At 37.7% G+C, this 60,030-nt stretch overlaps 1 protein-coding gene across 1 annotated transcript; it reads right to left on the bottom strand.

The window, feature by feature from the left end:
- Positions 1 to 328: 328 nt before the first annotated feature.
- On the bottom strand, positions 329 to 22,135 carry LOC140164872 (protein Njmu-R1-like). The gene is given in 10 exon segments (XM_072188250.1): positions 329 to 1,847; positions 2,546 to 2,717; positions 3,275 to 3,331; positions 3,334 to 3,485; positions 4,456 to 4,520; positions 4,765 to 4,881; positions 5,883 to 6,093; positions 7,257 to 7,382; positions 10,394 to 10,486; positions 21,996 to 22,135. Coding segments are annotated over 10 exon segments (1,293 nt in total). The 3' UTR covers positions 329 to 1,687.
- Between the last annotated feature and the right edge of the window lie 37,895 nt (positions 22,136 to 60,030).

Genomic DNA, 60,030 nt, shown 5'->3' on the forward strand with positions numbered 1-60,030 from the left:
TATTTGGGGCATGGTTAAAATTATAGGCCCTTGGTGATCTCAAAACCATGACTATGCCCGAGGCGTGGCCGAGGGCATAGTCATGGTTTTGAGATCACCTGGGCCTATAATTTTAACCATGCCCTAATAAAAAAGCAGTCAATATTTGTTTTATATACCAAATCTTAAGATTCTTGTCATCTGTTTGGTTAAAAGCATCGATTTTGGGAAGAGAAATTAATAGTTTCAATGCGAGCGGCACACAGATTACAATCTCTGCGATTTCTGCGTGATTATAACATGTGAAAACATCAACGCGTGCGTAATATCATTTTAGGCTGGGAAAAACGCGCAGTTTGATCGTCCATAGTTCATTTTGCGGGCATGAGTTAATTCAATGACTGCACTTTCAACCAATCAGATGACAGGAATCTATATATGAGGTATATAAAAGTAAATAGATTGTCAAGTATTCGATGTGTGAAATACTCTTTTTAGGGGACTATTGCATCACACAAAATACATAAATATATTTGGTCACATGCGTACACTATCATACTTGATCCCAATAGATGCTTGTGATTCAAGGTATATTTTACTTACATTGCAAAAAATAATTATTGAAAAAAAACTAAATCAACAATTAAAAGCGCATCAGCTTCTTGGTCTGTCTATGGGAAACAAACATATCAACTGCTCAGTGCCATAAGTGGGTAAGTGCAATTATAGCTGTCACGTGTAGCTGCCATACAAACCTAGACAGGTAGCTAGATTTTCTTGGCTTCATGGGGGGGGGGGGGCAGAGGAGCGAATTGAATCTCACAACAGAATCACATGATTCTTATACGAGTATTTTACGCATTTGAATATGCCCAAGCGGGTGGCGCAACATTGAAACATTATTTATGACGTCATTCAAGAGTAACTATGACATCATAATTAATGTACTATCCCATATGTAGACAGAAAATTATCACAGCACCCTCATTTGCTGAAGATACAGGGTGTGCCTGAAATAACTGTATCGTTGGAAACTTAAATTGTTTGGGTATTTTAACGCATAAACCAAATATAACTAAATAACTGATGTGGTTGAAGAATATATCAGCTATCACATACTTTTTGAATTTTGACAATTGACCGCTCCATTTTTGAAATAACAGAATTTTACAAAACTACCTCATTTTCAGCCCCTTCTACAGAGTCAAATAGCTGTCAATGACAATAGTTGCCTCTTGCGCTGGTGATGCGAAGTGATCACTCCGAATACAGATCATCGATTGATATTTGAATCCGTGGAAAGGTTTGAAAATGAGGGAGTTTCGTACAATTCTTATATTTCACGAACGATGTGGTCAATTGTGAAAATTCAAAAAGTATGTAATAGCTGATTCATTTCTCAACCACACCAGTTATTTAGTTATATTTAGTTGTGGCGTTAAAATACCCAAACAATTAAGTTTTCAATGATACAGTTCTTTCAGGGATACCCTGTACTAGTCAATTTGGCAAAAACGTTCCAGTGAGCTAAAAATAGTTGTAATGTTGAAGTTAAAACTTTTACCACAATTCTTGCAATTAATCTGCTGTGCAGAGTTCACAAGCATATGCTTATATTGGCAAGAATCTTTGTAATGGACAATTTGAAATCCATGTTTCTGAAAGAATAGCCGATTTACATCACCAAACTCTGGTAGTGTTGACGACATCACACCTGTGCTTGTGTAAATCCATTTGTTTCTGATATAAACTCTTCTAGCACATGAAGAACACTCTGTGTATCCAAAGATGAGACGGTGTTCTCATCCTTCCAGATATGTCGTAACAATACTGCCCCATTGCCACAATCTCTAAGGAATGTATATGCTCTGTCAAAGAAAAAAAAGAATAAAATACTGAAAGTTGAAATAATGTATGGACTGTGACAGTTCATTTTACTTTCCACTGAAAACAATAATTATAAATACACATATGACAAAACTCATACAAACTAGCCCATCATTTTCATGTTTCAAGTTGGAACTATAACATGCTCATTAAAACTATTCATATAGAATTTTATACATGTAAGTCAATGCCCTTCTCGTTTTGCACATTACTATTGTGCAGACATTTCTAAGGAGGTTTATTTATTATTTATGAATTTATTATTTGAATATGCAGTGATCCAATACAGCCAGTTTATGAACATTGGATTAGCATGACTCTACCCAGGGTCTTAGATAGGATTTGACAAGTTTCATCATTTTTACCAAAACTGCATGTTCAAATTTTGAACCAGAAAACATAAACCAGACCTCTGCACCTTCTGGGGGGATCGGTCAGTTCAAATAGTTATTATGATAGCCTTGATTTCATCTTGTTTCGAGTTTACAGAACTTATTCAAGCAGTACTTTTAGAATTTAGCATAAATGTCACAGAAGCACACTGCCCATCGTAAATGGCAGGTGGACGGGTGGCTAGCTAACACCCTGACTCTATCTTTTCTTGCACAAAGCAGGTTTATGCACCAAATACTCAAAGTTTACTTGTCCATTCTATATTTGTTTACTAAGCACAACCAACCTGTATAACGCATAGTGGTCTGATTCAGCCTGCCTAACTAATCTTTTTAGGTTGTTAAGATCTTGTATAGTCCTCAGTTTACAGTCTTCTATAACTTGTCGTAAGAATTCCGGACTCTTCTGGTCTCCTGTTAACATCAGGTTACTCCACTCATCACAAAAAGAACTTTTATCTGACAAAGAAAATCAGCCATCAAATTATCTCAATATTTAATAGCTATGCAATAATTTTGAGCCCTGGCGGATGGTGAAACTGGTGGGGAGTAAGAATTTCTTAGTAAGCCAAAGGGGGGGGGGGGAACTATTTTTGGCAAGTTGAAAGGAGAGGCCAATTGTTTGCACACATTTTGAGGCACCTTTTAAATAAAATGCCCTAAAAAGGGTTGAGGTACCTTAGAAATAAAATGCTCTAAAAAGGCTATGCTAAAAAATATGCAAAATTTCCTGCTCACTATGTTCGTGTTAGACCATTAAGGTTTGCAAATGGGGTCCCACAAAATGTGGCACGTGCAAAGTGGGTGAGGGGTTTTTGCAGGCCGAGAGGGGTCAAACAAGTTTTGGCATGCCGAGAGGGCAGGCCACTTTAGGTTATAGAGGGCACACTATTTGAAAACAATTATGAGCCCCAGGAAGGCTCATAATTATTGCCAAGCCCCTTAAAGGGGCCTAATTGACAACATGATTTTTATCACCCACTATTTTTCACCCTTAGTGCCCACTATCTACTTACAAGCATTCTCAAATCTATGTACATTGCCCTCGATAACAAGCTTAACAAAGTCTGGTTGCTTGAAGTGGTTTTATCTCCTGCCTGAAGACACGAGTCTGAACTACTATCCAGATCAATTAAGGTTGGTTCTGATGAACCAGATGTACCATGAGATGAGTCTGTGTCACTCAGGTGTTGTAATAAGTCAGATAAACTACAAACTTGTAAGAACCTGAAACAGAAACAAAAGCACAAAGTAATTGATTGGTGATATCCAGGAAAAAGGTCTACAGAGGCATATGTGAAGTGAGATTTATTTGTGACACACAGTATATCCCATTTGTAGTGGCGGCACCAAGAAATTTTTTTCAAGGGGGCAAAGTGAATTTCAGGGGCCAAAATCAAACAACTTTATGCAAGATTGCAGCAGAAAGTGGAGAATTTCCTAATTTTGGGTTTTTACTGGGGGGGGCAGGGGGTAGGAGTTCTGATGGGGGATTTATCCCCATGCCCCTGCCACTGCCCATTTGCAGTTATCAAGGTATATACAGATTAACATTACATGAAAATAACCACCATGAAATTTCCAAAATAAATATGAAGTATCGTAATCAATCTATTTACCATGTTACCAACCCAGGAGACCAACCCAGTAATTTCCCTATTTTGAAACCCAAATTACACATATCTGATGCAAATCAATGTTGTTGTTCAAGATAATAGAAATAATACCCATTGGAAAAAAACTCCATGTGAAAATTATTTTGCTGTGATTCAAGTAAATATTTGACCATTTTTCATGCAAAAGGTGCATAATTTGCATGGGGGCACTTAAAAGATGCAAGTAAGAAAAGTTCACAGGTGTGCTAATTAGGGGGGCAATTTGGTAGTAACTTAGTTCCATAATATTGGGCAATTGACAATTAATTGGTAAGTTCCAATCAATTAAAAAGAATATTTTGAGAATTCTAATATCCGCTCTTAATGGTATGTTTGTGTAGATATCCACAAATAAAATGTATTCCCAAACTTAAAATGGATTCCAATTTTACATTTGAGAGTTTTACATGATTATGTACATTGCAATGCTCCATTGGCCAGTGTACTGTAATGTTGTTCTGTTAACAGAACTTAAATACAAATCTGATGATATTTCTGCCAAGTGAATGAATCAGCAATCACAAAATGCCCCTTTAACTTACTTGGTCAGATCAGATTTCAGTGCTTGGTCAGTTGTGACTACTTCTAGTTTTGCATCAAGTAATGCCTGCAATATGAAAAGTAAATATCCTTCAGAATATATCAATAGCCCTGTGATTAATGCTATTATAAACTCATCAGAATATATCAATAGCCCTGTGATTAATGCTATTATAAACTCATCAGAGATGGACTTCACGAGTTATAAAGGGCTATTCAATTTGAAATCCACATTCCCCCTGTGGAAGATTTAGAATAAAGTCTTCCACAGAGGAAGTATGGGTTTCAAGGAGAATAAACAGACAACTCACCGTATGAATAATAAAAGCTGTGTCTTCTTTGAATCGCTTTGTACATCTACATACATACTCTGCTGCATCTTTGTACCAGTTCTCCAAATAATGCCTGATTTTATCAGCTTGTGATGCCTACAAAATACAACAGGAAATTCATTGTGTAATTAACAAGCTACTTGACCAGCCCAGCAGGCCAAATGCCAGATGTAAAGCCCTGCAGGAAAAGACTTTGTCAACCTTAATTCTAGTGTAGTGTTCCAAATAATGTATTCTACCTCACACTGAGAACATCACCAAAACATACTTCAGACCTAAAATTTCACAGGGTAATGAAAACAATATTATGTAGTATGTACATGATACCAAGATCCAAAATATTGATGGGGTAAAATAAGGAATGAGGCTGTCAATTAGGTCACATACGAGGGGGTATCCAAAAGTTTTTGACATCACCCAGAAGTGAAAGAGCTATATCGATGAAATTTTGTCAGTGTAATCACTGGTCCTTATGTACATTATGGTCCAAAAATGGTCTCATAAGTATGTTTACTTTCTTTACAGGTGGCACTAGATGGGCAGTAGGCGCATAACCTTTTCATGATAAGATCCTCCACTTTCTTTGAGTTTCTTCGCTGTGGCCGCATCATCCGTAAGTGATGGACGTCCACTTCTTGGCTCATCTGTGAGGGACATGTGGCCAGTTTGGAAATTCCTTTTTCAAAAAGCAACAGTGCCATATGATGGGCAATCATCACCGAGGATAGCTTTCATTTCATCGTAGATTTTCTGAGCATTGTAGGCCTAACCCTTCAAATGCAGGAACTGAATCATGCTGCGTGCCTCAATTTTTATCATCATGCAGGTTATGCGCCTACTGCCCATCTAGCGCCACCTGTAAAGGAAGTAAACATACTTATGAGACAATTTTTGGACCAAAACTTTTGGATACCCCCTCGTACCTTTAATATCACTCTGGCCCAACCCATAATTTAACAAGATCCCACCCAACCTGGACCTACTGCTTGATTTGCTTGTACTAGCTTTATGCTTTATAACCTTTTCCTCCTGTATTGAAGGCAGAAATACAAACAAAGTTGTGCTGATAGTGCCAAAATGACCATCCCTGTTATTACCTCATTATCAAGTACAGCTAGTAAGCCCTCGCTATATGCATCCAGCTCTGGTCTAAACAACTCCACTGTGTTCATATCATCTGTGAGCAGACACACTACATACTCATTATTGGATGTATAGAAGTATGTGGGATGTCCTTCTTGGTCTATGTCTGCTTCTTGTCGAGATGCCTGACGCAGCAGGTAGAAGTAGCAGCTAAGTGTCTCCTCGCTGTGAGAATGGTACACAGATATAAGCTACATTTCAGAATCAATAGCAAAACATTAAGTGATCGAGGTCTGTGGAAGAGATTGTCAAACATACCATAAAACAAGAAATACTCTTGTGCCTTCAATCTGTCATCAGTGACAAGGGTTTGGACGAAGTGTTATGGTTCCACACGATCGGAAAGATATGTTGGTGCAGAATTGTTAAGACTTTGTATAAACAAAGTGGACAATTTTGTAAACAATCCTCTGCTCAACAGATCACCAATTATGTAAACTTTCAAAACAGGTGTGACATGAGCAATGGCTTTAGTAAAAGTGACTGATGAAGTTTATTTAGGGTGCAATGTTCTGTATACACTGTAAGGACTTTGCTTGGGATTTGATGATGTCGTGGAGAAAGAAAGTTTCCAATGTCAATCTTGAAGACAATTTTTTATTACTTCCATAGTCTGTACTGTGCATCAACGGTCATAACAACAAGACGGCTGATTGTTGCATAGAAGTAGTGCCTCTTCTATGCGATAAATCATCAAGATCGTGCCCCCGGACCATGGAAGTAATAAAAAAATTACTTGAGATGTAAGAAAAGCATGCACCATCATTTTAGCAGTTACATTTAAGATGGCTTCAGGCAAGTGGTACCTATAATTGAAGACCGAATTAAAAAGACTAGCTTGCGTATGACGTCCTGTCAACCAGACCAAAATTGCCGTACTGCGCAGGTCAGCAACCAATCACGCCGTGGCTTTTCCCTGACGTCAGACGTAAACTAGTCTTTTTTAATTCTACCTTCAATTATACCTATATCTGAAATATCCCAATTTTAAAACCCTACCCCTAAATCAAAACCCCTGATAAAATGTTTTGTAATATTGATCATGTAGATGTCACCAGCTCTCTTTAGTTAGTTTAACATGCACCAAGATGCACGTGACGGGCAATTAACCTCATTTTTGCAGCATGAAATTTATAGGTGAAAATGGAATTAGGTAAAAATGTCAGTAGTGCCCTTTTGTCAGGGTAGAGCAGTATTGTAGTCAGGTTAGCTCAATCAGTAAGGCACTGGCACATTGGTGTGTGGTGACGAAAGTTGCGAGTCCCGATGCAGTTTGTTCATTCTTGGGGCATAATTGAGCTAAGTTATTTTGAGTGATTTGTCCTTACCCTACATCTACACGGCTCACATTTCCACTTCCACCATACACAGTACCCCTGGAAAGTTTCTTGAAGATAAAATCACGAACTTCTGTCTCTTGCTCTGCTACGAGATCTGTTGCTATCACTGAAAGACTGTATTCATTATCAAAACAACAAGACTGCATTCATTATCAAAACAACAAGACTGCATTCATTATCAAAACAATAAGACTGCATTCATTATCAAAACAACAAGACTGCATTCATTATCAAAACAACAAATGCATATCAATTGGTAAGTAGCAATAAGTTTCCTGGGCCCACCCTTTTTCTTTAAATTTATTTGTCAACATTGAATAAATGCATGAGAACAGGATTAATAGGTTCACATAACACTGCAGAGTTGATCAAAAGTAAATAATAAATACTTACATACTGTATGTATTTACTCTATTATTAAGGGATGGGGTATGGACGTTTGGACAGTATTTTTTGTGGGACATGAGAGCACATCAGGCATATCGAATTGCATTCTGAATAGGAAGAATGTCCTTCTGATATCAAATAATTTTGATTTTTTGAAATTCGCGATATAATACGCATTTTATGGGAAATGATTAAAATTTTGAAATTTGCGATATAATACAAATTTTATGACAAATTATTAAAATTTTATATTTTTTATATTTAACAGTCCTCGAAGTAAACTTTATAAATCTAATGATATGTACTTAAAGCGTATGTAGCTGGGAAGAAAAGCAGACAATCAATTAAAAATTTTGACCTCTCGTATTGAAGATATGGATTTTTTTTAAAAAAAAAAAAAAAAAAAATTAGGTCTTTTGGGGAAAAAATGTATATCAATAATATGAAAGGTCAAAATTTTCAATTGATCGTCGGCTTTTCATCCCAGCTACATATACTCTCAGTACATATTATTAGATTTATAAAGTTTACTTCGAGGACTGTTAAATATTAAAAAATTAAAAAATATAAAATTTTAATAATTTGTCATAAAATTTGTATTATATCACAAATTTCAAAAAAATCCAAATTATTTGATATCAGAAGGACATTCCTCGTATTCAGAATGCTATTCGATAGGTCTGGTGTACTCTCAGCTCCCACAAAAAATATGTGAAAACGCCCCTAAACGTTAAAGGTGAACCTCATTGAAAATAAAGTTATATATCAATGGAAAGCTTATGATGCCAGGAAGCAGAAAAGAATATTTTTTATTTGCCTAAAGTACCAGGATAGACGTAATCTCCCTGCAAAGATTGGATATTGGCACCCCCCCCCTAAATTACAAAACGAAATCGTTCAAATTGGGCGCTTTCGTTGATGACGTCAGCACGGGGACACACAATGTCCATGCATTACTATAGTGTGGCATGCATCGGGCCAATGCACAAACTCATGTCATTGTCAACTTACTTTACATGAAAAATATCTTCAATAAAAAAGAATAACACGAAGGAAACATCATGATCAAATCAAGAATGAAGTTCCTGAATAAAGTGTGTGGATTAAAAAATGGGAAAAGTGCTGGCCGGGGTGATTTGGGATAGGCCAAGCCATCCACGATATGCAGGGAATATTACAGTAAAGCACGAAGAGCGAAGATTCGCCAAAGAACCGGAATGAAAACAGATTGCAAAAAATAACTGCTAGTGCTACCAGTTCAGATTGTCACACCAAGTTGAGATGAACTTATCACAATGAGAAAATGAAGGAATAGAATAAGGTACATGTACAGGATTTTTGTAATTATTTCTTAACTTTACAACCGGTCAATGCGGTCATGTATGATAGGCGAACTCGTAGATACATACGGGATGAACTCAGTGACTGACTATGACTGAGTCTCAGTCGCCGAGTGTTCCGTATCCGCGACTGTACGTACTGTACTTGCAGACAAAATGACCGATTTGATATTCACATTCTGATATTTCCAACTTATTGCTACTTCATCAGCAAAATTTATTCCTGTAAATGTTCCAAATATTTATAAGGGAACGATTGATCAAATCTGCTGAAACATGCTTGTTAAAACACGACGCAAGGACGAAGCGAGTCGCTGTGTTTGTGCATACCCACCTTGATTGGCGCGGCTCCCTGTAATTTCTTCCCCGGGAATTTCTTCAGCAGCAATTTACGCATCGTGTTCGGTAATCCATAAAACATGAATGTTTCACTTTTTCAGTACACTGATTGTACTATCATTAAAAGAATCGTGACACAAGTGACAATATTTTAATTTTATTCAGATTTCAGAATTCCATGAAAATAACGGTCTACTAAGCCTAAATTGTATTTATTTTATAATAAAGTATCTGTTTCTTTCAATCGTGATTGTGTGGAAAGAATGTACCTGGAGAATGTATTACCGCAATGCGCTAAATATGAAAACCTTTATATGGGCTGGATTTGATGAAATCGACGATATTTTTAAAAATCAGATATTTTAAAATGAATCAAGAATAGGGAATGTCACAAACAAGTTATTTAATTTGTTATTCGATCATGTTTATTCAGTCCATGACATGGACGGTAGCAGCAAGCATGTGCGCATGGGATTGAGCCCGGCGCGAAATTCAAGCTCAATTACCCAGTTATACCCAGCCAGTTATGACTGATTTTGTCAAAAATTTACGGAAAATTTTCGTGTTGACAATAATTCTATTATTTCTAATATATATAAGGAATCAGCAACTTGAAGATTCTTCTCATTTCAAGCTTTATTGTGAAAATCAGACTTGCCGGGCAGCTTGCAAAGTACAGGAAGCAAGTCTTGTTTACATGTTTCGAGTAGGATCACGTGACTCGAACCCTGAGCTTACGTCACGAGCATTCCCAAGGTCATAGACGATTAATTTGGGTGCTTTTTTGGCGTAGCCTTAAAAAAAAAAAAAAATTCATTCATTTTTTTAATTTTTCAGCTTTATTGGCCATCAAAAAAATCGGAAAAATATTTTTTAGTATCCTGATGTCATAAGCTTTCCATTGATATATAACTTTATTTTCAATGAGGTTCACCTTCAATATCCCATTCCTTAAATGCCCCCATCTTTTTATGTAAATGCTGGTAGCAGTAAACTTGGAATCCCATTCAAAATTTGACTTGTGATAACTGACATCTGACTCGTTTTAATGTAGCATACCTGAAATCTTGATTGGATGTTGCTTCCCTCTGTAAGAAATCTTTTACTGATGGTTTTTTATCGCCCATTGGTCCAGCATCTTCAGGATTTGGTCTATTGAAACAACAAGATAATGATGTTAGTGGTAGTAGTTTGTACTTTACTGACATTTTGAGTTGGCAACTACATGTAGGCCTAGTTTTTGGCCAAAAACAGCAGACCATACTTATATACATGTAGTGCTTTACACTGAAATCTCTATGTGTTTCTACAAAGAACATAAATTTAGACAAAAGCAATAGATTTTAAGCAGTACAAAAAAATAAAATAAAATTAGATAAGTTTTTGCCATATTATTATATCAAATTTTGCATAGAAATGATCATCGGAAAAATTAAAGATATAGTGCATCTGTTTACATATTGTATTTTCACATTACTATTTTTATAACCTTAAAGCACACAGGGTCACTAAGTGACATCTTTAAAAGTAATGATGATAAGTATATTTAATAATACGGTAGTATACACATTTTCAGAAAGGAAATGGTGCAAGGAATCCAACTAGCATTGCAAATTTCTGATAAAATGAGCAGTTTTTGATTTTCCATGCCATTACAACTTGCCTGAAATTTTGAAATCCATGAAAACTGCATACCGTAAAGATTGCCTAATGGCGCATAGGGTCCCTTGATGTAACTGGAATTTCATGCACAAACTAACAGTGACCTCCCATAAAAATTGCACTCTATAATAATTCTTGTTGGCATTTTCAGAGGGAGCTTCCCATTTGCAAGTGAAATTCATCCCCGTTGATTTGATACCCTCTGTCGGTCAACATTCACTTAAAGTACACACTTAAGGGAGTATTTTGTGATCCTAGCATCCTCTTTTTATGAAATTTTTCAGTAGATATCCACGAAAAAAGCTTATTCCGAAAATTTCAGTTGATTCCGATTTTGCGTTTGCGAGTTGTGCATGATTATTACTCCATAGACAAGGTGTTGTAATTTTCGTTCTGGTATACCAGAACGAAATTCAAATTTCACGATATCTTTGCTATTAAAACGAACTAATATGTCCTATCTTCACAACGTTAATTTTCTCAACAAGCATGACAGCAAGGAAAGAGATAGATACAAAAGCGCCAAGGATTTATCATTTAAATATTGGTCCAATGCACTTAAAATCCACCCATACATGTATACCAAAATCGCTGAAAAGGTACCCTAAAACTGTGGCACATCCCGTTTACCTCCAACCAGGGAGACCCCCCCCCCCCCCGTATATTTTGTATCGTGTATGATCATGAGAATAATTGAATATTTCCGAAATCCTTGCTTTTCCTTGTGTTTATAACACTTTTTAATCAAAGTTTTTTACTCCCGTCCTCTATCAAAGTACAATCATGACATGACATGAACTGGCGGCACGATAAAAATAACATTTTCAACCTAGTTTTTGACTCCATCGTCTCCATCAAACTACAATCATGAGCACCCCTATACATCAATCATCCGAAGATTGAAGAATGCTTTGCCAACCGATAACCAAGGCATTTGTTTCCTATAGGCCTACTTGACAACATTTTATGCAGAACAAGTATATTTGGCGCTAGATCGCTAACATTACTTAGAACTAAGTCTGCATGCATGACCACATTATTGTCGACTCCAATTCGTTTATTCCACTGAATACTGTGAACTACATCTAGGCCTATATATGGACACACAAAATACGGGAGATGTGAGAGCAGGGATGCCAATGGGTGTTGAAAAAAAAATCTGAAAGTTGCGAACGTAGGGAGCGAAGCGACCGGAGTCTCGCCCCCACGGCCGGGGTCCAGGGGCAAAGCCCCGGTGTACACATTTTACACTGCAGGAGACACCATTTCTGAGGGTAAAATTACATTCAAATGGATTAAAAAGTAAGGTTATTTTGAGAAAACAAGCCTAGATAACAGCCTTGAAGACTATCTATTATACATGTAATATTCTTCAAGGCTTGTTTTCTCAAAATTATACCATAAAATATGCAAATTAGGTACCTAAGCCCAGGCAATTTTAGCAGAATTAGCACTCCAAAAGGCCATTTTTAACATAAAAACCTGTTTTAGACTTTTTTGAAAAAATGCTTTCTTTATCCCAAAAAAGTGGTTTTCAGTTTCCTATACTTTTGTACATGAGAGACATTCTCCAAAGTATTTTTATGGCCTACATGGCTGAAATGGATATATATAATGCACAATATAAAAACGATGATTCATCACATTTTTGAACCCCCCCCCCTATTTTTTGGTTAAATTTTCAAAAAATATTTTTGGCCAAAAAAGCAAGTTATATGCCCTAAATTACTTGTTATTTAATGTTGGAAACCATAGAAATACTGCTACTTAAAAAAAAAGCCAATTTATGTTTACAACATTGGATAAAGTTGTACATTTTAATTACTTTTACTTCTACTGAACAGCTAGCAATGCATACTAATTCAATGTGTTCCTGACTGTTCAATAGAAGCAAAAGTAATCAAAATGTACAACTTTATCCAACTTTGTAAAATAAAATTGGCAATTTTTTTTAAGTAGCAGTATTTCTATGGTTTCCTACCTTGAATAACAAGTAATTTAGGGCCTATAACTTCTCTTTTTTTTGGACAAAAATATTTTTGAAAATTTAAAAATTTTTTTTTTTTTTTTTTTTTAGAAAATCAGATTTTTTTTGGAAAAATACAAAAAAATCGGAATTCCGATCGGAAGATTGGCATCTCTGTGAGAGATAAGACTGTTTATATCAACCAACGACCAACATGAAAATGATGACGTAACAGCTGTTGCTCAGTTATGGGGGTTTCACTCTCATGTAATCTCTTTCTCAGTCAGTTACTGACCACAGCAGCTGAAAGGACTATCCCATCATGCATTGCAGTATATCTGCATGCCCCATAGCAAATGTATGCAAAAAATAAACAAGAGCTGCTTAAAAATTGAGAGCTATGGATAGTTTCACAATACATTAGGGGTCATATTTTTGCAAACAAAAGTCTAAGCTTCCCTGATTTAAACGAGTTATTTAAAGTTGAAGTGAGGGATTTTGTGTACATTTTCTATGGCACATTCAGTTCTAAAGCATAATGGGATACTCCCTTCAGCTGCTGTGGTTACTGACATGTAAAACAAACCCATGACAAGTCAAATAGAGAGTGGGCATGCGGCTACACTGCATTTATCTATCTCTATCTATCTATCTCTATGGTTGAGTCGGCAGGGAAATAAAACATCACGCCAACTTGATTGGTGCTCTCGCGTGCATGATGGGATTAATTGCTTGTGTCTTTGATTTGTTTCTTGAAGGCTTCCAGGCTTGGTAATGTTACGGTGGTTTCGGTAAGTCGGTTCCAATCTCGAGTTGTACGAGGAAAGTAGGAGAACTTGTAAATGTTGGTGTTGGCAGATGCCTCTTGGATTTTCTTGTTATGACTACGGTACCTCTGGTCCTACTGTCTACTGCTGGTGTGATGTACGGTACTGGTCTTTGTTGATCCCCACCAGGTTATTGTCAATTTTGAACATCATATGAAGGCGACTTTTTCTTCTTCTTTTCAAATACTGGCCAACATCTCTGGTGGAATCAAGCGGTCAGGGTAGTGCGCATGCAGATGAAATTTAGTTATTCTGGTTGGTTGCTTTGCTTCTTTTGGTAATTCTCTACTGCTTCTTTGAATTGTTTGGGTTCTGTTATATTGTAACCACTGTTTCAGGTAGTGAGTTCCAGTCTTTAACTGTTCGAGGTATGAAAGAATGTTTATAGCAGTCTTTTGATGTAGATAACGGTTTGAAAGCTTTGGAGTTTGAGTGCTGTGAGGATCGTAGAGTGGGCTGAAGGAGGTTTCCAACTGGTAGGGATACATGTAGGTGACCGTGAATTGACTTATGGAGAATAGCGAGACGCCTTGTTCGTCTTCTAGTTGCAAGTGGCTCCCAGCCTAGCTTATCCAGCATTTCTGTAACACAGCCTTTTGACTTGGTCTTATAGTCATTCAGGCAAAACCGAGCTCCTCTCCTTTGGACCCCTTCCAGCTTGTTAATGAGGACTTGTGTGTAGGGATCCCATACACTTGATGAATACTCGGCGAGTGGCCGGACGAGGGTTTTAAATGCAGATTCTTTGATGTGTTGTGGACATTGGTACAAGTTTCTTGAGATGAAGCCAAGGGTCCTATTAGCTGTTGCAGTGATTTTATCAACATGTTTATTCCAAGTAAGGTTGTTTGTTATTAATACTCCAAGGTATGGGTGACTGTCAGTCTGCTCCAAGATTGATTCCCCAAGTTTATATTGAAAATGCTTTACTGTTCTTGCATGTGTGAGTCTCATCACAAAGCATTTTGGGGGATTGAAGTGCATTTGCCAGTCTTTTTCCCAGGCGACAAGTGTGTTTAAGTCATCTTGGAGTGACTTGGAATCAAACTCGTTTTGGATTTCTCTGTATAATACGCAGTCGTCTCACTCGTCTGCGAAAAGACGAACACTTGAGTTAATGTTGTTTGGTAAGTCATTAATGTATGCGAGGAACAATAGCAGCCCAAGCACCGTGCCCTGAGGGACGCCCAAAACAACATCGGTCCATGTTGAATGCTCACCACCGACGTCGACCCTCTGGACACGATGCTTGAGGAAGCTAGTGATCCACGCATGTGTTTTATTATGAATGCCATAGCGTTTGAGTTTCTGTAAAAGACGATTATGGTGGAATACATCAAATGCTTTAGAGAAGTCCATTATCACCATATCAATTTGAGTTTTGTTGTTAAGTGTAAGAGCCAGATCTTGAATGGTGAGAATGAGTTGGGATTCTGTGGAATGTTTACTTCTGAAACCATGCTGCTTGTCTGTGAGAATTGAATGTAAATCAAAGTGGTACATGATATTTGAGTGAATAATATGTTCAAGCACTTTGCAACATATAGGCTACTGGTCAATGACACGGGACGATAATTAGATGCCAGGGTCCTGTTTTTTAAAAATTGGGGAAATATTTGCTTGTAACCAAGACTTGGGGAGCTCGCTAGTGTCAAGGGATATCTGAACAAGAGCACCACTGGTGCTGTAGCTCATTTGTTATGAGTTAGGGTCAGGAATACCATGCGTAGCTATGTATAGCCATGCATAGATATGTATAGCCATGCATAGCTATGTATAGCCATGCATAGTTATGTATAGCCATGCATAGCTATGTATAGCCATGCATAGTATGTATAGCCATGCATAGCTATGTATAGCCATGGATAGCTATGTATAGCCATGGATAGCTATGTATGGTCATGTATAGCCATATGTAACCATGTCATGGCCATGTATAGCCATGTATAGCTATGTATACAGGGCTGCCAACTTTGAAAAACACATTTCAGTATTCTCAAAATCACCATAGTGCTGTGATCAAGCACAAATCAGCATTTTGAAAATATACTTACGGTTCTCAAGATATTTATTCAAGGCATTTATTTATTTGTACCTTTTGCTTGTCGAGTATCCTTTGATTTTATTTTGTTTAATACAGTTTTGTTTGTATATTTAATGTCTTGGATGCACCATCGGATAGATGAGTGCCACTGATGTAAAAGCAATTTCCAAATAAAAACTTGAAACTTAAAAACTACAACAGTTTCATGGTAAATGGCATGCATAGCTATGTATAGCCATGCATAGTTATGTATAGTCATGCATAGCTATGTATAGCCATGCATAGCTATGTATAGCCATGCATAGCTATGTATAGCCATGCATAGCTATGTATAGCCATGCATAGCTATGTATAGCCATGCATAGCTATGTATAGCCATGCATAGCTATGTATAGCCATGCATAGCTATGTATAGCCATGCACAGCTATGTATAGCCATGCATAGCTATGTATAGCCATGGATAGCTATGTATGGCCATGTATAGCCATGCATAGCTATGTATAGCCATATGTAACCATGTCATAGCCACGTATAGCCATGTATAGCTATGTATAGCGATGTATAACTATGTATACAGGGCTGTCAACTTTGAAAAACACATTTCAGTATTCTCAAACCTCAAAATCACCATAGTGCTGTGATCAAGCACAAATCAGCATTTTGAAAATATACTTGCGGTTCTCAAGATATTGATTTATTCAAGGCATTTATTTATTTGTACCTTTTGCTTGTCGAGTATCCTTTGATTTGATTTTGTTTAATACAGTTTTGTTTGTATATTTAATGTCTTGGATGCACCATCGGATAGATGAGTGCCACTGATGTAAAAGCAATTTCAAAATAAAAACTTGAAACTTAAAAACTACAACACTTTCATGGTAAATGAAATAAATAAATAAATAAAATTTTGCACACACATCTAATTTTCCTGACTTCATATTTCAAACAAGTGCTCCCTTCAATCTTCAGAACAGGGAAAGGACACTAGCCTAGTGTTTACTCCCAGCACTTCCCTGTTCAGACTTTCTGTTTGTCTGTTTTGTAATGTCAGAGAGGGGTTGTCATGGTCCCATATACTGATATACTAGGCCAGTGCCAGTCAAAAGGACATTTCACCTTGAGTAAATGTTTACATAACTAATTGGGTCAAGATGTGTGATATAAAGTGTAAATGAGTGAGATGTTTGTTCATAGTCAAGGTTGCCAACCAACAATTTGGTAGCCCAATTAGTTCTGATTTGGGAGAATTTGAGACACTATTTGCTCATGGCTCGTGCACAGAAGCAAGGGCCTATACTAGACAGCACAAGCCCAATTGGTGCTAAAAGCAACACTGAAAAGCAGACATTGTAGCCGCACTGAAACAGTAAAGTTCAACAATCTCTTTTACAAATTTGCACGATCAAGGAGTTTGTACAGTGTTTGTAATATGAAAAGCACCACAAACAGTCTACATGTACATAGGAGACTATTCCATGAAATTTGGTAAAACTTTTCGTAAGAAAATGCTCCAAAAATGATACTTTCTGTCCGAATTTTTTTAGCTAAATAAGTAACAATCATGAACCATCATGCAAAGATCGCTGCCTCAAATTACCAGATCCATTGCTCAAACGATGTAGCAAGAGAAAGAAAAAAACATAAAGAAAAATGGACCATGCCTATAGTGCATTGCGCTTACGCAATGAGCTAAAAATGACACGAAGTGCTGGTGCTATTTCATTAGCAGCCAGCTTGAGTAACCGGGAAGATATCCCGTCAGGACCTGTTGCTTTACTTGGATCCAAATCATTAAGCAACTTGGCAACTCCCTCAGTAGAGATGAAGATCTCTGGCATGCTGGGAACATGCAAATCAGATTCCTGGGGAAGATTTGGTTTTTCATCGGTGAAAACCTACTTAAACTGATCGTTTAAGATCTCGGCCTTGAATCTGTTTTCTGATTCAAGTTTGCCATCCCTTATCAAGGTTGGAATACCTGTCGAATCGACTTTTAAACTCTTGATAAATGACCAAAACCTTTTTGGCGAATCTGAACAAACGGATGATATGTAGCTCCTGTATGCGTTTCTTGTGACTTTGTGTGTATTCTTACGCTCGTTTGTAAACCTTAATTAGGTTGGGTGTTTTTTTTATTTTTTAAAAGCATTGAAGGCTCTCTGCTTGCGTTTATGCAAGCGACGGATCTTTTTTGTGATCCATGGAGATTGAGTACGTTTGGAGATTATTTTTGTAGGTATGTGGCGGTTCAATTCTGATTCCAATCAATGTCTGGACTTAAACCCTATTAAAAGCTATGAAACCAAGATAACACTCAATGAAAACAGCTCAACTATGTTACATCAGATCTTCTCTGGTTAAATACACACTGCACTTGTGTCTGTTTTACCTGTGCAATGAGCAATGAGCTGGTATTATAGTTTCAGTTGGGTGAAGCGATTATAAAGCTTAACATAAAGGTAACAATACTGTGGGCTTTTGTTTACGAAATGAGACAATAGTCTGCTTATTGTTAACCAGCGTTCTTGAAAATGAGAAGCTTAATGACTTAACACGGTTTAGAAATAATTTCTTCATATTTTTTGGTGTTATCTGTTGTTTACATATCCTTCCTAAAACACTAAAGTACCAATATTTCCAAACACCTAAATATTAGCTAAAAATTTAGGACATGTTACAAAACTATATTTTCTAGAATTTCAGAGAATACTTTAAATATTGGCGGTTATTTTTTACACAGTGGCGTCAACTAGGCAATGGCCTATACTTCTAACATACACTATTTGTAGAGGTCACAGCGTCAATGGTGAGCGCACTGAGTATTGTGTATAGGAAAAGCGGACAGTAACTACAGTATGTATGGCCTACTACTAGTATATAAAGTAAATCCGAACTGGTTTGCAGTTTGCTGAAGGTCGGATTCATAGGGACACCGCGCATAAGTTATACAAATTAGCTCCCGGCGATACACTGCAGATCGCAGAACTGTGTGCATAGTTTACCACCACTCTGCCTAGCTATATAGTTATGTACAATACTGTATGAGTTTCTTATGAGTGCATGTCCATCTTAATAATAAGTCAGTTCGTACTTTTCATAAACTACTTTTTGAATCATAACTTTCGTGACCGAGGATATCTTGCAACTACGTGAGTACGTGACGCTCGTCTGGCAAATTCTTAATGAATAAATTCGCTTCACGTAATGAGTAAGTCGTACTTAATTAGTCAGTTTTACCTCCGAGTAATGAAAAACTCTAACATGATCATGATTGGTCAATTTGGCTCCACGGAGCAAAAAGTCAGCTACGCGTAGCAGCTCCACGTTGTGGCGGTTGCGGCCTACCATATCAGTATCCCATAGGATATTTCTATTGCAAGAAAATTTGTTGTCAGGTTTTATCTTAAATACACTAACTGGAAATTAAATACACTAATAAGTGAGGACCGGTATTTTGCTGTGGATATGTTTAACTGCAATTTGCGGGTAAAAAATTTGAAATCCTGAGTAAAATTTTTTATCATATTCAACTCTTTGAGAAAAAATTTATATAAAAGAATTCATGTAAAATCCAGCTGCAATACAATGTACATTATTGACACACTATCACTCTCTTTATCTACGGCAATAATAGAATATCGATTTCAATCAAATTGAATACGATGCTCAGTTTTGAGTTTGTAGTTGACTACTAAGCGACCTAAACGATCGATTGCTAGCCAATCAGATAGAACTCCTTTTCTTGCGTTCGTTGAAATACCAGTCGCCCGTCGCTCACCAACGGAGTATTAAATTTATATTTATCGTATAGGATAGGAAGTCGACACTGTGTGGCGTTACCAAAATCTCTGTCCTTGCGGATGATGGAGTAATTACATTGTATCGGGGAAGAGCTCACTGCTATTAACAGAGCTATCTAAATGGGTCTCGGTCCCAATGATCACATCGGGGTTATATGTTTCAATACACACCGCAAGATCGGCGACCTTACCTCTAAGGCTACCAAAGTTAATACCGGTAACCATTGTTTTGATGGCATTTCTAACATTGTTTTTCTTTTGAGGCTTTTCAGTGTGACTACAACTACTGGACCTTTTGGGTGTTCCTGGTCTCGTTTTAGTTTTACTACTGGATAGATAGGTTTGTATCCCAACGTGGGGATGAAGCTGCCAACGGTGGACTAAGAGGCTCACTGCAATCAGTAGCTAAACTAGAAAAGCTGTTTGAAAGCTCAAAAGAGGTGTTGGAAAACAAAGAACTAGCAAAATTTGGCATGCCACATTGGCAACATATCCATGACACCTGGCTATTTTGAAGTGCCTCATAATTTGGTGTACACATTCCCATGCAATCCACATGAAACCAACCATCGCATTGATCACAACAAGTGGCTCTTTGATTCCACCTAGCAGCAGCCTTCTCACATATAACACATGGAAACTTTGGCTTGTATGGGCCGGGATTTGGATGGAGATCCCCGGCTTGCATGATAATGAACATATAATATAAAGCAGAAACATTGGTACACTTATGATTGTTGTTCAATTGAGATAATACATAGAAATTCTTTGACTTGTAACCTGAAATGGTATTGAGTGTTGCAGGGAAATATTTGTAGGCCTACTGATAAAGTGATATTCAGAAGAAAAGAGCAGTACTAGATGAGTTTGATTAACATAGAAACCCTCGAGTTTGTCATAACCATACACTTCATATTCATTGTTTACATTATGATTATTCAGAAACTTGTCCGCCCCCCGTATGAGTCCATACAATAATAGGCCTACAATATAATTCATCTTGCGAGCGAGACTGAATACATGGAGTGATGAATAGGTCACCTATCACAAACCAGTTGTACACCAGGGTTCGATTTAGGGGGGTTTTACATGCACAAATGCATGTAACTTTGGCTCTGTGCATGTAGAATTTTGCCTGTGCATGCAAAATTTTGTGTTATTCAGCCCATTTTGAGGAAAAAATCAGAGTTGTGCATGTAAATTTTATTTTCTAAATCGACCCCTGAGTTGTACTAACTCACGACAGCCATCCGTAAATCCTCAGGGTTCAGGGTGAAGCTAGCTTTCCATTGTGTTGCGAGTGGTGCGAGCTGCCATCTTTAAAATCCACAGTCCCGGATGTACACGCTGTGCACGTTCGAATCCTATGGCACAATACAGTAAACTGCTGGTGACGAAGAATTTTTAGTCACAAAATTTGCAGAAAAAACCAATTTGCAACCAAAAACACCAGTGTCCATCCGATCTAGGATGTTAAATAGACCGATTGGTAAACTTTATGTGTCGAGAGGTGAGCTCAAAAGGTGAAATTTAGGCCCAGTTTTCTGCAGCGATGTTTCAAACAGAACCACTCTCTCTGACACGCATGCGCACTTTCTCTCCTTCTTTCTCTCAGGGTGTCCCATTCTAAGACAGTCAGCATATCAGTCACACGTGCACTACTCTGCTGCCCATAGTAGTCGTTCATACAGAAGCGTGCAGCTCTGTCTGGATCATCTCCAACTTTTTGATGTCTTTCTCTCGAAATGGGGGTTAGTTCCAGTAACTGTAACTCGTCATACCTAAACTAAAATGCAGAAAACCTTTGACGAGCGCTTATTGTAAGGATACATCGCGTATTTACTGTGTTGCACGCACTTGTCTCTGATTGGCTGTTGAGGCGATCTGTTGTTGCTGAGTGGAAATTTATGAATGAACTGTGCGCCGTACGCGTTGTTAGCGCCGAATTTGCAACATCACAGTAGTCGCGCTCGTCAAAGGTTTGCTGCATTTTAGTATAGGTCCGCATGTCATTATGTTTATTATGATAAAGTTTAATCATCATATAAAAGACTGACATGACTGAGGTCTTGCTGGCAGGACTAGTAGTGGGGATCCCATTTCAAGGTACCAGATCGTGCTAAAAGCTTGCCGCTTATTAGTCTTGCCAGCAAGACTTCAGTCTTTATCATAAACATAATGACATATACGGACCTGAGTATGCTGAGTTACAGTTACTGGAACTAGCCGCTTATGCGATGCGATGTAAGGTAGCCGAATTTGACAACCTTGCACACGTAGCGTAGTGCAACAAGATTATGAAGATAAAATAACTAGTAATAGAGAAATCTTACAGTATTAATTTACAAAAGTATTCCTCACCTATTCGCATGGTATGTGTACAATGCATAAAACCTATGAACTGTCGGTAATTCTGCCTTAATTTCTTTCACGGAATCTGAAGTTGGCGTTTGCGTTGTTTTGATGGCAGCCATTTTGACAGGTAACTCAGAGTCCGTCATTTAATTTAATACACTATACGCATAAGACCGCGACACCGTCAATTTATTTTCACAAAAGAAAACTTAGGCTATTAAATCTCAGGACAGTTTCGATGTTGAGTGATCATGTGATGTTGATTGATTGATATTTATTATGTTGATGATTGATTCCCGGGGATTGATTCAAGGGCGTAAATATCGGGTGGGGGCAGGGGGACACGCCCCCCTCACTTTTTAAAGTGGGGGGCACAATATCAAATGTCCCCCCAATTTTTGGTTCCCACCCCCAAAAAAAAGGAAAAGAGAGACTATAGGGAGAAAAAGAGAAGAGAAAAGGGAGAAAAAAAGAAGAGAAGGTTAAATTGCATACAAGTAGCCTTATTGTGTATGCCCATGCATCACTGCCCATGCCTACAAAAACCACACAGTCGGTTATATATAGGCCTGTGGTTATTTTAGGCATTGCGTGAAGGCCGGTCCTCCGGGCCCATAAGCAAGCGCGGGCATAACTACACAATACCCACCACACCATGGGCACAGCCCTGAGCTGCTTCAAAGGGAATAGCCCCCTCAATTTGATATTTTCTTGTATTTTGACAAATAATCCCCCGATAGTCACATCATAATTTCTTTTACATTTTGGTTCTTGGACAAATGTCTTCAACGAAGCGCCATCTATCTAGTAGTTGGACAAATAATCCCCTACAGTCACGACATGGCTTTTGGGATTTTGGTATTTGGACAAATAATTTCAGACAGAGAGGGTGTGTTGGTTGAAAACAGCCCGACGGTGTTGGTCGGCGTAGACGCAGTGTCTTCAACGAAGCGCCATCTATCTAGTAGTTGGACAAATAATCCCCCTACAGTCACGACATGGCTTTTTGGATTATGGTATTTGGACAAATAATTTCAGACAGAGAGGGCGTGTTGGTTGAAAACAGCCCGACGGTGTTGGTCGGCGTAGACTCAGTTGAAAACTCATTATTTGAGTACGTCCAAGGTTCCACACCATGGGCCATTAACCAAGTGCGTCCATGTCCAAATAGGATATGCACGCAATTCTTGGTTTTATGTTGGCGCAGTCGGCGCAGACGTAGTTCTGAATTCGATAGAGGGCTTATAGGTCTTGGTTTTATGTTGGCGCAGACGGCGTAGACGTAGTTCTGAATTCGATATGGGGCTTTGAAAACAGCATGCTTCTTAACAGGACATAGACACACTTGCGTGTAGGTCTTGGTTTTATGTTGGCGCAGTCGGCGCAGACGTAGTTCTCAATTCGATAGAGGGCTTATAGGTCTTGGTTTTATGTTGGCGCAGTCGGCGTAGACGTTATAGTTCTGAATTCGATATGGGGCTTTGAAAACAGCATGCTTCTTAACAGGACATAGACACACTTGCGTAAACACAATGCACGACTAAACATAATGTATGAGGGAATGCCTCGTTCTAACAAGAAAGCCCGACTGCGCGTTGGGACGAGAGACCTTATTTTTGTAGTATATTTAGAATCAATCGTATCAAATTTTTACTTGAGTTGTAAAAACCATAAAAAGAGTCTCAATCAGTCTCATTAATTTTTATGTATTTTGCTGTTTGTTGGTATAAGAAAATATGTAATAGTAAGTGCAATGCATCGCAACAAGACTAAAGTCATATAATTTGGATTCTATTATTTTTTAGAATGTAGTTCAGCCATCAATTCGCGGGAGAATTTTCCCAATTTTAACGTGATAAAATGGACTTTACAATCCATACCCGATGACCCCCCTTTTTTTTTTTTTTTTTTAGTTGCGGCTACCCAATGAACCCCTTTCTTTGGTTGCGGCTACCCATAACCCCCTTTTTTCTATAATAGCATCATCTAAATGCAACTAAACAATGCGGCAGAAACTGTCCAATTTTGCTTCATTTTTTCACAATTATGCCGAAAGTTTCAAAATTTTGCTACATTTTGTCACAATTTTCTACCCGATGACCCTTTCTTTAAATCTTATACTCGATGACCCCCTTTTTATTTTGTTTGTACCCAATGACCCCCGTAGTTTTAAAAATAACGCTTTGTACCCGATATGCCCCTACTTCGCGACTCCGGTAGGCACATACCCGTCACTTCCAAAATTGAGTGCCCCTCCCCCCGAGGTTCAAGTTGGATATGGTATACAAATGTGACTCAAAGACAGAGATATACCATATACACAATTATTGTTTAATTCTTGATGGTTTATTGATAGTAATAACAAAATATACTTACAAAATTGGATGCAAATATAAGTGAGATGATTGTAGTCATACAGTTATAACAAGATTAGAATGTACACGAATTTGTTTGCCTTATTAAGAAATACAGAAAGGTGTACAATAGAGTTGATAATGGTAATCATGGCTATGTGTCATTCTTTTGAAAATATGCAAGCTTCATAAGCATGTAATTGAAGATTCCGCATGTTTTGAAGGTGATAATGATACTTTTTTGATAATTTTGGCTATGGAGCACGGGCCCAAAACGGGGAGGCTGTATATTGCACGTCCCACGGCTGGTATACCAGAGGATGATTTAAGCACTTCCCAGCAAGTCTTGCGGTTAGCATAGCTGTGGGGGTAAACATGACACCACTGCCCGCCCACTGCATACACACGTACACGTGCATGGTTAAATTTGAATTTGGACAGATATATTTACAATAAAAACACCTTCAAAAAGTTGGCCGATTTCACATTTTATGTTATCTTATCTACAGAAGGTGTGATTTATCCTTCGTGCATACATCACTTTACATCTGAAATCGACCAAGTAATAATGACACACGGACAATTCTTAAACAACATCTTTTGCACAGAGTTCAATGGGATTTGAAAAATATAGTGGCAGTTGAAACTCAGAGGATGATTGTTAAAAGCACTTCCCAGCAAGTCTTGCGGTTAGCACAGCTGTGTGAGTGAACATGACACCACTGCCCGCCCACTGCATACACATGTGCATGGTTAAATTTGAATTTGGACATATATATTTACAATAAAAACACCTTCAAAAAAGTAGGTCGATTTCACATTTTATGTTATCTACAGAAGGTGTGAATTATCCTTCATGCATACATCACTTTAGATCTGAAATCGACCAAGTAATAATGACACACGGGCAATTCTAAAACAACATCTTTTGCACAGAGTTCAATGGGATTTGAAAAGTAAAGTGGCAGTTGAAACTCTAGTGATAACACTTTTACATGTAATGCATCATGGGGCTTCCTTAAATCATCCTCTGGTTGAAACTCTAGTGATAACACTTTTACAGTGCATGATGGGGCTTCCTTAAATCATCCTCTGGGCTGGTACGTTCAATCTCAGCCCATTGTCATTTTGACAATTCAACAGGAAGGCCTGTTTCCATTGCTACATTCTTGATGTCTTATATTAAACGAAAGTACGATTGCCGGATTCCGAATGATATTGTTGATTGTAACACATAATAAGTTCTATGTTAAAGCTTTGTTTTACATTACCTAATTACAATTGGGTGAACAATATGTTCGTATGTTTACTGCGCTCTGTACAAAATAGAAGAATAACATTGCATAAAACCCTCCACCACTAAATACTTACAAATTAATACATGAAGAAAATAATATTTAAACTGGACTACTGCCTAACATTTTGTGTCTTGAGCTGTTTAAGGTGGTTATGCAGGCATTATAAAAGTGCTCTAAACAGATTAATTGAGTAGACCAAAGTACACTGATCAATATGCCTTTTCTTTGGAATCAATCGGACATAGGCCTACGGTTTTCAAAATACATCAATTTATATTTTCTTTGTATCGTATTGTCTTTATCAATAATCAATCAAGTCAATAAGCTAAAATGACTGGAGAAGCTCATTAACATATAATTTTTGCCAATATTTTGCTAAAAATCCATGCATAAATGTTCGGGGTACTTTTATTTTGCATAAATTTGCCCTGAAACTTGGTCAAAGTGTTTCTAATATGTTTTAATGTATTATATAGTGAAGGCCAAGTTCAATAATAAACAACATGTTTTACATCCGACTTATTCAAAACAAGGTGGAGGAAAGGGCATTTTATTTTTTAGAACAGAATCGTGAATACCCATAATTATAGTTATTCTAGCATACACTATGTCTGCACAAAAGAGGAGAAATCTTTTTATTTGTTATACTGACATATAGGACCCCCTTATTTATCTCAAAACATTCCTAAAGTGTTTCTAGTTTATTAGCAAGGCTATAGGAAGAATATTTGTTTTGTTAAAATAACTGACTTTCACAAAATACAAATTTAATTGAAGAAACCTCAACAAAGGAAACAAAGAAGACGTGAAACATGTTAATTTTGTTTATTTGGCCTAACTTAAGGGCTTTATGTTTTACATCCTACAGCATTATCGTTGCTCAACAATGTAAAAACGTTTTTGTAACATTCCTAAAACATTTTTGAAAACTTGGTACAAATCATTCTAAACAGAATGTTATTTTGGAGTTGCAAAAATATTTTGAAAAAAATGTTTGTCCAAGTATTTACAATCACGTTTTTAAAATGTTTTCACGACCTTTATATAACGCGACATTTAAATGTTATTAAAATGTTTTACGTTTTTATAACATTCCAAAAACATTTTTGAAAACTTGGTACAAATCATTCTAAACAGAATGTTATTTTGGAGTTGAAAAAATATTTTGAAAAAAAATGTTTGTCCAAGTATTTACAATCACGTTTTTAAAATGTTTTCACGACCTTTATATAATGCGACATTGAAATGTTATTAAAATGTTTTACGTTCTTATAACATTCCAAAAACATTTTTGAAAACTTTGTACAAATCATTCTAAACATAATGTTATTTTGGAGTTGAAAAAATATTTTGAAAACGATGTTTGCTCCAAATATTTCGTTTTATAAATATTTACAAATGAAGGTAAAATGTTTCTAGTAAATGGTTGAAATTTTAAACAATGTTTTTGCTTCCTAAGACTATGTATTTATTATCAATATCATGCCTTATACTCTGTTTGACCAAACTTCCTATTCAATCATGAGATGGAAATCTGTTTTTTAAGATGTATCCGGGAGTTGTATAACACTTTCAATTTTCATTTCATCACGCTCTAAAACAAACGATTTCTTATGTATTACTTTGTTTCGTGATGAAAATCGTGATGTTTTATTTCATCACTCACGAAAAATTGATTTCTTATGTATTACTTTGTTTCGTGATGAAAACCGTGATGTTTTATTTCATCATCACGCTCTAAAACAAACGATTTCTTATGCATTATATTTGTTTTGTGATGAAAATCGTGATGTTTTATTTCATCACGCTCTAAACAATAATTATAGTTACATGCATTTTAAGAAAAAATCTTATTAAAACAGTATGTTGTTTAGAAAAAATGTAGAAAGTGATGATGATGATGATGATGATGATGATGATGATGATGATGATGATGATGTCTCCAAAAGTGTCCCGGGTTTTTTTTCTTGCCCTAAATCGTGCGTATATCTATAAAATAAGGCACTTCAATAATCAATAATCAGTCCCGCGACGGTCTCCGCTAACTAGCTACTAACTTGGGTTATGGGCGCTGATTTTCATGTTCACTGTCACTTAGGCCCCTACTCATCAGCGAAGTACGACCCTTTGTCAATCACCTTCAGTACCCCATTTCGGCATACTATATAAGAAACTCATCATGATGATCGAACAGAGAGTACTTTAAATGTAGCTTGTACCGTTTTCGTGTGGCATTCTTCAGAAGTGAGCGGTCCGTTTACCAAAATTTTCGGTCAAATCTCCATTCAATTAACACGGGAGTTGGCTAGCTATGCCTTGCCCTCACTCACTATTTTACCAAAGTACCAAATTTCTGAACATCTAACCTATAGCTGTAATTTTAGGTCATGTACTTTTAATATTGGCCGGTTAACCCTAACCCTAACCCTACCACAATATACTGCCGGCCATTTTGAAAAAGTCCACTGAACCAATGTAGATACATTTTATGCAAAAAACCCGGCAAAAAAGCTTTCCGGATTCGGTTTCAGCAGCCGAAATGGCTATAGAATCCACTCGTCTAATAAATGATTTGCAAAAAATGCTATCATTTGCCCAGGTACGGTATTGTGCAAAATTTTACTAAACAGCAGAGTAAAATCTTTCCCCTTACTCAACACCGGGTAATTTTACTCACGTGATGTTTGGTTTATAATGTGATTTTTGGTTTACATTGTGATATTTTGGTTTAAAATGTGATTTTTGATCAAAAAATTAATTTTTGGTCTAAAATGTGCTTTTTGATCAATAATTTGATTTTTTGTTGGTCAAAAATCAAAAATGTGACTTTTGGTCAAAATTAATGTGATTTTTGGGTTGGAAGGTGTTTTTTGGTCAAAAATGTGATTTTTTTTTTGTATGTATGATTTGTTTTCCTTTTCTAAAACATTGTTTTAAAATTGGGAAACAAATGATAATGACGTAGATATTCATTTGTTTTATACACATTACCCACCTAAAAAAATGCGGACAGTCCTATATTGCATAATATGTATTTCGATTGAACATCTGCATTTTGTACCATTCAAAGAACAGTAGTTTTAGCTAGTAGTATAGCTATACAGTTAATATTGATGAGAATTTCAATAATATGATATTGGAATTAAATTCATAGTCCCTCTTTAAAAATAAAATGTTATCAATTTCAGACAATTGAGGCCCGATTTAAGGAAAGTTAAAAATGAGAAAGAATCCTCACTTTGCAGTTTTTTATGTTTCTTATTATTTTGTGATGATAAAAGTAAGGATATTTTAACACTTTAGAAATTTCTCGTTTGTTATGTTTCTTATTACTTTGTGAGGAAAAGTAAGGAATTTTTGTATTACTTTGGAAATTTTTCACTTGTTATCATCATGTTTTGTGATGACAACAGTGAGAATTATTTTCATCATTTCGCCAACTTCTCATTTGTTATGTTTAACGTTTCTTATTATTTTGTGAGGAAAAAGTGAGGATTTTTTTATCACTTTGGAATGTTTTCATTTGTTATATTTCTTATTATTTTGTGATGAAAAAGTTGTTCATTACGACGCCAATTTTTCATTCATTTTTTAAATTATTTTGTGATGAGATACGTGAGGATTTCTATCACATTCGAAATATAATTAGATATGGCACGATTTGGAGGAGAAATTTTGGCACCTATTTTTTGGACATCATAATAATTCATCACTTTTTTCATCACTTTGAAAACAATATTACAAAATGCAATCAAACAATATCAAGGCATGGAATAATAATATTAAATTTCTCAATCCATGGGCTTAAAGCAACATTGTACATTATACAGAAAATTAAAAAAAAATCCGAAGTAATTTCAAAATCTTTTTTCCATACAAAATAATGTGAAACGTAACAAATGAAAAAATTGCGAAGTGATGAAAAAATCCTCACTTTTGTCATCACAAAATGATAGAAAACATTAAATATCAAAAATATAAAAGTAGTAAAAAATCCTCACTTTTTTTCACCAGAAAAAATATAAGAAACATAATAAATAAAAAATTTGCAAAGTTATGACAAAATTCTCACTTTTTTTTTCCTCACAAAATATTAAAAGACATAAAAATTCAAAATGTGCAAAGTGATGAAAAACTATCACTTTTCCTCACAAACTATAAATAAGAAACATAACAAATGAAAAAATTACAAAGTGATGAAAAATTCCTCACTTTTGTCATCACAAAATAATAGAAAACATTAAAAATCAAAAATATAAAAGTAGTAAAAATCCTCACTTTTTTCACCAGAAAAATATAACAAACATAATAAATAAAAAATTTGCAAAGTTATGACAAAATTCTCACTTTTTTCCTCACAAAATATTAAAAGACATAAAAAATTCAAAATGTGCAAAGTGATGAAAAACTATCACTTTTCCTCACAAACTATAAATAAGAAACATAACAAATGAAAAAATTACAAAGTGATAAAAAATCCTTACTTTTTTCCTCAAAAAATATTAATAAGAAACATACCAAATGAAAATATTACAAAGTGATAAAAATTTCGGGTTGGTACAATTTGTGACCCTAACTTCTCATACCCGACTTTTCAACCTAAAAATTTCAGGCAATATGGTACATATTTTCTAATGATTTAAGCAAAATATTTTTTTTTATTTTTCAAAAATCTAACTTAACTAAATAACAAAAACTGATGCTAAACTTAAAATGTGTATCCATTATTTAAATTCAATCAATTCCGGAAATTAAGCATGTTATTAAAACCCTAAGCCACGATGGGTAGATTTGTTTTTGATTACCCAGATCAGCTATAATGCGTATAATAAAGGCTACTGCATGGAGGTGAGGTTTATGACCAAGAAATGTAAATATTGACTTTCCCTCTGTGTGTGTCATCACATGAACAATTACGTAATCGTATTGACTTTTGTTGAACCATGGTTGAACTTGTTAAAAGGTCAGTGAACTCATCATCACTCCTGCCAGAGACCATTTTCTCGGGGGGGTGCCCTGTGCAAGGCAACATGATTCAGCTTTGGCCCTTCAGATCTGTAACCTAACTTTTCCAAGCTGTCCCAAAAATCTCTTTTCCCGTGAAAATTTGCTATCAATGCTAAAATGCGAAGGGGATACCGGAGCCAGGGGCCAAAATTTCCACATCGCATCGTTCAACTAAAAACATTAATTACCAGGACAAATGCGCGCGAAAAAATTGCAATGAACAAAATAATCATGTGCCATAAAATCGTGCCAAAGCCCACCCCTATAGCCAAAGTCATCCTTAAAGAACTAATCACTTTCAAAACATACTGAATCTTCAATTATTAGGGGGGGGGGGGGCTGAAAAATATGTAGGGGGGGTTATAAAATTTTGGAGTTCTGAATATAGGGGGGATTCAAAAGTTTTGGGTGTATGAAGAGGGAGGTTAAAAAGTTTTTGTGCACTTAGAGGGGGGGGGGCTGTAAAAACTTTAGCAACATTAGTCCTGAAGCAAAAAATAAAGAATAGCCTGCAATATTTTCGTAAATGTTCCAATATTAAAAACCAAAACAAAAGTTCATTCCAGATAAGGGTATTTATTTGATACAGTTAACATAATTTAACTACGTCCACGCCTAAACGCAAACCTGCTATTTTTGAACTACGTCTGCGCCGACTGCGCCGACATAAAAACCAAGACCTACGGTCCAAACACTGCATGTAGCAGCAAAACACTCAAACACTTCTGGTATCAAACACAAAACAACATACCATCCCAATTCAACTTCAACGGGGACAAATCCCTCCAACACTGCGTCCATGCCCCATTTATAAAATCACCCATTTTAATTACGACCACACCCAAAGCCCAAACATGCTAAATTTCGACTACGTCTGCGCCGACATTAAACCAGGACCTATACTTTGTCCAATTTACATGTACCAACAACAAATTCAAACACTATCAAACACAAAACAACATCTTGTAGGCCTACTCCTTCAACGCCATTGGGGACAAATCCCCGCAATACTGCGTCCACGCTCCATTTTTAAAATCACCACTTTTAACTACGTCCACGCCCAAACGCAAAATCTGCCATTTTCAACTACGGCTGCGCCGACTGCGCCGACTTAAAAACCAAGACCTATGTCCAACATACTGTTCATGTACTGCCAGTCTGCCACCACATTCACACACAATTTAACATATTATACTAATTCAACATCATGGGCACAAATCCCCCAAACACACTATGTCCCATTCATAAAATCACCAATTTTATCCACGTCCAAGCCCAAAGCCCAAACCTGTTAATTTTCAGCTACGTCTGCGCCGACTACGCCGACATAAAAACTAGACATAGAATTTGTCCTAGTAGGCCTATACATGTACCAACAACTAATTCAAATACAATCACACAAAAAAAATACCACATCTTGAACTCCTTCAACGGTATAACGGGGACAAATCCCCCCGCAATACTACGTCCACGCCCCATTTTTAAAAACCTGTCAATTTTCAACTACGTCTGCGCCGACTGCGCCTTGTTAAAAACCGACACCTAGGGCCTATAGGCCTACTCCCGAGTAGTACCAGCAAACATACTTCCTTTGTTTCATCTGCAACTTAAATAATGCATCTACGCTGCATTGATCAACCCGCCAATTTAAACTGCGTCCACGTCAAACGCCAACTCTGTCGGTTTTTCGACTACGTCTGCGCCAACTGCGCCCACAAAAAAACCAAGACCTATACTTAGTCTCCAGAATAACACACTCACAACATTACCATACACAAATCATTAAAACAGAATACCCCACTCAAGCACAAAACACCCTATTCCAATACAAACAAACATGTTACAACTTTATACAACTATACCCCCGAGAGGGGTATTCTGTAGTTACTCCCAAGCGCGGATCCAGGGGGGTGCTTTGGTGGCTGCAGCACCCGGGGTATGAATCGCAAAAAAAAAAAAAAAAAAAGAAAGAAAGAGAGAAAGAAAGAAAGGAAGGAAAAGTGCGGGAAAAAGTATGCACCAAATCGCACGAATTGAGTTCAGAAATGCCAAATGTCCCTAGGCAAGGGGACGCTGCCCCCTTCCAACACCCTAGACCCCTAACTTTACAGCAGGCGCAGTTTAGGGGGAGCGGGCCCTCCTCCCACAAAAAGAGGAAATGAGAGAAGAAAAGAGAAAGGGTAAAAGAGGTAAAAAAAGGAGAAAAAGAGAAGAGAAAAGGGCGAAAAGGAGGAGAGGAAAAAGTTAATTGCACGTATTGAGTATAGGTCCTGGTCCATGCCTAAGACCGTACAGTCGGTTCGATCGGAAGTAGGCCCTATATATTGCAATTATTTTAGGCATTGCTTGAAGGCGGGTCCTGGTGCCAAAAGCTTGTGAAAATTACTGCAGGTCCGCCAATATTCCGGGGCTATTACATTTTGTCACCAAAGTCACTAGACAACAATATTTGTCCAGGAATGGCTTCATGGACGAGCCGTCATTTCACAAATTTTTTTTTTTCAAAATAAAATTGTACACACTAATAGTGACAAAATGGTCCACCAAATTGCTTCAATTAGGTCTTAATTTTCAGACACCCCCTGCGTAGTGCATAAACAAAGTAGCCATAATAGCTTCTGCTTTCAACATTTGCCCATTTAGGCCCATGAAAGTCAATTCCGAGTTTATCGTCCCTTTTTTTCCCAGGTTGGTGAGGTGACTTTTTCATTTTTCCTTTTTCCTTCTCTCATCAGATTTCATTATTGACCTAAAATGCGTGTTGATTTAAAGCCACACTCATACATGTTATTTATAAACATGTTTTATATGGGTAGGGACTAGAAAAGTTAGAAAAGAGTCTGGTTTTGCTTCCAAGTTATGAATTTATTTGTTTTACAAACAAAAATATATGTTTCCAATTGCTAAAACTGGTGAAAACACTGATAGGCCCCTACTTTAAAAATAATGAATTATTTTGGTATTTTTGAAAATTGATGCGGGTGTTTTTGGTTTCCAAAAAGTGACGCGGGCGGGGGACGACAAACTCGGAATCGACTTTCACACACCTTATGTTTAAAACAATTTATAGGCCTACAACAATTACAGGGAAAACTTGTCCACGAAAAGGCTTCATGCCCCGTCATTTCACAAATTTTCGGCTTTTTCAAACTAAAATTTTACACACTAATAGTGACAAAATGGTCCACCAAATCGCTTCAAGTAGGGCCTAGATCTTCATTTTGTAAAAGTTTCTTACTTCTCAGGGGGGCACATCCCCCCTCAGACACCCCCCTGCGTCGCGCAAGCGCAACGCGATGCCCGCTTCGCGCACAGTTTTTACATATAAGATTTTTTAGAGCACCCCGGGGGAAGCAGTCCTGGATCCGCCCTTGCCCATAAGCGTGTGAAAATTCCTGCAGGCCCGCCTATATGCAGGGCCTGTCACATCATCACAAAAAAAAGTCAGTATTTAATAAGACGGACTCAATGTTGATTTCAACATCAATCCATGCATGCTTTTATAGTGTGAATCTCAAATCTCAAGTAATATTTTGACAAAATGACTTCAATTGTACCAGGCACACCGACACCGCCTGGCTAATAATTATTTGGTGCAGAAGGGACACTAAAATGAATACACGGGATCGATACACGTGAATTGCTATGCACGATTTTGATATCAGACGAAAATCTTCTGATACCGGGTTAGAAAATGATGAATATCTCCCGTCATGATTTTTTTCTCAAGAAACCAGATTTGGTCTCATAAACTTGGAAATACGTGTTGAACAGATATGATAGTCGCTAGAATGCGCTTTGAAAATTGGCCGTGCGCTTTGAACTCAAAATTTGACCATTTTATATTGCGTTGGTCCTGTTATGGACTACAGCGTGCAGCGTGTAGTACAGCTGCACTCACTGTAGGCAGTATAAAAGTCGATGACCATTGACCTCAATGGGGTATAAAAGCGTAATCACGCACAACCAAGATCGATTACCCGGCTATTGTGAGTAGCCTTAGTTATGTCCCTCGACTAATTATTAGTTTAAAAGAGCTTTAAAGGTTTGAACCAAATGGCTAATCGTGGCTGTGGATTTAACCTACCATGGCGATTCCTGCCATGAAGATATAGGGTCGAAGACACTGTGCCAGGGCTACGAAATCACCGGTATCGTGGTACCGGCGCACACCGTCATCATCCCTATATCAGGGCTATGACACTCTATTCACGTGGTTTCTTTTCCAACGCTAAAAGATTACGAATTTTGGTGGTTTGTAAATGAAAAGTGTCCGCACTATCGATTGATTACGTAACTGTTATGAATAATTTATTAGTTTTTCAATGCAATCGCCTCGACCCATTAATACATATTATCTGTATTTATCAAAGTACTTGGAATAGCGATCTGGTGAGTTCACTGAACTACGCCCAAATACTGATGGAGTTTTAATGGCGCTAATCTTCTCCATACACAGATGAACAAATACAATAGGAGAAGGTCAACACATATGACCTCCTATATGACATGTTATATGAGATGTACAACAACTTGAATATCATAAAGATCAGTGTTCGTTTGTGCATATGAACTGCATATTTACAATACTAAATATTACTCGTTATATATTATGTCAAATATTGGTATTATGACAACACGGTATATACATTGTATATAAAACGACTAATAGATCCTACTATCATGGCGTCAGGTCATTGGTTCATCATGTATCCCGTATGTTTCTTAAAATTCATTCATATTTGCCTTGGAACATTGTGTAAGACGGTGTAAGATTTTGTGGGCGCCCTCAACATTATTATCCTCTTTGTATCCGTAAATGACATGGCATAGACTGTGTGAATTCTATGAAGACTACTTATACATGGGGTCATATCCATGGACACAAGTAACGAATTGACAACACGATACGCGACTGTATTTAGGGAGGCTAACCACTAATAATTAATAATGCCGGGTAGGGCCTACTCCTGGGCGACTCGTGTGGGCAAGGACGCTTAGGACGGTGACCAAATGAGTCTCAAATTTCACTGGGGAGGGGGGAGGGGCACTCAAGTATGATAATGTAGGCCAATACGCATGTGTGGCCAACTTTTTAAACACCCCCCTAAAACGAGTTTTACCCTACCAGCAAATTTAGGATCAATAGGCCTAAGCTAACTTAATACACTAAAGGAAGTTTTGGATGAGAAAACGGACATTTTGATGAGAAACGGCCAAAATGGTGAGAATTTAAATTTTCTCATTCTTTTGGATGAGAAACTTCCTGGTGTGTGTGTCAATCATTATTGTCTTATTAAAATCCGGGACTTTGGTTGACCTGTGCTAGACTCCAGCACATGTTAATGACGCAAAGACAGTTGTGGTAATACCATGGTCGCAGACCTGCAAAAAAGCTCAAAAACAGATAGTAATGAAACCAGTTTTTATTTTCCTTGCTCTAGCGAGTTCACAGAGAAGGTGTTTCTAGTACATTGCAGCGTCGGACTCTAGCTGAGAGCGTAGCCTGAGTCCAAACGGACTCCAAGAAGGGCTCTCCATACACAAATGAACAAACACAAAGGAAAGTAGTCTCCTCCGTGACCAGCTTGATTTCGATGGAGCGAAACCAAATTGGCTGCAGAGGAGACGGGTAATTTTGCCATGCAAATGAGGTGAGTGCCCTCTCAAGAATAACTAGGCCTACTCTCTGCCTATATCTTCGTGTTAAAAATTGCCGTGGTAGTACGATGAATCCTCACGTTTTTCAACAACTACGCATGGTGATTTTGTTCGAGATAGGCCGTGCGACTCAGGCTATGCATACAATTTGAGATTTTGAGAGCCGGCCACACTGTTTCTATTCTATGTTTTACGATTTTCGCATGATCAGTATATGGCTGGCCGTAACCGCCACAACGTGGAGCTGCTACGCGTAGCTTACTTTTTTTCGCTTCGCGGAGCTAAATTGACCAATCATGTTAGATCTTTTCATTACGCGGAGCCAGTTGATGCATCATCGTTCCAGAGAGAGAAAACTCTTGCCAAAATTAATGTTTATACTATGTGGATTTTAAATGAATCGAATGTAAATAAACCACAAACAGTTGTACAGGATCAATACCATTGTTTGATTAGTGTATAGTCAATGTTACCTTGCATGCATGTGTCATGTGTGTGGCGTGTTTGTTTGTTTGTCTACTGTGTCAGGCCAGGATCACTGACACCCACGGTACTGATACTGTCATACCAGAGGATGTTTAAAGACATTCCCACAACCCAATGGGGTTTCTGACCTTGTATGTCTGGCTTTTGTACACATGTGGTACAGTTGATCATGCTTTGCATTGGAATTGTGTGCAAATATCTGGTGTTTTCATCCTATTATTTAACATTCATAACATCGAGACTTAGGAATAAAATTAATGCAGTGGGACAATATGAATGTTTCCTGTAAGAAAATCAAATATCAGTCCTAAGTCTCAACTATTAGCTTGTTGGCTGCAGTTTTAAAATTACCATTTTGTGTGTGTGGCAATGGGGACTTTGCCTTTAAAATTAGGTTATATTGATCAAATTTCCCAATCATAGTGCATTGTAGGAATGCCTTTAAGCCTCCTCTGCTGTCATACTATCACGGTGATCATATTGTTGAATGTTGTTGACTTTAAAATAATCATGATGCAGTCATGTCTACAGTAGAATTCACCACGACCTTTGAAGGATTTAAACCCCATTAAAAGCTATTAAACCAAGATAACACTCAATGAAAACAGCTCAACTATGTTACATCAGATCTTCTCTGGTTAAATACACACTGCACTTGTGTCTGTTTTACCTGTGCAATGAACAATGAGCTGGTATTATAGTTTCAGTTGGGTGAATGATTATAAAGCGAACGCAAGGTAACAATACTGTCTGGGCTTTTGTTTACGAAATGAGACAATAGTCTGCTTATTGTTAACCAGCGGTCTTGGAGATGAGAAGCATAATGGTTTGCAGACTTAACACGGTTTAGAAATAATTTGTTCATATTTTTTGGTGTTATCTGTCGTTTACATATCCTTCCTAAAACACAAAAGTACCAATATTTCCAAACACCTAAATTAGCTAAAAATATAGGAAATGTTACAAAACTATATTTTCTAGAATTTCAGAGAATACTTTAAATATTGGCTGGTTATTTTTTACACAGTGACGTCATATAGGCAATGGCATAATACTTCTAACATACACTAGGTCACGCGTCAATGGTGAGCGCACTGAGTATTGTGTATAGGAAAACGGGCAGTACCGTAACTACAGTATGTATGGCCTACTACTAGTATATAAAGTAAATCCGAACTGGTTTGCTGAAGGTCGAATTCCGCAGGCCACGCCGCGCAAGATGTACAAATCAGCTCCCGGCGATACACTGCAGATCGCAGAATTGTGTGCATGGTTTACCACCACTCTGCCTAGCTATATAGTTGTGTACAATACTGTATGAGTTTCTTGTGAGTGCATGTCCATCTTAATAATAAGTCGGTTCGTACTTTTCATAAATTACTTTTTGAATCATAACTATCGTGACCGAGGATATCTTGCAACTACGTGAAGCTCGTCTGGCAAATTCTTAATGACTAAATTCGCTTCACGTAATGAGTAAGTCGTACTTGATTGGTCAGTTTTACCTCCGAGTAATGAAAAACTCTAACATGACTGGTCAATTTGGCTCCACAGAGCAAAAAGTCAGCTACGCATAGCAGCTCCACGTTGTGGCGGTTGCGGCCTACCATATCAGTATCCCATATGATATTTCTATTGTAAGAAAATTTTATTTGTTGTCACGTAAATCACAGGTTTCGTTTAAATTAACTACCTGGAAATTAAATTAACTAATTAGAAGATGAAAACAGATACAAGCAAACGGAAAAGATACAATTATCTAACACGAGACATAAAACGTAAAACAAAGGGATGCAAAGATGCCTGGCTGAAGGATCTATGTGTCAATGTAGAAAAAGCGCACCAAGCTACCAAAGCAAAGGAAGTCTACTCCACCATAAAGAAGATAACAAATAAACGCAGCATTAAAATGCAAACTGTTAAAAACAAGCAGGGGGAAGTGCTAACGAATATAGAGGACGTGAAAAGTCGCTGGAAAGAGAACTATGAAGAACTTTACAACAAGCAAAATCCAATAAACACTGAAATGACCAATAGCATTCCACAAATGGCTATGGATGAGGAAGAACCAGATATCCTGAAAGAGGAGGTTATCAGTGCTATTAAGAAACTCACTGATGACAAAGCCCTGGCTATGACAATGTGACTGCCGAAGAACTAAAAGCTACCGGAGAAATAGGTGTGGAAATATTGCACAAACTTTGCAATATGATATGGAAAAATGAAACATTTCCTGACGACTGGGGCAGAGCCATCATTACCCCTATCTACAAGAAGAAGGATAAACTGGACTGTGGTAACTATAGGGGCATTAGCTTACTAAGCCATGCAGGTAAAATCATCACCACAATTATCCAAAGAAGAATACTAAAGAAAGCTGAAGAAGTGATCTCCGAATCTCAAGCGGGATTCCGCCCAGGAAGGTCGACTGTGGATCAACTGTTCACACTGCGACAAATTACAGAAAAATATCTTGAACAGGGAAAGGAGTTATTCTGTTGTTATATAGACTTTGAGAAGGCTTTCGACTCGGTATGGCAAGAGGGTGTATGGAAAGCACTCAGCTTCTTTGGATTTCCGCTTAAGATAATAAATCTGCTTAAGGCCCTCTACAGCAAATCCAACAATGCAGTGAGAGTAAATAGTGACCTCACGGAATGGTTCCATACAACAGTGGGTGTACGCCAAGGATGCGTAATTTCGCCCCAACTCTTCAATATCCTCCTCGAACTAGTTATGCTTTATGCAACTGATAACATCACCATAGGAGCACATATCCAAGGCCAGCTTATTTCAAACCTCCGCTTCGCCGACGACATTGTTCTTATAGCAGAAACACCCAGGGACCTCCAAACTTTTGTGGACAAAGTATTCAAAAATAGCTCCAACCTAGGGCTCAAAATCAACATTTCCAAAACAGAAGTTCAAGTCATCAGTCGACAAGAAATCCAGCTCAACATCAATATTAATGGACATAATCTAAATCAAGTAAACGAATTCATCTACCTCGGGGAAAAATATCTGGCAGAGGAACATGCAAGGAGGATGTCAAACACAGAATAGGCAAAGCGCTAGGTGCAGTTCAAAGATTACAACCAATCTGGAGTGCGAAGGATATTCGCCGCTCAACCAAAGTTGAACTGTACAGAGTACTGGTCTTTCCATCCTGCTATATGGTGCAGAAACCTGGGCCTTGAAAAAGGAAGATGAGAACCGTCTGCTTGTCTTCGAGATGATGTGTCTGAGAAAAATCCTGGGAGTATCTCGTTTAGACAAAATTAAAAACTCAACCATCCGCCAATCGCTAGAAATGAACCACACCATCTTAAACAAAGTAACTCAGAAACGACTGCGGTTCTTTGGACACGTCCAAAGAATGCCAAACACAAGATACCCCAAAATCCTCCTGGAAGCAAGTATACTCCCACAGAGACCAAAAGGAAGACCACCAAAGAGATGGATGGATTGCATAAAGACAGATTCCTCAACCATTAACTTGACATCCCTGGTAGAAGCTGGAAGGCTAGCAAAACAGAGAACAACTTGGCAAAGCATCATGACACAGATGGCAAGGCAGAGTGATCCACCCGTGCCGACGCCTTAGGTCAAGGTAGGTCAATTAGTGAGGACCGGGATTTTGCTGTGGATATGTTTAACTGCAATTTTGATGTAAAACATTTGAAATCCGCTGTAAAAATTTTGATAATATTCAACTCTTTGAGAAAATTATTTTATAAAGGAATGCTGGTAAAACCAGGTGCAATACAATGTACATTATTGACACACTATCACTCTCTTTATCTTCGTCAATAATAGAATAATCGATTTCAATCGAATTGAATACATGAGTTTGTAGTTGACTACTGAGCGACCTAAGCGATCGATTGCTAGCCAATCAGATAGAACTCCTTTTCTTGCGTTCAGTGAAATACCACTCGCCTGTCGCTCACTACCACTCGCCCGTCGCTCACCAACGGAGTATTAAATTTATATTTATCGTATAGGACGTCGACACTGTGCGGCGTTCCCAGAGAAAAATTCAGAGTCGCAGAAAAAAATCAAGACGAGAAAAATAATCTTTAATATCATTTTTCTGAAGCTCTGAAAATATTCTGTGAACACGATCACTCGTGAAATATTTTCTGCGAACTTTCTGCGACGATAACTGATAAATAAAACTAAACGCCAGTGACAGGAATGAATATAGCATAAGTAGGATTCGTCAAGGGAAATAATTTTTTTTGTTGCATATTGTTTTGGAAAAACTTCAACTGTTCACATCTTTGGAACTAAATTAATGTTCAATTAACTAGGATTTTGGGTCCTAAAAAAGGGGGATAAAAAAAAATTCAGTCCTTAATAGAGGGGTATCAAAAAAAATCGAGGGTAAAATTCTGGAGTAAAATGTACAAGAAGGCATGTACCGGTACATTCCAAAAATTTTGCACGCTCCGCGCGCACGAATGTTAAGTATTCAATTTTGTAATCTCAAGCTACAAATCAACAAAATGTGCGCACTTTACAATTTGGGTGTAACACTATGACTCCAATGAGTAATAACTCCAAACAGTCATTTTAGCTAATGACATAGGGGTAGATCCGGGGTGGGAGGGGCATAAATCCCCCAATATATTGTTAGGGATGGTCCATACAATCATCCCCACAAAATTGACGCCTGTATATGGGTTTCTAACCAAAATTAACCCCATTATATGGTCATTCTAAAATAAAAAGTGCCAATTTTTGTGCGCTTCGCGCAAATTAATTCTAAGACTGCGCTGGGGCTTTGCCCCTGGACCCCACCTGTTTAATAATTGTGTTCATACTCGCGCTCCGGCTCCACGCTCGCAGAAAATATTTCAAACAACAGTTCACGTTCCCAGAAAGGAAATTATTTTTCGCTGCCCTGTCATGCACATACACAAGTACTCCTCCACCAGCGGATACTTTGTCATTTCTGAAAAGTGTGTAGTTGTCAAGGTTAACTTCGCCATCTAGAACTGAGCTGTCGCACCAGGACTCGGTGACGCCGATAATCTTAGGCTTCAACTCATCAATTGTCTCTTGTAACTCTCCCCGATTATTCATGATACAACCTGCGTTGGTGTGGTAACAGTTGATGAAAAACTTGGGTGGAGTTTTACCACGGAATAGGCCTGGAAGCGGCACTAGAAATTAGCATGAAGCCGCATTTATATGTAAATAGCGTATTGTTATTTAAATTTGCGCCCAGACGTATTGAGGGCGACAGTCATGTTATCCAGACAGAGAATGTCTTGATGCGCCAGGCATGTCAAATTGCTGAGTGAATGTGTATAAATCCCCTTTCTGTATAGGTAATAAGCTAGTACATTTCGTGTTCCAGTTTGTTATAACAAAAAAATAAGTATTATATTAAATATATTAAGTGTATAAACTTTGAAATTGACGTGAATTTGAAGTGCTGAGCTCCAAATCTAGCTAAATCGTGTAGTGTGAAATTATGCTGTGTGACCCCCCTCTGCGTGGTAGAATTATATTCATAAAACATTGAATTTAACATATAATATGGGCAGCCAACCACGATTTATCAGCATTTAAAAGATATATTAATTAACAAAGATAAATAATCAACAGTACAAATGACAATTTAACGCGTAAACAAGTCTGAAATCTTAAAATGTTGCCACGTGATTTCCCGAACACATGATATGTCTACATGTGACCATTATTCAGATTTACCGAAGTATTTGGAGTATGGTGCACGGCTTGCAGGCAACTGTGTATTTCTTTACCTCCGTATAAAATCAATAATTCATGCTGGGAGCCAAGTAACATTCTGTCTGCTTAGTGCATATTGGTATTTTATTTTACTTGAGAGCATATAGAAATACATAAAGACGAATAAGGCGCCATGATAGAAAGCTATGGAAGGTCAGGTCGGGTATCAAAGGTTATTTTAACTTCAAATACTACTTGTGTTTCACACCTTGCCTCTGTCACGTATTTCCTTCATATTATTGACCTCAAGTCCTAATTTTGACTTTGCTATTGCAAAATGTCATTTCATATCAAATTAGTAGACTTTCTTTGAAAAAACATATCACTGGTGCCTGATGGGAATATCCGTCCGCCATTTCATTAAACTGGATCGTTTTCGCCTGGTTTGCGCCCAGGTGTATTGAGGGCGCGCTATACTCTCATTGAACAGGCAAAGTTCGCAAAACTAACAACGTTGTTATTTGCCAATATCAATTAACATGATCCAAGGGGTCGAACATGAATTATTCATAACGATTCGATAACTGGCCTCACTTTCTAGCTAGTAAACCAGCGGAATTTTTCATAGGTTTTGCGTTGCTAATAGAACAACCGTGAATTTAGTGTCACCCCTTGGTTTTACTTGAATTGCAAGCTTCATGCTGTTTTACATTCATATCATTGTCTATACTTGTTTTAGCACTATTTGTTGCAGTTCCCTTTCGGTGCATGTTTATGGGTGCAGAAACGGTGACACTGTGCTTAACATCTCTTGATGTTTGTGGTTTCCCCTTCTTGACGGTGTTGTCTTCCTGACACAGGCTGGGTGTTTCCCGACTATCAGCTACGGTAGTCGTGATGGTTGCAATATTATCTCCCCTGCTTGCAGTTGGTCCACTTGACGACTGCGGGGTGTTTTCATTCTGAGCGGTGTAGCCCCTTCTTGCAGAAAGTCCACTTGACGTCTGCTGGGTTTTAATGGTGCAATATTGTCTGATTTTGTCTCGGTCCCAGCCGATTTGTGTTCCTCCGTCACTAAACAAACCGTCTGGCGACAACCCCGAAATGACGATCGCTGATTGGTTTAATGACTTTCCAAATAAAACTGTTTTCAATTGGCTTAAGGCTACATGCTCTTTTTGGTTGAAATTTTTGGCGGGAAATAATCCCGCCAAAAATCTTTTCCCACAACTAAATATCATAGTCAGGAAATTAATGATGCATCTGGTAGCTTAGATCATAACTTTCATTATACTTAGTTGCAATTATCCCAGAAAATTCTTTATTTGTTTTTACAGAGTCTTGAATTGTCGATGTTTTTGATCAAAAAACATCACTCGGTGTATTTTGAAACTCGAGGCATTAACTCTTCTCAAATTAGCCCCAAATCATAATTTATTATATGCACGTGTAGCAAACACCAATGGGAATAATTGGACGTTGTTTGCGGAGCCTAAATTTGGTTTGATTTTATTTCACAATAATTCTAAGGTGAGAATTTTGACCTGACATTTCCTTTTGGATTTACAATTTAAATTCATTGATATGTGATATTTTGAATAAATAAAGAGTACGCTTACCTTTCTGCAACACTTCCCGGTATCATTAAGCATCTGCTGATAACCAACATTTTAGCTGAAAACAGTCCCTTCCTATCATTTTTGAACAAAATATGGTTCAAAAGTGCGTACCGTGCGAGTATAAACGGGCACAGCGAGGCAATGAAGAGAGCTATTTACGGTGGGGTATCTATTGTAAGCTATTAGGGTAGGCCTATAGTATATCTTCCCGCAAATGACAGGATGTGTCAAGCAGGGCGGTATATTCAAACGCTATTGTCTGGATCATTGAGTATCGATTGCGCACGTATACATGCAACACGGATGTGTGTGGTCATCCCCAGGTTTTGACATGAATTACAAATGACGTCGTGAATGACGTTTTTCATTTTATTATTACTAAATTAATCGTCGTTTATCACGAGTGCTAAGAGTCGTACCAGTTCATATTCATCAAAATTAATTTGTATTAAATGAAAAACAAACAGACAAGTAGAGTCATATGTCTTTCTATGACCGTATTCCTACCAAAGTCTGATTTTCAATACACTAGAAACGTGTTGATATGTATATCTTTGAAAATCGCCGAATGTTAACCACAGTCACCGTGGCACAGTAGGTATCTTTAGTATTCATAGTGCAGTTGGCAGTGGTTCGAACCCGGGTGAAAATTTTAGTATTTTTTATTCTTTTTACTAATGCGCTGTGCCGTTTTTCAAACACGCCCCTGAATGAAACTGATGGGCAAGTACCCTTAAGGACGTGACTGGTGTAAGTGACACTAAACATCGGAGGCCCCTCACTATTTGTAGATACCGCAAACGCAAAATATACGCTAGCTTTGCAGCCGATCGCCTTTCATGTCAGCGACTCGCATCGCGTACTCACGTAGGTCGATGATTTTGACCTGTTCGGTGGGAATGTTATATCCTGTATACGCTACAGGAGATGGTTCACGTTTATGCTCGCGACTTCTAACCCCTAGAGGGCGTTTAGTTTCACCGATGTAAGTGGCGTTGCACGACTGACAGGCGATGTTATGCACAGTGTGGCGCCGTTCTTCCTTTCTGATCTTATCATCCTTAAGAGAAACTAAAAGTTCACGTAGTGTGTTGCGGGGCTTAAAATGAACCCGGATCCCTTGTTTTGTGAGCACACGTCGCAAACCCTCGGACACCCCTCTTGCATAGGGTATGGTTACATCATAGTGACCCCTGCACATCGTCATCATCCCTATATCTTCGTGTCAAAAATTGCCGTGATAGTACAGCGAATCCTCTCGTTTTTTCAACAGATACGCATGCTAAGCATACCATGACTATCATATGAGATACCATAGAGTTTCTATATTCTACGCATGCTCTAGTACCCCATATGATGTTTCTATTACAAGAAAAATCGATTTGTTTTCAGGTAAAACCAGGGTTTTGTTTCCAGTAGGCCTACACTAACTCGAAAAGCAATACTTTTACTGCATTTTATAAGTTTAGATTTTGAAATCCAAAGTAAAAATTGTGATATATTTAATTTTGAGAATTACAATTATACTTTATAGGTATAAAGGAACACATTTAGCCCATTCAGTTAAGTTTCAGGTGCAAGTCCTCAGTATAACACAATGCATATGTAAACTTTCTTTATCTGTGTCAATAATAGAATATTGATTTCAACGGAGTATAGAGCTGTATGGAAAAAATATTTATAATACAGGGTGTTGACACTGTGCCCTGCTAGAGGGTACAGAGTCAGGTTGGTTGCGAGTTGGAGGGTTGTTGGAGTTCGCGATCGCGAAATGTGACCTTTTATATCCACTGTGACCCATGCAGTACCTGTCTGATGTGTTCCAGTTCAGCGATTTTGTCCTCTGGGTCAGACACCAAGGTATTTGCGATGTTCTAAAGTTCTGATCACACCTAATTTGTGCTGAAGAGGATGTGACTGAGCAGGGGCGTAGCCAGCTTTCTTTGTCAGGGGGGCAAAATAAAATTTGGGGGGCACAGACGAAAAAAATTGCAGTTGCATCATACAATACATAGAGACTGTATGTCTTCGAGCTTCCCGAATAGAGCCTTATTGGGATGGTGTGTGCGCGCGTAGCGCGAAAAAAATGGTATTTTACACTATTTTGGCCCTGAATTTTGCTAGAAAAGGGCTCCTTGCCCTTTTCTTTTCCTTTGCCCTCCTGATTTTCTCTTTCATTTTTTGTCAGAAGGGCACTTTTTCTTTCATTTTTTTGTCAGGGGGGCACTCTGCCCCCCTGCCCCCCTTTGTATTTCTTGGTAGGGTCTTTACTTAGTTTTACATAAGTATCACTGTCACTCAACAAATCATTTGCTTTTTGATGGTAGTCAACAGTATGTGTTGTAATTTCGTTCTGGTGCACCAGAACGAAATTCTAATTTGGCGATATTTTTGCTATAACGAATTAATCTGCAAGAAATATTTGGTACATAAACATTATGTAGCCCGAGGTAGGCCTATCCAGTGGTGTAAAAATCTCAACTTTTTTTGGGAAAAGTAGGGGGATGAGGCTGTGGATCACGAAATGCCCCTTTAAGGGCTGGTGACACAAATCTTTCGCGTGCTGCTCGCACATTCTATAAAAAATTTAACTTTATACAATCAAAATGTACGTATATATATTTTTTTAATTCCCTGTACTTGGGACTGGTGGGGGAAAAAGGCACACGACAGAGATGTAAGCCACGAAAAAAAAAGCGCATGAAAATGCCCGAAGAACCAAACCAAAACAAACCCATGAGATTTCCCGAAAACTTACATCTCTGGTATAATGTAGGCCTATGTATATATCCGGGTTACCGGGTATATAATGTATGCCATCGACATTTTTTGCTAAATTGACTCGGCGTGATAATTTATCGCCATGTAATTTATCACGCCATGTCGGCATCCATTTTTGGTACGGTCGATATATCTTGCCAGGTTGACTTACATTTTTTGACATAAAAAATTATCCTGCCATGTTGACATCCATTTTTTGCTAAGTTGACTTGGCATGATAATCTTGCCATATGTTGATTTATATTTTTTGGTAAGTTGTCTTGGCGAGATAATATTAATAATTATCGTCATGTTGCTAATAATATTAAAATCGACATGGCAAGATAACTATCTTGCCAAGCCGTGGCACTTTACTTAAAAACCTGAATCGTGACCCTGCAGCAGTAGCGTAGCCAGTGGGGTGGCAAGGGGGGCAGAGTGCCCCCCTGTCAAAAAATGAAAGAAAAAGTGCCCCTCTGTGCTGACAAAAAATAAAAGGGACATAATGAAAGTCAATGTTATGTTTAGCGTAACCCGCCCGCGTTTGGATTTTCTGACCGCGTTTGTGATGCCAAAATCCCCAAACAATTCATTATTTTGTATTTTGTACACAATTAGTTTCCCATGGGAACACAAGCACAAGTGCCAAATGATAAATCAACCTATTCCAAAATAAAAAAGAACCAAAAAACAAGATTCTGTCATCAAATTGAACTATAATTGGCCATTATACCCCAAGGAGGGCTGGTTTGGACCAATAATGTGGACAGCAATTTATGGCCTTTTTTAATAGAGCTGGTATAAATACCTGGATGGTGAAAAATATTTTAATACGACTATGTGTATAGGCCCCTCCATTTATAAGTTGGTTCATATGCCTTCAAAAAGGCCTATATGGTTGATTCCCGGGGTTGATTAGGGTTTTGTTTTAACAGAATATGGATGGTATTATACTAGTGCGCCAACGGTGTTGATGAAATGGCAGATATTTTGTAAACATGGTAAATAATGAAACCCTGCAAAATAATGAATAATGAAGAACTTGCCTCATTGTCGTTTAAAAAAAATGTTACGCTAAACATAATATTGACTTTCATTAGCCTATGGATGGCAAATGAAAAGAAAAGGGGCAAGGAGCCCCTTTTCCACCAACATTCACCCCGATCATGGACCAAATAATGAAATATACATTTTTTGCTCGCTGTGCGCGCACGTTGTCACAATAAAGCCTTCATCCCAATCATGGGCGAAAATAGTATAAAATACAACATTATTGCACGCCTACTCGCACATCGTCCCAACAAAGCCTCTCTGCCTCTCTAAAAGAAAACCGGTATAATGTATTTTAGAATGCAACTCGCAATGATTTCTTTTCGTCTGTGCCCCCGAAATTTTATTTTGCCCATCCTGACCAAGTAAACTGCCTACGCCCCTGCCCTGCAGTATCGTGAGCCATGCCGGATTACACGTGCGATACGTTATTTAGCCTCATCCCCTTCTTATTATAGAAACCAGAAACAGGGTTTATTTCCGAGACCTGGTAAAGAAAGTAATAAAGCCTCCACAACACGTGATGAAGCCTTCGTGTTGTGATGTTAGCAGGTGGATTTTATCTCATGTTTATTCATGTTAGTCGCTATCACGTGTATCGTAGTATGGCAAGGCCAAACTGTTATTTTCATGTCTCTTCTTCAGTTTAGATAAGAAATTCGAAGACACACACAATTTTATCGCCTATGTAATGATATTTACGCAGTCTTCTGAAGCAACCTTGATATGACTGCATAATTGTGTATCGTAACAATTCTACATGGTTAATAATGATGCTTCTTGCAATTTTTGCATTCGACCATATATTACTATAGTATAAAACTAAAAACTTCTTCAACGAAATCGATCTGTATCTGCGGCATAAATTTTCTAATGGAAGTGATGCAAAATCGCGGAATACACCAATGCAACGACAGAGGGAGAGACTGCGGTATCATCATGAACCTCAAGTCGTTAGACATTGCTATTGACCACGATTTGAGGATGGGAAGAGACCTGCACGAACTTGTGACACGAATACAAAATGCAGGACATGTTAAAAACGGGACAGACAATGAGAGACACACAGGACAGACACAGGATAATGTAATTGACACAAATTTTGACAAACAAGGTAAGATACTTATAAAATATGTTATTATTTTCATCATGTTCATGCATATCAATCATCGCGCATCGGGCAACTAATTTCAAAATGTTAAAAAGTATCCGTCGTATTCATATACCGGCTCGTATACAGGCTTGCGTCCAAATCAAAATTTAAAAATCTTACCCTAACCCTAAACATTTTTAATATACATTAACCCTTAGCCTAAACCTTACCTTAATCCTAAACTTAACTTTAACCCATACCCATACCCTAAAACTTGCCCTTTATACCCTAAACCTAAAATACGTAACCATTACCCTAACCTTCAACATTTTTTTCTAATATAAGTGGCGTGTCCGGGAGGCTTTGGGTGCTGAAGCCCCCGCACGTTGTTAAAAACATGTTAAATCAGCCGTTTTTTGGCGATTTTAGCCATTAAGCCCCCGCATAAATCTGAAATCTCCTCTGAGCCCTCCGCAGGAACAAATCCTGGACACGCCAGTGAATATAATCGTCACAAATATTTGTATAATACCACAATAAACATGATCAAGTCTGAATATAGATGCATTCATGTTGCAAAATGTGAAACTTATTAAAGGAGGATTTCGTGATCCTAGCATCCTCTTTTTATGACATTTTCAGTACATATCCACGAAAAAAGCCTATTCCCAAAATTTCAGTTGATTCCGATTTTTGCGTTTTGCGAGTTATGCATGATTATGTGTATTACACTGCTCCATAGACAATGCGTTGTAATTTCGTTCTGGTGCACCAGAACGAAATTCAAATTTCACGATATCTTTGCAAAAGGAATTAATCTGCAAGAAATATTTTGTACATACACATTATGTAGCCAGAGGTTTCCAGTGATATAAAAATCTCAACTTTTTTTGAGAAAAGTGGGGGATGAGGCTGTGGATCACGAAATGCCACTTTAATGGGAATAAAATTATTTTGGTTTGATTTTGGTTTTCTTTGGAAGTTGTTCAGGATGCAAATGGGGATCATATGGCAAACAGTAAAGTCATTATATTAAATGACTAAAAATGGGACAAAAATTGACAAGGGGGGGGGGTGGAAATTTGGTTTTGCCTCTTTCACTAAAAAGTTGGCTACTATCTGCTGCAGGAGTTGATGAGAATTAAAAACAACCCACTTTTTGAGTGAAATTTCAGGTTTGTATTCTTTTGTACAGTGAAAGTATTCTTCAATAAAAATTATTGTCAAACTGTATGTCAGTTTGGGAATACTGAAAGTTGAATTCCCCTAGTGGCAGCACAAAGACATTCCACACACAAAAAAAGTTTTGGGCTGTATTTTCATCAATTCTCTGATCCGACACCCAACTACATGTACCACACACTTTACAAGGCAAAACTTCATGCTGCAACATATAACCCCACCCCCATCATGTGCTGTGATTTTTCCTACTCCATCCCCCATTTTCTACAACAAATCTACACCCCTGCAAGGTGCATCGTCATGTCAAGAATCAGCCTTAGATATTCCAGTTTTGATCAGAACAACATCCAGGAAATGTTTTTAGATTGCAAGCAAGCACTGTCCATGCATTCTGACCTGGGATATTCTGAGTTCATTGTCTTTGAATATTACGTCAATTCAGTTTGATTGATATGAAACTTGAAAATATCATAGTTTATATATTTGAAGATGGTCAGTGTGTTTACAGAGCTACCTGGCTCAAGTATAATACTGTCACTGTGTAGTGTGCAAATACTCAAGGTAAATAAATACTTGATTCAATTCTTCCATCAGGACTTTTTATATCAGATTTTTTCCTCAAAGAAATATAAGACATGATTTTAAAGCGAGATTTGATGTTTGTTGCAAAAATAAATACATTTTGTATGTATTGAACTGAAAACAAAAATAATTTATCTCTGGAGCCAACCAATCAACTTATTGACTCAACTTGGGAGTTTCTTGCATAGGGATTAGCAGTAAAATGGGACTGCAAATGATCTTAGAATTTCCACTATGCAATATGCAGGTGGGGGGGGGGGGAAGAGTGTTCCCCCATCAGACAACTTTCAATATTGGTCAGTCATTGAAATGATGATCTTCTAATAATATCGCTTTCCAGGTGCCAACTAAGAAATCATTACTCATTGTTGTATCATCAGATGGTAGAAATACAGAGAAGATATCTTACATGTCCCTTCCCATAATGCCTTTCTTCCATTTCAATTTTTGTACTGATTTGCTATCTAACAGCATGGTTTGAGAGTGATGGAAATGTACCTCAATGAACAATGCATCATCCAGATTGCAAAATATGTTTAGCCAGTCTTTTCTCAAAATGAAAACAAAGGGAAAGTAATGGGAGTATCATTTGATGAAATGAGGTGGTGTATATCATGTTTCAAAGGATTCTGGGAAGGGTAAGAAATCGTCTGTGGTATAAATAATAGTCATCGATCATCATGCTTTTGAAAACCTTTTTGCAGATGTCATCAATAAAGATTTTATAATTATAATTCTATAATGAAGTGCACATGAATCCACAAATTTCTTTTTCCCTGATATGAGACCATTTGTCTAGTATGATAGACCTATATGAGACTAATTACATCCTTGTTAATTATCAGGAAAATGACAACCTTGTTTGTCTGTAATCAGCGGCCTCAGCCCTCACGTTGAATCCAGCATGCACACTGCCATGTGCTGACCAATACCTAACGGTTAGTTTGTCCATTGACTTGTGAACAAAGTAGAGATAACCAGCTTGACCGTTATGTCATTTTATATAATCCGAGTCAACAGGTATAAAAACCTAGATGGTCTGACTTCTGGTTGTGCACAGACATTGTGCACAGACTTGATATGTATATGTATGTAGACAGAATTGGCTTTTAATAGACTCTGGTCCAGCGACGTAGCTGGGATTTTTTCCAGGGGGGCAAACCTGTATGGGGCGGGGGCCCAAATCCACCAAATTTCCCTGCACTTGGGGGGGGGGGGAGGGGCGGGGGCTCATTCAAAAAGGTTGGTTTTATTAATAGAAATGACCAAAATTTCTCTACAAAAGCCATGACATGGTATCATAATTGTGTATTATTTATTTCCTATAGAATGTTGCAAGGGATTGTGTATAAAATCATAGCTCATTTTAGATCATCTATGATAAACTATGAAGCAATTGGGAAATCAAGCTGAAGGCTGCCCTCATAGTTGTCATTTAATCATACAGGAAAGATAGTGCTTTATCATTGTATCAATATGTTTGCCTACGATTGTATTGTTACCGATTGAGATAAGAAAATACATGACAACTCTTGACAAGGACTCACCATCTCTAACCAGGATGGCCACAGGAATCAATAGGAAAAGAAAAAGGAAACTGAAATTTGCATTAACAAATTTGTTGGCATTATATTAGTGTGTAAATTGCCCATATAAATCTGCCCCTGAACCTATAACCCTAATCCTAACCCTAACCTAATTGGGGTTTAGATTCTGCAATTTAGCCATTTGTTGGGTGGTATGCTGTTTATCTTTAGGGGAGGTGTAAGGCTCCATATGGCAGGAGGTGCAAAAGTTCTGGCAAGCACAGAACCTTTGTTGAGCTCCCTTTCCCAGTTTAAACATGAGCAGTGACATAGCCAGGGAGTGCCAGGGCAGGGGGGCATTCCCACCACAGAAATTTTTCAGGGATAAAATGGGAACAGAGTATATTGTCCTGGACATATTGTTATTAAACCCCTACACCAGCAGGCTGGCTACGCTGCTGAACAGGTAGCAGGAAAAAACATTGTAGTTGACAAGTTGAAGAGTCCTGCATGTGAACTGGTGCTTCATGCTCTAATTCAAGACACTGGCCTAATTCTGACAAACTGATGAGCAAGGAGTTCCTCTAAGATACTAGGCCAGGGTACACTGATGGGTATGTAGGTGGGTCCTTGATATGCCTACTTGTCAGTGGTTGTCTACCCATTCACAGATTTCTGTGAGGGGGTATATAAGTGCTTAGCCACATCTTCATCAATACGAGCATAAATAGGTCACATTGGAGCCAAATAGCTCCAGTCTTTTTTCATAAAACATTGCAAGTAACTCATTGTGCCCCAGTGTTGACTGCTTGTGTTTGTTTCATGATACGTCACAACCTAACTATTGCATGAGAATAGAAGTAGGTCTATGTGCCACTGATACAAAAGTGTATGTTCCAATAAATAAATATGTACTCTACCATCATATCATATCAAATTCAAATTTGTACAAAATTATATGTGACACGATCAAGGGAATGAGTGGGATGTCGCTAACATTAATTTTGAGATATTGGCAAAGAAAGTGTTCCAATTCTTTTGTTTTATGTTGTTTTCAGCGATTGATAAATTGATGTAACTTTTCAAAGAAAAGTCGTATCAACATGGGGTTTTCAGTTTCAGAAAGCTCTAAATGTCCTCTTTAGAATCATATTATGTAAAACTCATTTTCGACCAGGGTCGACATGTGACTCATTCCCCTTGATCATGTCACATATTGCTTTCATGTTTGCCCTTTGCATTCATGATTCCGTGATTGAATAGTACATTTCTGGGGCACAATTTCTTTTTCCAAGAAAGTCAAAATATGAATCTTCAACAAATTCATGTCTGGTCAGGTATATTACTGATTGGAACTTAAAATATTCCTCATTATAAGCAGTAGGCCTACATGTCAGTGGCATGTCCAAAAGACAGAAGTTGGTTTCATGTAGCAAAATCAGTTTTATAACCAGAAATAGACAGACAGATAGACAAGCAATACCGAACAAATTTGATTCTGGTTAACACTGCGAGGACGTTAAGCTATAGAGGGGGTAGTAGGGTATAATACCTCATTTTTCACCGTTTAACAAGGTTTCCGTAGTGAGGACCCATGTTTAGGTCCTCGGTAAAAAAATGTCCTCGCTGTGTCAGTGTGTTGTTATATCAGAGTCCTCGGAAGTATTTGTAATGCACACATATTTACACCACATGTTAATAAGTTCATGACATGACCAGCACAAACATCAAAATAAATTTTAATTGCCGATATGCAAAATGGTTGTTTGACGCGATGTATCAATATTCAAGATGGTTGTTATAAGACGCGACGTGCAATACTTGAGATGATTGTTATGATGCGATATACCGTAGTTGTTGTGACGTGTGATACATGACATGGGCGCTATTTTTTGGACCCTGGATATGTATTTTAGGCTAACTTTGCTCATTCAGTTGCCAAGATTGAAAAAACTCGGAGTAGCATTGCAAGAATGCAATTTGCAAAAGCAGCACCACCCTTCAGTGAAATGCTTTTATTATTCTACCAGAAATCTCAAACCATCAAAGCACACCCCATGCTTACTGCATGTATTTATGCCTATGTCTTGCTTGCATGGGGGCAGCAAACAGACTTACTACTATTCATGTTGTAATGTGCAACACTCCCATCCCATCCCATTCAGTAGCTTTCAGTGATCATTTATGATATATACGTCTAGCACTCTTCTTTTGTTCCATTATCTTTTGTATTTCTTTTGTTAAAAGTCTGGTCAACTGTCAATTATATCAAGTAATGTGGACAGGTTAAGATAATCTGGACAGGTCAAGATAATCTTGGTCAGGTCAAGATAATCTTGGTCAGGTCAATAAATTTTGAACAAGAGAAGTACATGTTCGCATTCAGAAACACTGGCCACATTATTTGACTTTTTGGACATTTCAACAAACTTAAATTGCATCAAAGTACATTATGAATTGATCAAACTATAGAGGGCTCTAATTTTGAATTTATATATTTTACGATCAGCATAAATTATTATGCAAGTTTATGCATATTATATTTAAATGAAGATGGTATATTGAATGACACCAAGAACACCTCTATTGAATAATGCAAATTAGTTTGTATTATGTCTCTTAACTTAAGCCTGCATAATAAGGACGAGGGTGTCAATCTATCTTTGTCCCCCCTCTCCCAACAAAACGCAGATTCCGACAAATTAGGTTACAAAACAAGAGCCATGAGGTCTTACCAAGGGGGTGACACTAAATTCACGGTTCTTCTATTAGCAACGCAAAATCTATGAAAAATTCAGCTGGTTTACTAGCTAGAAAGTGAGGCCAGTTATCGATCCGTTATAGCTCGTTATGAATAATTCATGTTCGACCCTTGGATCATGTTAATTGAGTTTGGCAAATAACAACGTTGTTAGTTTTGCGAACTTTGCCTGTTCAATGAGAGTATAGCGCCCCCAATACATCTGGGCACAAAACAGGCGTAAAACGATCCAGTTTAATGAAATGGCGGACGGGTATTCCCATCAGGCACCAGTGATATGTTTTTTCAAAGAAAGTCTACTAATTTGATATGAAATGACATTTTGCAATAGCAAAGTCAAAATTAGGACTTGCTGTCAATAATATGAAGGAAATATGTGACAGTGGCAAGGTGGGAAATACAAGTAGTATTTAAGTTATAATAACCTTTGATACCCGACCTGACCTTCCATCATGGCGCCTTATTCGTCTTTATGTATTTCTGTTATGCTCTCAAGTAAAATAAAATACCAATCTGCTCTGAGCAGACAATGTTACTTGGCTCCCAGCATGAATTATTGATTTTATACGGAAGTAAAGAAATGCACAGTGTATGTGCATGATGTGCAAGCATACTCCAAATATTTACGGTAAATCTGAATAGTGGTCACATGTTAACATATCATGTGCTCGGGAAATCACGTGGCAACATTTTAAGATTTCAGGCTTGTTTACTAGTTAATTGCCATTTGTACTCTTTATTATTTATCTTTGTTAATTAACATATATTTTAAATGCTGATAAATCGTGGTTGGCTACCCATGATATATGTTAAATTCAATGTTTTATGAATATAATTCTACCACGCAGAGGGGTCACGCAGCAGAATTTCACATCACCTGACTTAGCTACATTTCAAGCTCTGCTCTTCAAATTCATGTAAATTTCAAAGTTTATACATTTGATATATTTAATATGATACTAATTTTTTGTTATAACCAACTGGTACACGAAATATACTAGCTTATTACCTATACAGAAAGGTGATTATCAGCCTTCACTCAGCAAATTGACATGCCCGGCATATGCAGCCATTCTCCGTCTGGATAACATGACTGTCGCCCTCAATACGTCTGGGCGCAAATTTAAATAACAATACGCTATTTACATATCAATGCGGCCTCATGCTAATTAAAGCTGCCCCATCCAGGAGTTCATCTATGGTCTTACATCAGTTCAACCAAGGATATTTTGTGCACCTAAAATGCAGTACATTACAGGCCACAAGACTAGATGTAGTAAACCTACAACAATCATGGCCTAACCCCAACCAAAATAGGTCGAGGAGGGTACCCAGGAAAATGCGTTGATTTGGTTCGGGACATTTATTCTAAGCGTATATTAAAGATAAATATATATTCTATGGTGTTGAAAGAGTTGTTAAAAGAGTTGTCTTGGTAAAACCCACCTACTTTGGTAATTTGACCTTTGAACTATTTACATATTCATTATTAATATTATGAATTAATGAGGAATTAATAAGGCTCTCGAGTGGGATAGGACCACAAGGGAATTGAATAGAATCTCCCGTAAAATCAATTCTGTATTGATTTGATTAAATCTCTTGCATTTGTCACTAGATAGACCCATAGACGGGGTGTTTTTATTTTGGGAAAAACCCTAAACAAGATAATAGTACATCAGCTTTTCCATTTTATCTTTTGGAATCTATTACAACAAATTCGTTTATTTTGGCTCGCCGTATATGTAAGATAAGCGGTTCAAAACAGACCATTACCATAAATAATCGGTGTCTTGTTGAGGTATGGTTAGCATGTTAGTCGCTCGGAAGGCTCGACCCTTCCGGGTCTCGCCTTCGGCGATACTAACATGCTAACCATACCTCAACAAGACACCGATTATCTATGGTAATGGTCTGTTTCTCACCCTTTATCTACTACTTAGCACAAACTAATTTGCTCCAAATTGGGCGTCATTCTCACCCAAAAGTGCTACCCATCCGTGTCCAACAACCTTTTACATATCACCCTAAATGGTGTATCGCACACATTGCATAATAACTGTGCTACCCTAAATGGGATGAAGTACTAATAAGTAAATGACAGGTTTTTTAGTCTGTCAATATCTCCTGCAAATGATAAATAGAAACCATGTGAAGACAAAAACTGCAACTTTTCTTTAAAACTTCTTTTATGATTTGGAAGATTTTTCAAACAGGCCCGTAACCAGGATTTATTGGGGGAGGATTTTGAAAAAGTGGAATTTTTTTCAAAATTTGGACCTTTTTGGACTAGGGGTGGATTTTGAAAAAGTGGACTTTTTCGCTGTTTTCAAACAACCAGTGGGAGGGAGCTGACAGCCGACCCTGGGCCTGGGACCCTGGGCATACCACTGCCTATTTAAATCTATGACATAGCCAAGTATAGGCATCTACAACGTGCATCACAAATACATGTGTAGATGTCTTGTTGTCTAACTTTATCCAGAATCTTATCTTCCAATCTTCAGTTGATAGCTAACTGCATAAAATACATCATGAATATTATTATTTGTGTTCTTTTTATAGATTACTATTCAAAAATAGAGACTTTAGCAAGCATGTGTTACGGGACCACACACACACCGCTAAATTCAGATCACCAATTTTTTTTTTGTCTTTTTAATTTTAGCTTCATTTACATATTTAAAAGAGTATTGTTGCAGTGTGCTTCTGAATCACATGTATCATACCAATTTCAACTACCCACTTATTTTGTATATATTTTCAAGTTTTATTTAGAACTTGCTGACAACAAATAGGTCTCAGCCCCAGCAGAAGTACGGATGTGGGAAGGTAAGGGGAGGGGGCATACCGGCATAGGGCTACCATGAGACACAAAAGCTAAAAGTTAGTTTCCCTCTTTGGAGGATCTTAATGGAACTCTATGAAACAATGTGTTTGAATGGAAATCAATGCCCCAAATGACCTATAATATTGAAGATGAACAAAGAAGTTCTTGGCACCCCCAGGATTCAACCCGTAAACCCCTCACGTGTCAAGCACAAGATCACCGACCAGTAGCCATATAGGGGGTTTAGCTGGCCCTGCCAAGCGAATCTATGCATTTATCATGTCTTTGGGTGATTGCATCACTGCATGAAGTGGGATGCATGCATACACAGTGGTTTTGCTGAGAAATGACCCTACACCCGCAAACAAAATATGGTCTTACATGCACTTTACATTGTTTGCAACATGCTGGTAGGTAGAACCATGGACATCCTCAGTTGCTGTGCTAATTTTGTGTGAGCATCCTCATCTTTCCAAATCATATCAAAACGTTAGGGTACCCTAAGCGCCATTGATCGTTTTCTTATTTCATTCCATTACAACCCATCCATTGACATCAACAAAAATCAGACATTTTCTCAAAACATTCGTATTACTAAAATCGTAACTTTGAGATTATTAGTCCTATATCACAGCTAAAACGTTTTGATATGATACACACACACACACTCCGTCCCACCCCAAGAAATACCTAAGCAAGAAAGGGTTAGGCCCGGGGGTTAGGTCCCTTCATTAATTATGCATGCACTTTATGAAATGCCCACCATGACACCTCGATAGGTTGAAGCACATCAGATAACCATTAAAATCAGCTTTGCATACAGACAAATAGTTTCAGCCTCAAATGTGCCAATGGCATTTGTTACAGTGAATATTCCAGAAGTTATTATGGGTGAGCAACAAAGCCCTAAGCCGAGCGGAGAAGGCACGACAGAACAGCAAAGCTATGACAACCAAGCGTGAAGTACAAGAGAGGGCGCTCCAACCAGAGGGCTCCCATGCAAAGCCTTGTTGAAATGGGCTAGTACTAAATTAGTAGCATATTATTGAGCAGGTTAGTTCAACTATCTGCCAAACTTGAAGTGTGCATCTCCATTTTTGCCTCAATTCATTTTGATTATGGACCAAGATCAGGGCTGCATTTACCACAGAGAATAGTTAGGGGGGGGTAAAATTTTGAAAAGAAAAATACTAAGAATATAAATTGATTTTTTTTTAAAGAAGAGGAAGTTGGAATAATATCTTCATTTTGGCCTTGCACGCATTTGTCCTGGTAGATATAAGTCATTTGAGGATACTCAAGCAACTTGAAGCAAGAATTCTTGAAAAAACTTTTCCAAGAATGAATTTCCAAGGTGCATTTCCATACCTATATGCAGCGTTCGAAATTTTGGTTGTCCGTTCGCCCGGGACAACTAAAAAAGTCGCCGGACAACCAAATACTGATTCGGTTGTCCGCCGGACAACCATAAATCTGTAGCCAACTCACCTTTGTAGGCCTACGGACAACCAAAAACTTAGACGGACAACCAGAAATTGTAATCTGGTTGTCCGTGGGACAACCATTTATTTTTCCTTAATTCGAACACTGCCTATATGCCTACATATACCTGGATAGGGGGCATTCAAGTTTCATACCGTGACACTGTACACATGCGTGACCAGAAAAACATGGAAAAAGGTGTCCTTTTCAGAGAATGAACATGAATCGCGCAAATTGTGTTTCCAAGGTCAAAAAATGCCTGGGGCTATTCAAGTTTCAAGCAATGTGATAGGGGTAGCACACAGCAGCAGTACTGAAACTTGCCTGCACATATACTAAAAGATCTGACTGATGTTTTATTCATGAAATGATAATAATAAATTACCTTCCATTGGAGCAGACCCAATAAAATCACCAAAAAGGTCTCTTTCTATAATTGAATAGCTGTCCAATATCACATAAATGTTGCATTCAAGAGGACATATAGGACTTTTGTTCTATATTGATTATCAATTGACCCCATTTGCATGCCTTCTGCATATTATACCACATATTAAAAAGTCCTAGTAACTCTAAATGCTGTATTCTGTAATATTTGTAAACAAAGATTGGATTTTTGTATATTTGTCAAAAATATTTGTATATTACCT

This window comes from Amphiura filiformis, chromosome 11 (genome assembly GCF_039555335.1).
Source record: "Amphiura filiformis chromosome 11, Afil_fr2py, whole genome shotgun sequence".
Taxonomy (NCBI): Eukaryota; Metazoa; Echinodermata; class Ophiuroidea; order Amphilepidida; family Amphiuridae; genus Amphiura; species Amphiura filiformis.